The 72089-nt window shown below is 36.4% G+C and overlaps 5 protein-coding genes across 5 annotated transcripts; 2 read left to right on the top strand and 3 right to left on the bottom strand.

Annotated features, from left to right (window-relative positions):
* Window positions 1–4375: 4375 nt before the first annotated feature.
* Window positions 4376–5801, bottom strand: LOC308638723 (aldo-keto reductase family 1 member B10-like). Its single transcript, XM_081276441.1, has one exon. It carries the CDS (start codon window positions 5757–5759, stop codon window positions 4809–4811), a length of 951 nt encoding a protein of 316 aa, XP_081132567.1. The 5' UTR covers window positions 5760–5801; the 3' UTR covers window positions 4376–4808.
* A 1032-nt stretch (window positions 5802–6833) lies between these two features.
* Window positions 6834–7772, bottom strand: LOC308641881 (olfactory receptor 9G4-like; the record flags this gene model as incomplete). Its single annotated transcript, XM_081280460.1, has 1 exon — window positions 6834–7772. The coding sequence occupies one exon, from the start codon at window positions 7770–7772 to the stop codon at window positions 6834–6836; it is 939 nt and encodes a 312-aa protein (XP_081136586.1).
* Window positions 7773–37170: 29398 nt separating this feature from the next.
* LOC308641880 (olfactory receptor 9G4-like) lies at window positions 37171–38109 on the top strand (the record flags this gene model as incomplete). Its single annotated transcript, XM_081280459.1, has 1 exon — window positions 37171–38109. The coding sequence occupies one exon, from the start codon at window positions 37171–37173 to the stop codon at window positions 38107–38109; it is 939 nt and encodes a 312-aa protein (XP_081136585.1).
* Window positions 38110–52934: 14825 nt separating this feature from the next.
* Window positions 52935–53873, top strand: LOC308641879 (olfactory receptor 9G4-like; the record flags this gene model as incomplete). The annotated part of the gene is made up of 1 exon (XM_081280458.1): window positions 52935–53873. The coding sequence occupies one exon, from the start codon at window positions 52935–52937 to the stop codon at window positions 53871–53873; it is 939 nt and encodes a 312-aa protein (XP_081136584.1).
* A 12145-nt stretch (window positions 53874–66018) lies between these two features.
* Window positions 66019–66942, bottom strand: LOC308639282 (olfactory receptor 9G19-like; the record flags this gene model as incomplete). The annotated part of the gene is made up of 1 exon (XM_081277484.1): window positions 66019–66942. The coding sequence occupies one exon, from the start codon at window positions 66940–66942 to the stop codon at window positions 66019–66021; it is 924 nt and encodes a 307-aa protein (XP_081133610.1).
* Between the last annotated feature and the right edge of the window lie 5147 nt (window positions 66943–72089).

Genomic DNA, 72089 nt, shown 5'->3' with positions numbered 1-72089 from the left:
TCTGGGTATTATTTGGTCCCCATTGCAGGGAGGGATTCATTTTGTCTTAAGAATAAGTATGGAGATCACCCAATGTTCTAGACTGACTCTTTACTTAAAACCTGTGACATCAGTAAGCATGACAGGTAAAATAGTATGTGAGAATTTTCTCCCATAAACACTGTATGAAAGCAATGAACAAGAAAGCGTAGACGTGCAGACTTTGCAATGTGAATGTATAAGCAGGACAAATCAGTGAACACACTAATAAATCATGCATAAGGGAATATGTAAGTCAATAACTAGACATGTGAAGAGTCCTTTGAGTCTACATCATTTCTAAAGGTGAGCAGCTAAAGAAGTGTCCAGAGAAGAAGGCTGTAATTTATGATCCTACACAGGAACTTGAACCAAATTGCCACATGGGTCTGAGATAGGGGTGATGGGTGGGTCATTTAAAATACAATCACAATGAAACCACAACAAAATGTGCCCTTTCTCTGAGTCAGTTTGTACTGACAGAAGTAGGAATAACCCAGCTTTCATCTCTCCAGACTGTTTTCATTGGGTCTGTCCCATTATAGAGGAATCACTCATAAAAGAATAGTTAAGATGACAATCCTTGGGCCTTGTTTCTGTCTTTCCCAGAAGTGTCTTCTGGTCCTGGTCCCTCACAAGCTTTCTCTGAGCATCTCCAAGTTTCCTCTTTTTATGGGTGGTCCTTAGCAATCCTGGAGTGCTCTGTGGGGCTCTTCCTTTATATTAGTTTTCCTCCATTCTAAGCTTGCTTGGTTATATGAACACTAGATAACTGGAGGTAGGAGGTGGGCTTTAATCCTGTATTGACGGTGAAACAATCTAAGTCACCATGCACAGGAGACTTACAGAGTGCATAGAAAGTCAAAGAAACATTTTGTCTGTCACAGTATTTTTCATCCCTTTCTTTCCATACTTGGATATAAATCCTTGAAGAATCCAATTCAAAGCATCCTTAATGACTTAAACATTCTAGAAAACTGCTCTGCATCCATGCTCTTGTGGAAAGTCTACATAATTAAATTCCCCTTTCCCCCAAGTCAAGTGCCATCCCAGGAGACTCTTGACACTGAGTGTAAATGTATAGTTATGGGAACACACTCGTGACTCTCTTCATATTCCCTATGATAGTTTTAATTAGAATGACATCTCATATTAAACTTATCTATAGGCATTCCTGTTCTAATCATAAAAACAATAGAGGACCATAATGCATTTAAGAAAGACAAGTGTGATTGCATTAGATACAATGTTTGGAGGATTAACAGAACAGTTGCATAGAGAATGGATTAAAAGTAGGATAAATCAGTGGACACTAACAAATCATGTAGAAGGGATTATGTAAGTCAATAACTAGACGTTGTCAGGAAAAATGGGCAAACTAAATAAGTCCTATAACAGGTAATTATTTTAGAAAGCAAGGCATTGCCTTGCAAGGTTGAGCAAGAAGTTGTTTAATCTCACCTTGATGCTACCTACACAAGTGATCCACAAATCCTCCCAGAAAGTGATGGCATATTACAGATACAGCACTGGTTTCTGCCTTTAGCATTTGGACCTAACAAATAGAAGCAGCTAAATCAGGCCAGATGAGGGGAAGAAAATGGTATAGATACAGATATAGATTTGATGTCAACTGCTATGGTCATGATGATGAACAAGGGTCCCTTGGTCATCAGCAAGGATGTGTGGGGAAATATGCTGACTTACATTCACAGTGCATGTCAACTCATATATCTGAGTAGTGGCAACCCCCCAGTAAATGCAAATATATATATATATATATATATATATATATATATATATATATATATATATATATATATATATATATATATATGTTTAACTTAGGATTTTTTCTGGGATAGTGTATGACTTTTAAGATTCAATACAGTATGAGAATCTCAGCCTGTCTCAGTCTCAGTTTCTGCAAACAAACTGACATCAAAGTTCTTTGCTTATCCCTCCAAAGTTCAATGGTTGAATGGTAGTGAGAACCTCTCATAGTTGTCATCTTTGAAGATAAATATTTATTTCTTCTTCAGCCTCCATTTTATTTTCTCCATTTTATTTTCCAAGAAAAAAAAAAAACGTACTGTTTCTGCAGCTGGCTTGGACCTGTCTAATTATAAAAAATGTTCAATCATAACTTCTATAGTGAGGACCCTCAATTCATCCTTCAACCCAATAGACATGAGTAGAAGGCAACACCTGAGACCCTGAACTCTGCAATGTTCAAGACTTTAATAAACACATTCACCTCTATATTGCTCTCAAGGTTGTGGTATTGCATTTTCTTTGCTGCATTAACAGAGAAAGTTTACAAGGAGAAATTTGGGAAACTTCTATTGCACTTGAACATTTAATCAATGATAATTCCTGTGCCAAAAGTGAAGGGAAGGAAGTTAAATTGGTTCTGTTTTATTTTTATCTCTACCCAGTATAATTTTTGCTTTTGGGTAAATAATGATCTGCTATATATTGGGAACCACTGAAGCATGAAATCAGGCCAGAATAATATTTCACATTGTTTTCTTTAGCCCAGTTGATGAGAAATCAGGATCTTCTCAGTCCAAGAATTTCAAAGATCAGAACAAGAGGGACCCGTGATGCAGCCCCAGTCCAAAGTTGGAAGCTGTCCATTCACAATCCAAAGGTGAAGAATATGCAGTTTAATGCTCAGGGATAAGGACGTAGCCAAAAACAAAAACAACTGCTTAAGAACAATCCAGGTTGTCCACACTTGTAGACTTGTGGACTTCCTCCTTCTTCCACTTTTGGTTCCATCTGGATCCTCACCTTATTGGATGGTTTCAGGCCTTTCTAACTCAGTTTGCTGACCAACATGCCAATCATCTCTGTAAACACTCTCACAGATACACTAAGAAGTGGGCTTTCCTCATTTCCTAGTCATCTCTCAAACCAAACAAGTTGACAATCAAGATTACCTGTCACATCCCTAGGTGATCTGTAATACCTGGGAATATGGCTCCAAGCCATTCATGTAAAGTCTTGGAGGAGGATGGATACATACACCTTGGCCAAGTTTGATTCCCTTTATTGAAGGATCCAAACTCTTGCAATCTGTGAAGTATGATGTGTTCATAGGTTGGAGATTCAAACAAGGGTTTGTATTTGCTTCCTAGGACAAATTGTGCCAGTTTGTATCCAAACATCCAATCTAACAGCCATTTCTTTCTAAGATGTGATAAGTACCAAAGAAAGGATATCTTTGAAATATCTTCACAATATTCTCATTGCATTTTTTGAAAATGTGAATATTCACAAAGAGAACTAGTATCTCACTACTGGACACCAAAACAGAACATTTTACATTAAGATTAAATCCATGGTAAGAAAAAATTAAATTCTCATATAAAAGCAAGAAACAATCAGGAAACATCAAGAAAAGAAACTTTTTTTTTTAGTCTTAAGGCGTTCTGAAGTTGTAGAATGAAGCATAATGAAACAATGATAATAAAAATTCATAGGAACATTTAGATATCTTTCAGTTTTATACTTTAGGTAAATGATGGAGATTTTTTATTGGTGTATTATAATTATACACAAGAGTGGGATTCATTACACCTTATTCCTGAAAACATGTAACATTATTTGTTCAATGTCATGTGGTCTCATTCCCCAGGAGCTTTCAGTTCCCTCCACTCCAGTGTTAGAGGATTTTAACCTGCTCAAATATTTGATATCATATTTAATATATATGTGTGTGTCACACACAGATATACACATCTATATGAAGCACAATTAGTCTTTAAAAATAGATATTTGAAATATTTTATATGCCTAAAATTGCTTGATCTTTAAATAAGAGTTGCATGAGAAACCTTGAAATTTTAAAATATAAAGCAGAATGTACATTTTAGAAAAAAAAATCATGAGCCTTAGAGAGGAACATATCTTGACATTGCTATAAAGATCACAATAATTTAACATCTAGAAGGCCTTCATTGGTTAAGCTAGACATAGTCAGAAGTTCTCTGCATTTTTTTTTTTATTTCTTTCATTCTTTTTCCGGGGTGGGGGGTATACTAGGGATTGAATTCAGGGGCACTTGACCTCTGAGCCACATCCAGAGTCCTATTTTGTATTATATTCAGAGACAGGGTCTCTGTGAGTTGCTTAGCATTTTTCTTCTGCTGAGGTTGACTTTGAACTCATAATCCTCCCTTCCCAGCCTCCTTAGCCTCTGCGATTACAGGCTTGTGCTACTGTGCCTAATATTTCTACTTTACTTGAAATTACATTTTCTACCCTTGTTCAAAGTTTGTTTTTTTCAGTTGTAATTCGCATTTTTTAAGGTATCACGGATGTATATGATAATTCATTCTTCTTTTTTTTTACTTTCATTATTTTTTTTAAATTATTTTTATTTTTGCATCCTCAATGGTAGCAGAGACCCTGTTGTTTAACAAACATTTGTTCAGATCAAATAAGTGGAAGAAATATTCATTTGCTCATCTGAGTCATACTTCCCTGTGATAAGTCTTTCCTTGGTTCAACATATGGATCTAAATAAAACCTTGCTTAGGGGGAGGGAGGAGGAGAAGGAAAGAAGGTTCTGGGAAGGAGATTGAGCAACTAATGTTGCGTGCATGGACCATTATGTACAATTATAATGCACTAATAATTTTTTTCTAATTTTGCCTAGATTCTGACAAGATCAAGCACAATATAATTTCATATAAATTTAGTTAAAATGGGCCTCAGGGAGAGCAAATTCCACTTCAGTGAAGAGAAAGAATCCACCAGGTGTCTCATCAGGAAATTCAGCTTCAGTAATCGGCATTGTAGGGGTAGTCCAGCAAATTAGCCTGGTCAGCCAGGACACAGATCCTCCAGTTTCTGTTGAAGCTGAGTAAGGTCGCCATCTCCTCACCACTCAATTTGAAGTCAAAGACCTGAAAGTTCTCGAGAATACGTTCTGGGGTCACAGACTTGGGGATCACCACCACATTCCTCTGGATATGGAACCGGATCAGAACCTGGGCCGGGGATTTTTTGTGCCTTGCAGCAATCTCCTTGATCTTAGGGTCCTCCAATAATGAAGGGTCTTCTGGTTTAGCCCCACGTCTATCTGGAGAGCCCAGGGGGGTGTAGGCTGTGACAGTGATGCCCTTAGAATGGCAATATTGGATCAGTTTCTCCTGGGTGAGGTATGGGTGGTACTCGACCTGGTTAGTCACTGGTTTATATTTGAGTCCAGGCTTATTCAAGATCTTTTCAATCTGGAAGTGGTTGAAGTTGGAAACACCAAGAGCTTTCACCAACCCCTCATCCACCAGCTCCTCCATGACCTCCCAGGCATCCAAGAATGTTTCTTTACTGATGAGGTTGTTGCCTTTATCATCTTTGGGGAATAAGTCCTTCCCAGCCTGAAATCCCTGGGGCCAATGAATAAGATAGACCTCCAGATAGTCCAGTTTCAGATCCTTGAGGGTCTTCCGACAGGCTTCCTTCACAAGCTTCCTCTCAAAGAAGGTGCACCACAACTTACTCACAATAAAGAGGTCCTCCCGCTTCACCACCTTCTCTTGGATCTTCTCTTGGATGGCTTCTCCCACCTCATTCTCATTCTGATAGACGTAGGCACAGTCTATGTGGCGATAGCCTGCATCAATGGCCACCTTCACGGCTTCTTTGACTTTGTTTGGGGGAGACTTCCAGGTGCCCAGACCCAAAATGGGCATCTTGGCTTTGGAGCTGAGCTCCACGAAGGTTGCCATGGTTGGTGCAGAAATGGCTTTGAGAGAGCAAATAGATGTCTGGCGTCCGATAATTCATTCTTACTTGACTCATTCATGTATTAAAATGCTATTCTGTAGGTTAACCCTACTGTCTGAAAGATCTTTTTTTTTTTTTTTTTCCTGTGGGGAAGTATACATATTTGTGTAGTATATTGCTTAAATATCCATTTTATTTCATTATTTGGGAATTATCTATGCATGCAAAGGGAAATGATGAAAAAAGGCCCAGACAAAAGAAGTTTATCTCTAAACACAAAAATATAAATTTCAATAATTTTGAATTAAAATTTATTTTTAGTTTGAAAAACAAATTTTTAACCTTAGCTAGGATTATGTGTTAGCTGTCTGGCATACACTTAAGTTACCTTGGTCTCCTGGGTCTAAAAATTCAGTGCCCAACCCCTCAAGCATATCTGTGCACATATATAAGTAGGTTTCAGAGAAGTCATAGTGAAGGTGTGCCCCGCTGTGTTGTGTGAGTTAATCCAAGAATGGATTATCATCATTTTACATGGAAACTAGAAATGTATCACTTTCCTGTGAATATTCATATGACTGAAATCCTATAAAATGACCTAGAAAACGGACAGTCCTCTCCAAGGAAAACTGATCTGCTATCGATATCAAGTGGTATGGACACATTGAAAAAAAATTAATAATTATAAGAACTTGAAATCCCTTCCACTTTATCAATGTGGTTGTCAGCTTCCATCACTATAACAAATTCCTGATAAAATTAACTAACAACAAATAAAGGTTTATTTTGGCTCAAGTTTTGGATATATTAGTCCATGGTTGATTGGCAATGTTGCTTTGGGCCTGTGGTAACATCATGACAGAAGGATTTGCTGGAGCAGAACTGTTCACTTTATGGACAGAAAGAGACAGAAAGGAAGAACAGCACTCCTGATAATAAAAGTGTGTTTTGACCAATATTTCGTTCTTACAAGTATAAATTATGAAGTTTAATTGAACTGCAGACACTCATACAAACATGAAACATGTCTACAAAAACAGTAATTTGCAAACTGCAATAAAGGCATAAAATAAACCTCAAGCTTGTGGTCCTATGGACAGTATTGCTTTCCTGAAGGCCTCTTTGACATCTTTGTTTCTGATGCTATAGATGAGAGGGTTGAGAAATGGGTTGATGATGGTGTAGAACAGGGCAGCCACTTTGTCTCTCTCCAGGGAGTAGCTGGAACTGGGCCTCGAGTATACAAAGAGCAAGGATCCATAGAAGAGCATGACAGAGACCAGGTGGGAAGCACAGGTGGAGAATGCCTTGCGCCTTCCTGAGGCTGAGCGCATCCTTAGGATGGCCAGGAGGATGTTGAAGTAGGAGATGAGGATGGCCAGAAGGCAGGAGAGGACAGTAAAGCCAACCATACTGGAAAGGATTATGACATAGACCCGAGTGTCTGTGCAGGACATTTTTACCAATGGTAGAACATCACATACAAAGTGGTCGATGACATTGTTACCACAGAAACTCAGGCGGAAGGTGTTAGCAGTGTGGGCTATGGCATTCAGAAAGCCTCCTATGTAGGATCCAGCAACAAGGCCAATGCAAACAGAAGCAGACATGGTGCCTGAATAAAGCAGTGGGTTACAAATTGCTGCATGGCGGTCATATGACATGGCTGCCAGGAGATAGCACTCTGTGTAGGCTGCCAAGCAGGAGAAGAAAAACTGAGCCCCACATCCAGCCAAGGAAATGCGCTTGTCTTCGGAGACACAGATTGCCAAGATTTTAGGGGTATATACAGAGGTGTACCAGAAATCCAAAAAAGATAGACTGCCAATCAAATAGTACATAGGTGTATGCAGCCGGGCTTCAATCTTGATTAAGAAAATAAGAGTCATGTTCCCTGACAAGGTTAGCAAATAGATCACCAGAAATATTACAAACAGAATCACCTGCCACTGGGGATCTGCCGAGATGCCCAACAAGATGAATTCATTCAGGATGGTGCGATTTCCTATTTCCATGTCCACAATGGGGAAAGCCTGCATATCATAATGAGGGGGAAAAACTTAGTGATAATTTCACTAAGGGAAATAAACAGTGTATCAATTAAGTATTAGAAGGCTTGTGGAGTTTTATTGTTTATTAGCTGGAATTTTAGGATTTAATTTGTGAATTTGGAACACTCAGATTTGAGTCAGATTTTGAAGTTGGATCTTCCATTTTTTACTCTGTAATGTAGGGCCAGTTTCTTATCAAACAGGGGGGGATGAAAAAATTTAGAACTATCACTACTGGATTCTCGTCAGGTTGTCTGAATGTGTGAAGAAGATTTACACATACACACCACACACAAACACTCAGCCCTATGTTTGGTACACAGCCTTTATGCAAACATTTCCAGTGCTCTTCCATAAATTAATGAAAACTTCTTATGTATCAAGTAGCATGATGATATTTACATGAATATCAATAAAATTTTCCCCTCTGTGACCATAGGCACAAATAGAACACACACACACACACACACACACACACACACACACACACACACTGTTATATTAAGTCCTGTATCTAACCATTTTAATTCTTACCTCAACCTTATAAAGAAGGTGGTTTATGATCATCTTGTTATTGTTTGTAGAACCTGAGGAGCAAGCCCAAGATCACAGAGCTTTTTAAAATCACAGCTCATATTTGCACCCAGAATTATATTAATTGGGTGCATGTGCTCCCAACACTAAGCTACGTACCCCTCTCATAAGTATGTTTTTTTACTCCTGTTTTCTCCTTCCTGAGGTGGTGCTATAGTTCTCTAAACACATGAATTTCTCTAATCATCAAAAAAATTTAAAAGGTTAGTTTTTTTGACAGCTTTCTTCCAAATATCTTCCAGAGGACATTTTCATATAACTGAGGCAGTTTGTAATAGTGTGGATGCTGAACATGAAGACTAAACTATTGTTTAATGTTAAGGTGTTGAGAGAACATGAATCCTCCAAATTCATAACCTGAAGTTCTAAAAGTCAAAAACGAAATGAAAATATTTCATTGAACAGTACTCATTTTTTAAGTATATGATTTTCAAATGTTTTGAAAAAAAATCACCATTTGGACCATTGACCCAGTATTCTGTTGATTACTTATCAAGCCTTAAACCAGAGGAAAAAGTTAAAACAAAGAAATATTCATCAATTATAATTCTTCTGAGATGTCTGTTCAGTTAGCCCATTCTGTGATTGGGTTATTTACTGTTTTTTGGTGTTAAGTTTTTTGAGTTCTTTATATATCCTGGAAATTAATGCTGTGACATATATGTGAAAAAGATTTTCTCCCATTCTATAGACTTTGTCTCCCCATTAATGATTGTTTCCTTTGCCGAGAAGAAGGTTTTTAGTTTGAATCCATCCCATTGATTGATTCTTTTACTTGCAGTTTAGGAGTCGTAAGGAAGTCAGATCTTAAGCTGACAAGGTGAAGATTTGGGTCAACTTTGTCTTGTTAGGCACAGGGTATCTCTTCTAATACCTAAGACTTTGATTCACTTAGAGTTGACTTTTGTGAAGGGTGAGAGTTTGGGATGTGATTTCATTTTGTTACATATGGATTTTTAGTTTTCCCAACATAATTTGTTGTAGAACTATCTTTTCTTCAATGAATGATTTTAGTGCTCAAACTTGAGTACAATTATCTTAGATTATGTTTTTTGTACAAATAAACTATAATCATTTGGTTATAGCCACAATAGTTACTATGAACTTCTTCTACTGAGTTATCACTTGTCCATACAAATAAATCTAGAGCTAACTAACCTCCTATTTAAATAAAATATGGGAAAACGTGTCAATTAATGGTCAGAGTGAATTACCTCACTTCTTGGGTTGACTGAAAATAGGTAAATGGTAGAGTCTATTCTCTAGTTTTCTATTCCAATCTTCCCAGATAATTTTGAACTATCTGAAAATTTAGATATTTAAATGAGTCATAGAAATAATAAACTTTTAAGACAATGATCTCTCAGTTTGAGGTGAGGACCAAGTGGAGCGCTCTCACAGCATAATCAGTGTATCAGAGCTTTCACACAGAGAGCCTGGTGAGGTAGAGGACCTGAGGGAGACTAAGTGAGGATGGTGGAGGGAGGTGCCTTGGGCGTTTCTGGAGTATTAGGTTGTCACACAACTTGTTGAAAATACATTTATTTTAGCCTTTAGACCCACAGAGACTGAAGCTATAATGAGGAATTAATGTAACCACAGAATGAATGAGGGAAACTCATTCTTCTGTCACCTGTTGAGACCTGGATTCCAGTAAAGAAGAAAGGGAAGCATCATAACTTCTATGTAGAATTGGGCATAGTAGTGCATGCCTGTAATCCCAGTGACTCAGGAAGCTAAGGCAGGAGGATACCAAGTTCAAAGCCAGACTCAGAACTTTATCAATATCCCAATCAACTTTGAGAGTTTGTGTCTCAAAATAAAATATGAGAAGTGGCTTAGTGACGAAGTACCCCTGGGTTCAATTCCATATATATATATATATATATATATATATATGAAAAATTTTAGATAGAGTTAGGACAGATTGTACAAAATGCAATCTTATCCAGGAGGACAGGAATAAGGCCATTAGTCTCAATATCCCCTCTATAGGGGAATTTATATTTGCATAACTTCATCATCAAAATTTTGGGAAAGACTGGAGAGATAAGAATTTCAAAATATATATTTGTTAATTAGTGTTTCCTGTCTCCATTCGTACACAGAATCTTTTAGATCTTTGGTAATGGTGAATAAATAAATTAAATGAAAACTTAAGGATTCTCCACTGAAACACACAATATTTTAGTTGTTTTTCTATCTTCTCTGTACATCATAATAAGATCATATTCTATTTAGCATTAAAGTTCTTATTTGAGAATAGAAAGTGAATTAATCACGGATCAAATAATCTATGTGTTATAATGTCAAAACCAGAATTACTTAATGATTTCTAGAGTGTTTTTTTTTTTAATTTTAAAAAAAATGTGAGTTCAGTTAGGTGATTTGTTTTCATGAATAGGTTGAAGTATGCAGACCCATGAAGATACTAGTCTAGGTCTCAAGAGGTTTTCTGTAATCTTTCTCACTTTTGGGATCCTGTTATCACCATGTAAATTATCCTGGGCTAACTTGCAGGATATTGAGGCATCTGGTCATACTCTCTCTGGCACACAAACTGCGAAGAAGCTGGCTCACAGACATGGGGTGGGGGTACTCTTGATCTGGTGCTCAACTGCAACAAGAAAACTTACAACCTATCAGAAAGTCCAGCTGAAGGCAGACAAGTCTGGCACAGGAAGAACTGAATTACTGAAATGTTGTCTAGGTTCCAATTGTGATCCCATTTCCTGGTAGCTCTGCAAGCCCAGGAAAGTTTTTCAATGATCTCCCAAACTATTATCTTAAACTCTGAAAATAGAAAGGGTTTTCAATCTTACATAAAAAAATATAGAGACCCAAAGCCTGGAAAGAAAATGCACCTAACAAATGGTGAATGTTTTTCTTCCAAGGGAGAGAATAATAATTAACTAGTTTATAAAAGTTGAGCATTGTAAGAAAATAAATAAACTCAAGTTCCATAAAGAGGCAATATAAACCAAGTAGTAGTGTCATTTGGAATTGTGCTAAATGTTAATATTTTGTTATCTACTTTCATACAATGTTTTTCTGGTTTACATATTTTTGCCATCGTTTCTATGATGAGAATGTTTAGAATCTATATTAGCATATTACAAGTGTTCAATATGATATTGTTATCTGTAGCCATCACGTTGTATGTTGTATGTTTGCACAATGTATCATGACCGGATCCACTGGACTTACTCATCTTCACTGAGAGGTTGTGCCCTTTGACCGTCTCCTCACTTTCCTACTCCCCAGCTTCTGGTGGCCAATGTTCTAATCTGTGTCTGTGATTCTAGAGATAAGAGATACCATCAGACGGTAATTTTTTTCTATCTGAACTATTTCAGTTAGATAAAATCCTACACATTCATTCATGTTGCAATGTGATTTTTAACAGAAGTAGAATAAAAATCTTATATTTCCTTTGGAGCCACAAAGTGTCCCAAGTAACTCAGGCCATCATAACAAAGAAGAATTAAGCTGGAGGCATCATACACAATTCCTGATTTTAAACTATGATACAAAGTATGAAAGCTGACACATAGGCCAGGGCAACAAATTCAAAACTCCAGAAAGCAATATTTGCAAATAATCTTCAAAAGGTCACCAAGAAAACACAATGTGGAAATGGGAGTCTGTTTGGTATGTGCTGGGAAACTGGAAAGCACTTCAAAGAATGAAAATGCTTCCCCATCTCACACAACTCAGAAAATTTTACCTGAAATGAATTAAAAACATAAATAGAAGAACTTAAATATAAATCCCCAGAGGGGGGGAAAAAAACGAGGAAACTTCTTGATATCTACTTCAGCACCAATGATTGGATAGAACCCTTTTAAAAGGACTAAGAGAAAACAAGCATCACGATAAACAGATATGACTGTGTCAAATTTTATAATTTGAAAAGAGTGATAGGCTTTAAAGTAAAAAGCTCATTGAACTTGTAATTGGGATACTTCCCCAGTACTCATCATCTGTGTGATCTTAGGGGAGTCATCTTCCTTCAGGAGCACAAGTCACAGGACAGGTTTCTGAGACTTTTGTAAGCACCAACCATGTATGATTCCAATTTGGTAATATGTCCTGTATAATCCCTTATAAAAAACAGACAATCTTGTACTGTAAAACAGTACAACACAGTAGATTAAGTACCCTTCTGTAAATACATATCTTTGCATAATAGGACACTGTCTTAATTTTAATTGAAGTGAGTGATGGAAAGCAGGAAAAATGACAGAGTTCTTTTCTCTCTCCCTCCCCGCCCCACTCTGTCTCTTTGTTTATTTATTTGTTTGTTTGTTTTTCCATATCAGGAATTGAACCCAAGAGTTTTTAACCACTGAGGCACATTCCCAGACATATTTATTTTACTTTACTCTATTTTTTATTTTGAGATAGGGTTTCACTAATTTACTACAGCCTTGCTAAGTTGCTGAGGCTGGCTTTGAACTTTTGATCCTCCTGCCTCAACCTCCTGAGCCATTGCGATTATAGGCATGGGACACCATGTAGATCTAAAAATTCGCAATTTCATTCTTGTTATCCCCCAAAATACTGTAAACTTGTGCACAATCTCTAACAACTATAGTCCTTAATTTTTTTTATCTGCAGATAATTAATGGCTCTGAAATTTTTGGAATTATCCTATTCCTCAAGGATATGATGAAAATAATGATGATTCTTCCCATACACGCACACATTCACATACAAGCACCAACACCCACATAGATAAAGAAACTTTAGAGCATCCACAAACTCCCAAAACCTTTCCAAAGATTTCCTAGACATATTTCTCAGGGTAAAAATTCTAACATTCAAAGAAAACTAAGTTTTGTCCAGTGCTGACACTTCACAGTAGGTATTGATTAACTTAGCGCATTTGAAGTTGCATTCTGAATCTTTGCTTCCAAGACATGATCTGTTTATTTCCTATATCAAATACTGAAGTTCCTGAGTTTCAGTTTGTCAAGTTAAAAAGTGGGAATCAACCTACTCTCTTGGTTTCCTATTTACTTTTCAATAACCTAGGAAATCCTGTGTTTTCACCTATCCTGAGCTGTGCCTTTCTAAACACCTGCATTGCTGCCACCCTGCCCTAAACCACCATCATCTTCGGCAACAAGTACTGAAATAGCTTCTAATTGGTCTACATCTTTGTTGGGCCATAATCTTTTCAACAAGGCATCCAGGATAACACTTAAAATACAAGGAGATATCACATAGCATCACTTTTGTATTATAAAAAAATTGTAAAATTTTCAATTTATTCTAAGTAAAAAATCAAATTTACTACAATGACCAAGATATATTCATGGCTTATTCTACATGATTCAATATCTTTATAGTCATTTTTCTTTCATTCTGTTGCAGCTTTGCCAACTTTTTCACAACGCTATGAACAAGAAAACTCTGCCCTGGTATCAAAGATTACTCTTTCATTTACTTGATTGACTGTTCTCAAAATATTTGCTTGGGTCATTCCCTCTTCTCCTATAAATATTTTCAAATGTCACTTTCCTGACTAATGTTCATTGTAATAACTCTGTTTTATATTCCTTGCTACTTCTAGCCATCAATCTCATCTTTTCTTCTGTGTTCACACTTCCCTATTTCCCCCATGATACATCTTTTAAGTCTTATTTATTGAATTGTCTCTTCTTCCTGACCACAATGCAACACCCCTAAGGTGAAGAGTTCTTTATCTTGTTATTTCTATAATACAGCATAGAGAAGAGATCCTCTAGCAAAGGAATCCTTATAATTAATAATGAATAATTTCTTTTATGACTTTATGCTCTTTCTCTATATTTACAACCTAGGAATTTATAACCTAGCTCAAACTATTTAGACTAAAAATTTAAAAGTCAGTGTACTTTACCAGTACAGTGTACTGCATTACTACACAAAAGGAAGGATAAATAAGAAAGAAGAATCCTTCTCAATTCCCGAGATCCATCTTGAATTTGAAACAAATTGCCAGTTACTATGAAGATGTCAGTTAACAGGGACAGAACTATCGGAGCTCATGGCACTTAAGTCTCATATGTGAAATGGATATGGTGATGCATCTTACCCTGTAGCAGCCCTGCCCAAAAGGGAGGAAATGAGGTGACCCTCTGGCACCTGAAATGCAGTACAATGATAATGAGTACCCTAGCCTATTGATAACAATTAATTAACTGGATAACACAGGGCAGAGTACAACTAGAGTTTACAGCATGTCACAGGATTTGGCCCTCTTTGCTTCTCCACCGCATACTTAATTATTCATGGTTTAACTTAACTAACAGATTAAACTTTAAATTGTAAATAAAAACACATTATTGGCTGGAATCTGACTTACCAGGGAGTGTGTCTGTGTCTGTGTGCATGTATGTGGTCCAGCAATGATCCATTAGGTGCCAAATAAAACCCTATCCCTCTTCTAACAGCAGCTGCTGTCAGAGAGAGGTCAAATCACTTTGCTGAGCCTGATCATCAGTACCTACCTTTGATCACCAGTACCTACTTTTGATCAGAAAAGCCAGTTTCTGGAAATAGCAACCTTCTCCTTGCCCTCTGGATTCTAGGCATGACTTGGTTGGACCCAATTTATGCATGTCCTCCACAGTCCTTGGAGACTCTTCCCACACAGCAGTAGGGAATATGAACTCCAGTCTCCAAAGATTCAATTAGAGTCCATCTGGATTCAAGGATAATGTATTACTTAGGGTATGAGGATATGAGTAGCATTCTGTTAAAAGTTGACCCAATGGATCTAAATCACATTATAATCATTGTGTCGTTGTTCTGTGTGGGCACCATCCAAAGGACCACAGGAGGAGGCCTTGAGACAACAGGCATCAGCAAGCCAAGAAGTCAGGTCACTGGAGTGGCCCCATTCATACATTATGGCTTTATATGTTGGCACAACCTCATGTTTTATATGTTAAAGCATGCTAAAACTAGGATAAGTGATGTATCCCAAAGTAACATGTTCCAGATTTTAATTCATACATAAAACTGAATTGGCAGAAACATACATTCATAGAATCTTAATTTTTATGAATAATTAGTTTTACTAGAATAATATAAAGGTTAAGTTTTACTAATCAATTAAGTGGTCAGGATCTATTATAAAGTCTATTGATAACAATTAATCAACTGTATCATGTTCTTGAAATTGGCTAAGCAATAATTTAAATGTTCTAACAACACACACACATACATACACACAATGGTATTGGAGATAATGGATATATTAATTAAGTTGATGATGGTAACCCTTTGGGATATATACATATATAAAACATGTTTTTCACCTAATTGTATAAGATTTTGATTTGTAAACTATACTTTGATGAAGTTTGAAAATATAAAAATGAAAAGTATACTAGTAAACATAACAGTCTCTGTAAATGCACTAGTATAATTTATTTTAAAACAAAATAAAATATATTGATCCCAACTTAAAAAGAGAGTCACAGACTTGGTTTTGTAATCACATAATTATATTTTTAATATTTAATTTCATTATTTTCTGAGACTACAAGCTGAGAGCAATGATATGGACATAAGCTGCTTTTTAAAAAGCCATCATTGTCAATTTTTTACTTTAAAACTACAAATAGCTTTATTGAGATATAACTGACATGTAATAAACCGCACATATTTAATTGTAATTTGCTAAGTTCTGGATGTGTATATCCCATGAAATCACTATCATAATCAAGGTAGTAAACATCTCCAATCTACTTCATTTTTCACATCTCATTGTAATCTCTCCTCCTCACTCTTCATTCTCCTTCCTGCCTCCCCTAGCAAAACACTGGTATACTTACTTACTGTCACTATATGTTAATTTGCAGTTTTCAAGTTTTATGAGTACGAATCTTAAAATATGCACTCTTCTTTTTATGTTTATTTTCAAACATGATAGTTAAATAGAATGGGGGGGTTCATTTTAATATACTCCTCATGCTTGCATGGAATATAATTTATACTTGTACTACCCTCCTACCTCTCCTTGTTCCCAGTCCTCTACTCTATTGGTCTTCCTTATACATACTTACGGATTTTTAAAATTGGTCCTCTATAGATACAGATAATGGTGAAATTCACATTGGGATATTCATGTAGGCACAGAGTAGAAGTTGGTGAATTTTATTTGATGATTCTTCCCTTTCCCATCCTTCATCCTTCACCCTCTGTCCCCTTCCTCTGCTCCACTGATGTCCCTTATTTTTTAATTGAAATTCTACCCTCTCAGGTTTCTTCTCATTTTGCTCTAACTTTTACATCTGAAAGAAAATATTCAACCTTTGATTTTTCAGACTGGCTCATTCAATGTAGCATTATGTTTTCCAGTTCCACCCATTTACCAGAAAATACCATAATCTCATTCTTCTTTATGACTGAGTAAAACTCCACTGTGTGTATAAGCTACATTTTCTTCATCCATTTTCTCCTGATGGGCATATGGTCTGGTTCCATAACTTGGCTATTGTGAATTGAGCTGCTATAAACATTGATGTTCCTGTATCACTATAGTATGGTGATTTCAATTCTTTTGGATGAATACCAGGGAGTGAGAAGGCTGGGTCTTTATCAATGTTTTTATTTTTTTAAAAATTGTGCTAAATAATATATTCATAATTGGTCCCATTCAAGGGCACAGCTAGTACTTGCTTGGGAGTTAATGAAGATAAATGAACCATAGTACAAGGTGACAGCTGTCAGTGAGATTTCAACATTCACCAATCTATATAACTGGAAAACTCATCACATTCATAAATGTTTTCCATTTTGAGATGTGCTTATAGTGAACTAGGTGTCATTCTTTTGGCAGAGCTAAAGTATGATTTCTATGCTGCCTTGAGATCTCAATTACTATGTAGTTAAGAATATGTGTCATCTCTTATTTCAATCTAAATCTTCATCCATTTGGTAAAGGGTGACATATGTATATTCCCAGGAACGATGTACTCATGCTTCTTTTACCCTGAATCTTTGCCAATATTTATTGTTATTTGTGGTTTTCCTGATGGCCTTTCTAACTGGAGTGTGTTGGAATGTCAGAATTATTTTTATTTCCATTTCCCTGATGCCTGTTCAGTACATTGGCCCACTTACTGGTTGAATTATTTGCATTTTAATGTCGAGTTCTTTGGGAACCTTTTTGTCTTCTGGATACTAGTCTTTAATTATTTAAGAATCTGCAAAGGGATGTGACATTTATGACATAATTTCCAGAGAATAAATGCTTACTTTTATTTTATATTTTTCTTTCTTTCTTTCATACATAACAATAGTGGAATGTATTACATTCACTTTTAAATACAAAAATTATACTTCACTTTTTTGTACAGAAAAATGTACATTTTAAAAATCTTGTAATACAAAAATATTACCTTAGGAAGATTAGTGTTTCAGCTGGTGAGCAAACACTGGCAGGCATCAGACAGTTGTTCTGTTTACCAAATACAGAAGTCAATTCTCCAAGGCTTCCTCTTTTCCAATGTATTAAATGGACTCTCCAGGAAACATCAGGGAAATGGATCCTACAAATCTTTGTTTGCCCCAAGGTGAATTACAGGTATTTTTCCTAGATTAAAAAAAAAAAAACCAAAACCAAAATGTATCTTCATGAGTATTAAAGGAACTGGAACCAAAGAATAATTTTATTATGTATTCTAGCATAATAGAACTAGGAGCATTAATCTTAAACAGAGGTGTGCTGGAGTGAAAGGGAAGGAATATCACTCTGGGCTCTGTGACAGGTGGGGAGGTCATTGGGAGGACTCTTGTGCAAAGGTGGTAGTGTGGGAAAGAGAATGATGATCAGAGACAAGTGTTTCAAGGGGTTAACAGCCCAGTACTTAGGATAATTTTTATTTGTTATTGCAATATTTTATCTAAACTTCAAATATTACTAATTTCCAATTCTGCAACATTACCACTTACATGTGACATATTTTACATAACAAAGTACTAAGCACTTAATACAATATCTTCCTTTAAAACTTCCCCAAACATATGAGTAAAGTATTTCTGTCTCCTTGAATGCGTAAGTGAAATGAGTTCAGAGAAACTTAAATAAGATTCCCAAGGGAGCAATTATAGCCATTTTAGCAATAAAATTCAAATATAGTTCCATTTGTAGGTTCTGCTTTAAATTGTGCAACGTTTGAAGCATAGCTTTACACTTATTGAATCTCTCATTTTCATAACATTGGAATGCACACAATACAATACAAAATAGTGTTACCAGTAAAACAAATACATATTTCAGTATTTTGCAGGCTTGATGTATAACCTGCCTTACAATCAACTGGGCTGCCTTAAGGAAAGCTGATCCATAACCATAACCTACCAAGGTAGAAATCCAGAGGTGAAAACAAATGATTCTTCCATGCCAAGAACTTGATAGCCACTTGCTAATTAATTGTTTAGCACATGTCTGGCCCTGTTCTTAAGTTAACTTCTCTAGAATAACCTTGAAGTGAAAGAAATCATCCTTATTTTATATAGGAGGGAGTTGAGGCTTTACATTGTTGAGCACTGAGAGAAAACTTCCATCTGTGTTGACTGCCTAAAAGTCAAATGCTTTTTTGGCTATTTATGCTTTGAGAAGAATTAAGCTTTGTTTCCTAATGACTGCTTTCTATTCATTGCAGCACATGAGGGCAATCTGTTGCAGAAATCTTGGTAGACACAGGACATTCAAGAAATAACTGGTTCATCAGGCTATTTTGTGCACTGGTTCCTTAGCTTTTCCTATACTTGTCTGAAAAAAACACAAATTTCCAGTGGTTACTAGTATGAGGAAGTGTAGGTGGGATACAAATTAAATCCATAGTGTTTTGAAAGTAAAATGCATCATTAGAGTCCATCCAAAAAATCAGTCCTGACGACTTCTTTCTTTTCTGATCCAGGCCTGCCCGTTCATTCATATATTAGCAAAGATTCTTTGTTGTTGAGGGCCACAACCGAGTTGGGATGACGCATGGCATTTTTGCCAGAAGTAGTGGTTGAGGGGTGACGCTAGCGAGCCATTAAGATGATGACTTTTGAGTTCTGGTGGAGTTCCCGTTGAGTTCCCCTTGAGCTCTCTCGGGGATTCCCGGAGAGTTCCCATTGGTTGGCAAAGTGCCAGAGGATGGATTTTTCTGGTTGCTGGTTCCTGGAGCAGCTGACTGGCTTTGGGGTGGGGGTGTTCCTGGCAGCGTGTGTGGAGTGTGCTGGTGGAGTTCAGAAATAAAGTTTGTTCCTGCTTCAGTGGCTCGTGATTTGTGCCCAGCCAGACTGCGGCACTTTGTGCGTCTATTATACCCCAGGAACTGTCCTTACCACTGGATATAGGAATAAACAACACAAATAATGGCCCCTTTGCCTCGGCCTCTTTGCATTTGTGTTTTGATGGGTTACTAACTCTGCTTGATCCCAGTGTCCAGTAGAGCCATGGGAAGCTGGATGGAGTAGTTTGTCACTACAGGTGGTATGGTCAGTGGGAATATTCTCCGGTTGCTCTCTATTTCTTCACACTATCCCTAGAACAATTCTATGAAGAGTCACAAGGTAAAATGGTAACAGTTTTTACCTGTGTGGTTGTGTTTTTATTGTCACAAAGGTCCTTGATTACTTGCTATTAAATATGTGGTAGAACAGGATGAGAATGTCCTATATCCACTGGTCACTTCTTTCTAAAGAAGATTGTCCTACCCTCTGTATTCCCTACATGCCCATACGTTTTCCTCTGGGGCCTCATAGGCAAGAGCTCTTGCACTAGGCTACAAAACAAGACCCCTATCCAGAGTCCTAATGGACACTATGCATTAAAATAGACTTTCCCAAAAATCATATGCTATAATAGTGTCTACCTGTATTTTTTTCTATTTATATGCTTTGCCCATTTATAATTTTACCATTATAACCATTACATATAGTGTATTGATATATTTTATATTTTATGAATCATTCCTTTGAAATCAGTTCTGTTCTATGAACAAATAAAACTTATATTTTGGAAGGTCAGCACTGTGAATACTCTAGCAAGGTGGACAACACTTTTGCTTTGCTTGGTTTGATCCTACGGATTAATTTGTTGTTCACCAGTAAGAGTTCTCCAGGACTCACACTTACCTCCTCTCCCTCATATTATGATATATGTGACAGATGACCCTGAAGAGCACCTGAGGGACACATGCTATGATTGTAGAAGAAGAAATGGCATCACCTTCTCACTTACAGGGACCTTCGCTTTTCTCATGAATTCTGAACAATTTCTCCTTTCTTACCCTAGAAATGAAAAAGTGTTTCAATTCTGCATGTCTAAATTTTATTAACTCCTTTTAAAATTTGATTTTTTCTCAATATCTAGTGGTATTTTAAATAGATTTTAAAATTAATAAAAATACTATTTTTAAAATGTATTTCTCCCTTTTAGGATAAAGTCTTTGTAGTTTTACGGTTGCTTCACAGGTCCACATACTTTTTTCCACTGGAAATCTGTCTTCCCTTGATCTCTGGTTATCTTCTGTCAATACTTCATAGTGACTGACATCTCTGAGGACAAAAGCATGTCCTTTGCTGGCTGCCTGTCTCAGTTCTTCTTCTTTGCTGGGCTGGCTTGCAAAGAGGGCTATCTGCTGGCTGTCTTAGATTATGACCACTACATGGCCATTTTCAACCTCCTGCTTTATGCTCAGGCCATGTCAAGGACATTGTTCCTCTGTTTGGTTCTATATTCCTATCCTTGGGACTTTATCAACGCAGTAATATTAATTAGCAAGACATTCACTTGGAATTTCTGTGGTGATAATGTCATTAATCATTTTGCTCATGGATTAAAAGTGATTTTTTCATGAAAGAGAGAGGGCAGTGATGTGTTAACAAATGCAGGTTACTTCCAAGCTAATGCAAATGGTGAAGCAAATACAATAATTTGCTCCAAAATTTTACTTTAAGTGCACTTTTATAATGTCATTCCAGTAATAGCTATAATTTTCAGTAACACAGTTTGGAACTGTGAGTAACAATGTTCTCATTCGTAAAGTGTGATTTGTAATCCTTGAATTGCTTTATTATAAAAAGTACTGTACAAGATATCAATGAGCCTGCCATGTGCTGAACATGAAGATGTAAGTTTCTTTGTGAAGTTTGGTGAACAAAACAACCCTTCCATGTAGAACATTTTGGGGACTTTGGTTGTTTTCCTCAATGCGCTCCATCTGTGGCTTTCCCCCCTCTGTTGGTTAACCTGAATGAGGATACTAAGGAGTGCTCAGGTTCTGTGAGAGAAAATCTTAGGATAATTCAAGGTCTCACCAATTCATTATTGGTGTCCAATACAGACCATGCCATTCCTCTTCATGTGGCAATGAGTGTTACAGATTATGTAGTATATACTGGACATTTATTTTAAGGTTTTATTGGTACTAAAGTACTATTTCTTACTCCCCCTCCTTTTCTAAAAGAGAATAAGAAGTGATGGAAACACTAAAAGTTCCTGAGGTAGAGATATTCCTGATGAACTATACTCACAATTCGGCAAAATGAGAGCAAACCCCACTCCACACACAAACTAGCCCTATTTGAGATCCAACAATACTTCAAGGTATAGAATATGGAAATATAGGAACCTGAACCTATGAATGTATTCCAAGTAGGTACAATTAGAGGGGGACTTCAGGCTCCAATCCTAGACATTGTATTTAACATTAAATAGCAGCTGTGAATTCTATGTGGCATTAAGAAGCAGGCATCAGCTATGTTGTCCTCTGTGTTAATGACCAAGATAACATGAATCATGTGGTTAGAAATGAAAGAGGAGTGTTAGGATGTTGCCCATTGTAGACTAAGCCATGAATGACTTCTCAGCCATTGTAATAAAATTGATTTTGACTTCAAATAATTAGGACGTTTTACAGTGTCTAAATACAGAAGTAATACTACCTGATCCCTTCCTTGGATTTTAAGTATCATACAGGATGTTATATTCAAATACATTATGGGGGAAAAAAGGTACAGACCAATTAGAAGCTATTTCAATATATATATATTGGCAAAAGATGCTAGTGATTTAGAGCAGAGTGGTAGCGGTATAGGAGATTAGAAAGGCATAGCACATAATAGGTGAGGACACAGGATTTTTTTAGTTACTGAAAAGCAGATAGGGAACTAAGAGAGTAGGTTGATTACCAATTTTTGACTTGACAAACAGAAACACTGGAATTTCAGCAATTGATACAGGGAATGAGCAAATTGTTTTTTGGAAGCTAATGAGAACAGATACGCTAATTAACAGTAGAAAAATGAAAGAGTCTTCATTTTACTACAATGTCATCAATTGAATTATGTAACTATCAGCCATGCTTGAAAGGAAAGAACATAAGATGTAGAAATGAAGATCTTATGTTTGCATTCTAGTTATAATGCTTGCTTTGCTTAGCTCAAAGGTAAAGTTTTATAACATTGAAATGCACAGTAACCACCTGTTGGTTTTAACACTCCTCCCCTGCTTTAATAGAGAAGAAATCAAAGGACTATTCGGTCAATGGTCCAACAGTAATTTTAAAAACATTTATTAAAAAAACCCTGTAGTCAAAAAATGAGTAGTGTGTTCAATTAAAATATCTCTTTTTGATTTCTTTGTGATTAGAGGACTTTAGTATATGAACCTCAAGGATTAATGAACTCTCAGTGGCTTAACATTGCAAATTGGTTTCTTCCAAATGTTCAACAGTAGCAGTATCAAAAATGCCTCAACTGACCAGACTGCTCTGCTTCTTGTCCTCCATATAAGTATGGCTCTGAAGTAGGCGAGAATTAAGCTTATTTAAAGTCATGTTCAGAAAACAGATTTTTTGTTATATAGATTACTGTGATCTCAAAGTAACTAAGAGATATAATACAAAACGTAAAGTTTTGGGTAAATTGTAAAAGGTATTTAGGTATGTAAAAAAGAGTTTCTAGAAAGTAAAATTTGTATGTAATTAAGTTGATAAATGGCACTTTGTGGAGACTAAATTGATACGAAAGGTATATTAGTGTTCATTTTTTATTTTCCTTGTAAAATTTTATTCCTATTGCCTATTAGTGTTTTGTAGATGTACTTCTTCTAAAAGGACAACCTGAATTAATTCAAGACAATAAGCCATCAGCTATAGAACAGATAGGATATAAATGCTGACTTCCAGTACTAATCTTGACCCCAATTAAATGAAAGAGGTAATTGTAAAATTACAGACATTGAAGTTATAACTTGTTACTCTCATAAGGTTGCTGAAACTAGTCTGAAGGATGTTTAAAATCAAAACCTTTGGAGGCCAAAGTCAAGGACATAAGAGGGCCAAGAAAAAAGCAGCCCGTTATGTTCCATCTACTCTGTCACTGCCCAACCACCACCCTCTCTAACTCTCACCTCATTCATTCTAGGGACAACCATTTCACCTCATTCATACTAAGAATCTAGGGACAATCATTTCACCAAGACATTAAGAAATTAATTGCTGACATATTTACCAGCATTTTTACAAAGCTCTGTCCTAGAGCCATCAGTAGGCTAGGGACAACGGCTAGAGCAAAAGCAGTGGAATTGGATTTCTAGAGTTATACCACAAACTCTAGATGGTAATCAACTACTTTGTTGTATGGACATCCATGACAAAGTATGCTGGATTTGGTGATTCTAAGTAACTGAATAGTAGGAAATCAACTAAGATGCTGTTTTTCATATAATGAAGAATTATTTTATTTATTACTGGATGAAAACCAGCACAATTTCTCCTAAGAGGGAAGTATAAATTCATATTATTCTCCAACCTATGCTAAGCTACTTCACAAACACTAAAACTATAGATAGAAGTGGAGGCTTGGATCCTTAGATAAAAGTCACCAAACTTAGCCAACATGTTTGCATACATCTTCATTCAAACATTTTATTGAATTGCTTGCAGCCATTTACCTAGGTATTACAATATTGGAAAAAGGGAAAGACCCATATCTCCTCGGGATGTGATGATTAATCTTTATTGTCAAATTGATTATATTAAGAGATGCCTATGGAATTAATAATAAAGTGCAATTCTGAGTGTATCTGAGAATGTGCTTCCAGAGATGATTGACATGCCAGACAGCAAATGGAACAAGAAAAGTCTGCCTTGAATGTGAGGAAACCATCCAAAGGATGGGTAGCCAGAGGAAACCAAAAGTGGAAGAAGGAGAAAGTCCACAAGTGTGTACACGCTGGATTCTTGAGTGCACACATTTTTGGTTGCTGCTATTGTCCATGGACATCCGACTCCAATTTTTCTGCTTTGGAACATTCATACCAACAACTCTTCAGAGAGCATTCATGCTTGGACTGGGGCTCTGTCATTGGTCCCTCTTGTTCTGAGACTTCCAACTCTTTGGACTGAATAGCTACTGGTTTCTCCCCAGCAGGCTAAACAATATGAAAGATCATTAAATGTAATATGAAATGTAGTAAGAAAGGTAAGCAATATGAAAGTTTATTTTGGCCTCAGTGCATGCCTCTGTGGTTCCAGTGGGAAGAAGCATAGAGCAGATCATTACTTACCTAGAGCCACAAATCATATTGAGTAGAGATACAGAATAAAGCAGAATTATTTTCACTTTCTTCCCTTCACTCTTGTCATGGGGATTATCACTTTTTAAAGGTTCAAATGTAATGGAAGTTCCCCAAATATCTCCCTGTAGATGCCCTCTGCTGATACATTAAAGGGAATGCAATACCACATCCTTGGGAGAAATATAGAGGCAAATATTATCATTAAAGTCTTGAGTGTTGCAAAGTTTAGAATTCCTTTGATGCCCTTTACTCATGTCTTTTGGATGGTAGGATGAGTCTTCAATGTAAAAGTCACAAGTGTCTATCAATTTTATAGGTAGATAAGTTGAAGATGGGATACAGGAATAGTAAATTTATTCCTAGAAAATGAAATGGAGGCTAATGTAGAAACAGACATATATCTCTTCAAAGACTTTGTAACTGAAGTGGGCTCATACTAGCATTAAGCTATTGTAGACTTGATGGGAAAAACATGCACTCTGAGGTCACTGTGTTTCCAGAGACTGAGACTAGAGGGCTGAGAGATTCTCACACTATATTGAAACTTCAAAGTCATAGACTGCCTTAGAAGAAGTACAAAATCCTTTATGTTTACACCCACATATTTGCCCTTGGGAGATTGCCACTAGTCAGGTAGATGAGTTTTTATGTACTGTGAATTTTAGACAGCCTGTTTCTCCCACACAACCTAGGTGATGCCCAAAGTACCCTTATACATCATGGCCAAAGCAGTGGACATTAAATATGTAACTACGTTTATACCATTTTTTCCTCTCATCTGAGCTGATTTGTCTGCTAATATTAGTTAGGGTACAAATGTTAAAGGCAGAAACCAGTGCTGTGCCTGTGATTTGCCATCACCTTCTGGGAAAAATGGTGGATCCCTTGGGTAGCAACAAGATGAGATTAGATGACTTCTTGATCAACCTTGTAGGAGCATTGACTGCTCTCAAGAATAATCATTTTTTTATAGGATTTATTTGGTTGACACATTTTTCCTGGCAGTGTGTCTAGGTATTGACTTACATAAGGCCTTATGCAGTGTGGTCACTGATTCTTCTGCTAAAAATCCTTCCTCAATGTAACTATTCTGATAATCAACCAAACATTTTATCTAGTGTCAGTTACACTTGTCTTTTAATGTATTATGGTCCTCTATTGTCTTTATGATTGCAACTGAAATGACTATAGGTAAGTTTAAACTGAGTAACTATCTGAATATAAACAACATCAGGGGATATGAAGGGAGTCACAAGTGCACTCCCATAACTGTACCCTTAAACACAGTGCCAAGGAGTCTCCTGGGGGAGCACTTGACCATGGGGAAAGATAATTTAATTATGTAGACTTGCTGCAAGAGCTAGGATGCAGAGGTGGTTTCTAGAATGTTTATGTCATTAAGGATGCTTTTGATTGGAATCCTAAAGGATTTGTATTCAAGTTGTGGGAAAAAAAGGAAGGAAAAATACTGTGTCAGACAAAATGTATTTTTGAGTCTCTGTAAAGACCCACAATTCTCTACTCCATGGTGACATAGAAAGATTGTTCCACCACCAATATAGGGTGAAGGGGCAACTCCTCAATACATTTACCAAGTGCTCATCTACCCAAGCCAGGTCAGAATGACGGAGGTCAGAATGAAGGGGGCAGTAAGATCGAGAACCCTGGGATTGCCAAGGGCCACACATGCAATGAGGGAAGTCAGATATGCTCAGAGAAATCATGTCAAGGAACAGGGCCCAGAAGACACTTGTGGGACAAATAGTAAAAGGGATGAGGATTGTAACCCTGATGGTATCCTTATACATATGAGTGATTTTTCCATGACGGAGGAAATCCAGTGAACACAGTCTAGAGAGATTAAAGCTGGGTTGTTTCTCCTGTCAAAAAAACTGACTCAGAGAAAGAGTGTATTTTGTTGCTCCTTCATTTGGACAGTATTATAAATCACCCACCCATCATCCCAATCATGATAACTTGTTCTAACTACTTTGTATGATCATAAATTACAGTCTTCTCTGTAATAGCCATTTTGTCTTCTACCCACCTTTGGAAATGGTGCAGACTCTCAGGATTCTGTTTTCACCTTGGAAATTCTCAATTTCTACCCTCTCTTGTTCATTGCATTCATGTTGTCTTATGGTTGAAATTCTTACATATTATTTCACTTGCTACATTCTTAATGATGCCCCAGAATTGAACTAAAGAGTCAGTCTAGAACATTGAGTGATGCCCATACTCATACATAAGACAAACGAATCACTCACTGGAGCGAAGACAAAATAAAACCAGACCCAGTGTGATCCACACAAGGAGCTCTATGGAACATCTACTTCCCTTTTCCTTGGAATCCTGGTCTCCACAAGTGATAGAAGAATGAGTTTCCCTCATTCATTCTGTGGTTACATTAATCATTATAGCTTCAGTCTCTGTGGGTCTAAAGGCTAAAATCAGAGTATCTTCAACAAGTTGTGTGACAACCTGATGCTCCAGGCACGTCAAAGGCACCTCCCTCCACCATCCTCACTTAGTCTCCCTCAGGTCCTCTACCTCACCAGGCTCTCTGTGTGAAAGCTCTGATACACTGATTATGCTGTGAGTGCTCTCCACTTGGTCCTCACCTCAAACTAGGAGATCATTTTCTTAAATATTTCTCATTGTCATGATGCATTTAAACATCTGAATTTTCAAATATTTCATGATTTTCTGGGAAGATTTGAATAAAAGACTAGAGAACATACTCTAATAATCTTTACCTAGTTTCAGTCAACCCCCAAATTGAGGTAATTCACTTTGTCCCTTTATTCTCACTTTTTTACAACTTTTCATTAAAAATGAGCTTAATAAGCCCTACATTTATTTGTGTAGACAAGTGACAACATAGTAGAGAAAGTTCATAGTAACCCTTGTGGCTATAACCAAATGTTTATAGGTTGTTGTACAAAAATAATAATCTAAGATATTTGTACTTAAGTTTGAGCAGATTCAGAAATAAAAATCATACTGTGCACATGCATGACAGCAAAGCAATATGTTATCTAAGTTATTATGAGATAGTCAATCATGTAGATAACAGAATTTTATTGAAATTATGAACAGGAGAAGCGCTAAGAGAGAGGGTCACAGCTTCTAGTATCTCACATGTAGGACCAAGCATCTGTGCTACATGAGCTAATGAGAACAGATCTCCTATGTAACAACAGAGAAATGAAAGATTCTTCATTTTACTACAATGTCATCAATTAAATCCTGTCCTGTCTGACTAGCATAAGCCATACTTGAAAGGTAAGCATAGCACTATCTCATTTTCTCACAGGAACACTGTAACTAGAGCTTGAGGTCTTGTAGATGCAATCCTTGCTTGTATAGCTCCCTGGTACATAAACTTTTCTACATTGATATAAACAATAAATATATTTTTGGGTTTTTATCCAGATGTTTTATACTTTCTATTTAGTTTTATGTGATAGTAGAGTACATTTTCATATATCATACATACATGAAGTAGGAAATCTGACTCTTCTGGTTGTACACAATGTAGAATCACACCACTCATGTAATCATATAAATGCACATAGAGTAAATAAGTCTGATTCATTTTACTATCCTTCCTCCCTTCATATCCCATCTCCTCTCTTTTTTCTCCACAGTCTAACTACAAGTCCATCTATTCTTCCCTAGCCCCCACCCGCTTATTGTGAACTAGCATCCACATATCAGAGAAAACATTTGGCACTTGGTTCTTTGGGATTGGATTATTTTGCTTAGCGTGATTTTCTCCAGTGTATCAATTTATCCTCAAATACCATAATTTTATTTTTCAGTAATGCTGATTAATATTCCACTAAGTATATATACCACATTTTCTTTATCCATTCATCTGTTGAAGGGCACCTGGGTTGTGTCCATAGTACAGCTATTGTGAATTGAGCTGGTATAAACATTACTGTGGCTGCATCACTGTAGTATGCTGATTTTTAAATACTTTGGGCATAGAGGAGACAGGTAGCTGGATCAAATGGTGGTTCCATTCCAAGTATTCAGAATAAACTCCATACTGCTTTCTATAGTGCTTGCACAGTGAATTTCATCATCACGTCTATCTACAAAGCATCAATTTAAAAGATCAAGAAGTAAATATAAGTAAGACCAGTAGAGTAGAGGAAGGGGAACAGGAATAAGGAGGAGTGTAGGAACAGAGAGAATACTGGGGAGCTCAGAAGTAATGCAAATTGTATCTTATGCAAGTATGATTATATCAAAATGAACACATTATATTGTAGAACTACAATGTATGAAAATAAACATTAAAAGAAGAGCACAAATTTTAAATTTCATGCTTATAAAAATTGAAAACTGCCAATTAACATGTAGTGACAGCAAACAGACCAGTGTTTTCATAGAGGAGTATGAAGGGTGAGAGGGAGAGACTATAATGAGATAAGAAAAAAAACAAAGTACATTGGAGATGTTCACTACCTTGATTTTGGTGGTAATTTCAAGGGTGTAAACATATCCAAAACTTGGCAAACTACAACAGTTAAATATTGCAGTTCATTACATGTCAGTTATATCTCAATAAAGCTGTTTGTATTTTTAAAATAAAAAAATGACAATTATGATTTTTAAAAAACAGATTATCTACATATCATTGCTCTCAGCTTGTAATCTCAGAAAATAATGAAATGAGATAGTAAAAATAGTTATATGCTATAGGAAACCTGGGCTGTAACTATCTTTTTATTTTGGCACCAATATATTTGATTTTGTTTTAAAATAAATGGTATTGGTGTGTTTAGAGAAATGGATATGTGTACCTGTTACCTCTCATTTTTATTTTTACAAAATTTATTAAAATATCATTTATATATATAAATCTTATACAATTCAGGCGAAAAACATGTTTTTATATACATATGCATTGCAAAAGGCTCACCATCATCAAGTTTACTAATACATCCATTACCTCCAATACCATTGTGCGTGTGTGTTTTGTTAGAACATTCTAATTCTATTGTTTAGCCAGTTTCAAGAGCACAGCTCAGTTGATCAATTGTTATCAACAGGCTTTACATTAGATTCTGACCACTGCCTTGTTTTTTAAAACTTAAAATTTAGACTTATCAAGTCAAATCTAATAACTCATCAAAATTAAGAGTCTATGAACATATGTTTCTTCCAGTTCAGTTTTAGGTAACAATTAAAAGCTAGAGAATTTTACTGGGGATACATCACTTTTCCAATTTTTAGCACGCTTTAACATATAAAACATGAAGTTGAAACAACATGTAAAGCTATAATATATGAGGATGGGCCACTCTAGAGATCTCGCTCCTTGGTTTGCAGATTCCTGTTGTCTCAAGGCCTCCTCCATTGATCCTTTGGATGGTGCCCACATAGAACGAGGACACAATGATGATAATGTGATTTAGATCCATTGTGTCAACTTTTCATGGAATGCTACTCATATCAACATACCCTAAGTAATACATTATCTTCAAATTGCAGATGAACTCTAATTGAGTCTTTGGAGAGTGGGATACACATTCCCTGTTGCTGTGTGGGAGGAGTCTCCAAGGCCTGCTGAGGAAATGCATAAATTGAGTCCAACCAAGTCATGACTAGAATCCAAAGGAAAGGGCAAAGGTTGCTATTTCCAGGAGCTGGCCTTTCTGATCAAAGGTAGGTACCAGGGATCAGGATCAGCAAAGTGATTTGACTTTTCTCTGACATCAGCTGCTGTTAGAAAGGGGATAGAGTTTCATATGGCACCTAATGAATCATTGCTAGTCCACACACACACACACACACACACACACATACTCCCTACTTAATCTATTCCAGCCAGTGATGTGTTTTCATCTACAATTTAAAATGTAATCTGGTAGTTGAGTTAGACTATGAATGTTCATCCATGAGGTGGAGAAATAAAGAGGGCCAAATACTGTGACATGCTGTAGACTCCAGTTGTGCTCTGCCCTGTAATCTCCAGACTTCTAGGGTACTCGTGATCATTGTTTGGTACTGATTTTCAGGTATAAGAGGATCACATCATTTCCACATAGTACTATGTGCCTCATTGAAGAGAGTAGGGCAGGGCTGCTACAGGGTAAGATGCATAGCTATATCCATTCTAACATAGGAGACTTTAGTGCCAAGAGCCCTAATAGTTCTGTGTTTATTAACTCATATCTTCATTATAACTGGCTACTAGTTTCAAATACCAGGTGGATGTGAGGACTTGAGAAAGAGTCTTTTTTCTTATTTATCCTTCCTTCTATGTAGTGATACAGTATACTCTACTGGCAAATTGCATTGTCTTATAGATTTTAAACCTAAACAGTTTGAGGTAGGTTATAAATACTTAGGTTATAAATAGGTTAGAAAATAGCATAAACACATAAAGGAAATTATTCATTATAGAAATATTTAAAAAGGGTTCTTTTGTTATTAGAACCTGTTATATATGCTGCATTATATATAGGGGTGTTGTTTTGGGGTCAGAGGGAAGACACAATTCAATCAAGAAGACTTAGAAGTTGTTTCACGGGGAAATAGGGAATTGTTAACAGATACAAACTGATGGAGACTGTTGGCTAAAAGTGAGCAAGGCACATATAATAGTTATTAGAATGAGATTTAGTCTGAAAATGGCAATTAATAAAGATTTAAAAGAGAATAAGGAATGAACCAAGCAAACATCTTGAGAACAGTGAATCAAGTAGAACAAAGAGAAATCTTTGATCTTGGGACTGAGTTGCCACATTGGTGGAATTGTGAGAAAGTTGGCAAGGCTGCAACAGAAGGAAAGAAGAATGGAGACTAAGATATTGTACCTTGTAGACTAAGCCATAAGTGATGTCTTGGTTGTAGTAATACACTTGATCTTTATTTAGAATGAAATGAAAACTTAACAGTTGTTTAAATTAAAAAGTGATGCCACCTGCTCTGTCCTTGTATTTTAAGTGTTATCCTGGATGCCCTATTGAAATAGATTCAGGGGAACAACGGTGTAGACCAGTTAGAAGTTCTTTCAGTACTTGTTGCAGAAGATGATGGTGGTTTAGGGCAGGATGGCAGCAATGCAGGTGTTTAAAAAGGCACAGCTCAGGATAGGTGAGGGCACAGGATTTCCTAAGTTATTGAAAAGTAAATAGGAGACCAAGAGAGTAGGTTGATTCCCAATTTTTGACTTGACAAATTGAAACACTGGAACTTCAGTAATTGATATAGGAAACAAAGAGATAATTTTTGGAAACAAAGATTCAGAATGAAACTTTAAGTGTGCCATTATAAATTGTCAGTGTAAGACAAAACTTACTATGCTTGAATCTTAGAATGTTTACACTGAGAAATATGTCTAGGAAATCCATGGGAACATTTTCAGAGTTTGTGAATGCTCTAAAATTTTGTGAATCTATGTGTGTGTATGTGCATGTGTGTGAATGTGTGTGGGTATGGAAAAAATTATAATCATCTGAAACATATTAGAAATGCATAAAAAACATATCAAGGAAATGCATAATTCCAAAACTTTCAGAGAAATTAATATCTTGCAGATAAAGAAATTAAGGACTATAATGGTTAGAGAATGTGCACAATGTTACAGTATTTTGGGGAGAAACAAGAATGAAATTTCAAATGTTTAGGTTTACATGGTGTCACAATCCTGTAATCCCAGTTGCTCAGGAGGTTGAGGCAGTAGGGTCAAAAGTTCAAAGTCAGCCTCGGCAATTTAGCAAGGCCATAAGCAACTTAGTGAAACCCCTTTTCAAAATAAAAAATAAAATAAAATAAAAGTGGCTGGGAATTTGAGTCAGTGGTTAAAAACTCTTGGTTTCAATTTCTGGTTTAAAGAGAGAAAGAGAGAGAGAGAGAGAGAGAGAGAGAGAGAGAGAGAGAGAGAGAGAGAGAGAAAGAGAGAGAGAGAGAGAGAGAAAGAGAGAGGGAGGGAGGGAGGGAGGGAGAGGGAGGGAGGGAAGGGGAGGGGGGGAGGGAGGGAAGGGGAGGGGGGGAGGGAGGGAGGGGAATACTGTTATTTTTCCTGCTTTCCATCATTGACTTCAATTAAAAGTAAGACAGTGTCCCATTATTCAATATGTGTTTACTGAAGGGTACTTAATCTACTGCACTGCACTGTATTGCATGCAATATGAGACTATTTTTAATGAGGTATTATGTATAAATATTAACAAATTGGAATTATATAAGGTTGGTGCTTGCAAAAACCTCAGAAACTTTCCCTGTGAATTGTGCTTCTGAAAGGAGATAACTCCCCCAAGATCACATGGATGATGAGCACTAGGGAAGTATCTGATAGGCCAATGAACTTTTGCAATTTAAAGCCAATCAAAGATTTGAGAAAGTCATATCTGTTTATTTTGATGCCTATTTTCTGTTAGTCCTTTTAAAAGGGTTATATCCAAACATTGGTGCTGAGTAGATGAAAAGTGTTCTCCGATGTTTTTCTCTGAGGGTTTATATTTAAGTTCTTCTATTTATGATTCTAATGCTTTTCAGGGAAAATTTTCAGAGTTGTGTGTGATGGGAGGGTGGCAATCTCATTTTTTTTGCAAGTGCTCGCCAGTCCCCCCCAGCAGGTACCAAAAAGACTCTTATTTCCACATTGTGTATTCTTGTTCCACTTTTGAAGATTATTTGCATGTGTTGATTTTAGGGATTTTGAATTTGTTGCATTGGTCTATCTGTCTGTTTTGGTGCAGTATAAATCATTGTTTTGATTACTGCAGCTTTGAATTAGATTGATATCAGGAAGTGTGATGCCTCCAGCTCAGCCATTCTTTGTTATGATGGCCTGAGTTACTTGGGACATTTTGTGGATCCAGTGAAATTATGTTTTTTTTTTTCCTAGTTCTGTTAAAAATCTCATTGCAACATGAATGAACATATAGGACATTCTCTAAGTGAAACAGGTCAGAGAGAAAAACAATTACTGTCTGAGCTCATTTAACTCTATAATCATAGAAACAGACTAGAATATTGGCTGCCAGAAGCTGCAGATCAGGGAATGGAATCAGCCTGTCAGTGAAAATGAGTATGTCCTATGGATCCAATCACTGTACACTGTACAAACACACACCATATAACATGATGGATATGGATAACAATACCATATTGAATACTTGTAATGTGCTAAAATAGATTCTAAACGTTCTGATCATAAAAATGATGGCAAAAATATGTGAATCTTAAAAACAGTGTATGAAAGTAGTTGGGAAGAAAAATTCAGCATTTAGCAAAATTCCAAATGACTCTACATCTTGGCATAGATTGCCTCTTTGTAGAGCTTGACATTATTAAATTTCTCAGGATGTTGAACTTTCATAATTAGTTAATTATTATTCTCTCCCTAGCGGGGAGGGGAACACTTACCATTTGTTAGGTGCATTTTCTTTCCAGACTTTGGCTCTTTATCTTATTTATGGAAGATTGAAAATGCATTCTATTTTAAAGGTTAACATTATAGGTGGGGATATGATTAAAAGACTTTTCCAAGATTCCAGATCTACCAGGAAATAAGATCATAATTAGAACTTAGACAGCATTTCAGTAATTCAATGCTTCCTGTGCCAGGCCTGTCTGCCTTCAGCTGGACTTTCTGATATGCTGTGGTTATCTTAGCTCAGCACTGGATCACATAGAGTAGCCCCGCACCATGTCTGTGGGTCAGCTTCATGTCAGTTTGTGTACCAGAGAGAGCAGGACCTGATGCCTCAATATCCTGCAAGGTAGCCCAGGATAATTTACATGGTGTGTACAGGATTTCCAAAGTGACAAAGATTACAGAAAACCTTTTAAGCCTTAGAGTTGTAATATATATGGGTCTTTCTACTTCAACCTATTCATGAAAATGAACCACCGGACTGAACTCACAATGTGAAAACAAAACAACTACTCTAGAAATCAGTAAGTAGTCCTCTTTTTGACAGTGTAACATAGATTACTGAATCAGTGATTTATTCCTTTTCTCTTATCAAATGAGAAATTTGATGCCAAATAGAATATGGTCTAATTCTGGTGCACACAGAAGTCAGAACCATAATTAAAATACTCTATATTTTAGTGGAGAGTCCTCAACCTTTCATGCGATTTATTTATTCAACATTTCAGAGACCTAAAAGATTTTGTGTAAAAACAGACCTAGGACACACTTATTAACAAGTACATATTTTGGAAATTCTCATCTCTCCAGCCTTTCCCAGAATTTTGGAGATGATGTTAAGGAAATATAAATTCCTCTCTACAGGACAGATGGAGACTAATGATCTTTTTCCTGTCCTCCAGGATAAGGTTGCATGTTATTCAATCTGCCTTACTCTATCTGTAATTTTGTTTCTTTGATCCTTGGAATTGAACCAAGGGTTGCTTAATCACCAAACCACATGCCATGCTCTTTTTATATTTTAACTTAAGACAGGATCCTGCTAAGTGCTGGAGCATTACTAAATTGCTATGGCTGGTTTTGAACTTGCGATCCTCCTGCCTTAACCTCCTGAGTCACTGGGATGAACCATCAACCCTGGTTTTACCTCATTTCCCTCTTTACTGAAATTCTGGTCTCAACAGGTGACAGAAGAATGAGTTTCCCTCATTCACTCTGAGGTTACATTAAACCCTCATTATAACTTTAGTCTCTGTTGGTTTAAAGGCTAAAACCAATGTATCTTCAACAAGTTTTGTGACAACCTGATGCTCCAGGAACGTCCAAGGCACCTTCCTTCACCATCCTCCCTTAACCTCTCTCAGGTCCTCTACCTCACTAGACTCTCTGTGTGAAAGTTCTGATACACTGATTATGCTGTGAGTGATCTCCACTTGGTCCTCACCTCAAATTCGGATATCATTTTCTTAAATGTTTGTCACTTTTAGAGTCATTTTAAATATGAGAATTTTTAAATATTTCACGATTTTCTGTGAAGATTTTAATAAAATACTAAAGAAAGGATTCTAACAATCATTTACCTAGTTTCAGTCAAACCAATAAGTGAGGTAATTCACTCTGACCATTTAATCACACATTTCCCCAAATTTTCTTTAAAAAATGATCTTAATATGTCCTAGATTTATTTGTGTGGACAAGTGATAACATAGTAGAGAAAGTTCATAGTAACCATTGTGGGTATAACCAAATGTTTATAGGTTATTGTACAAAATCCATAATCTAAGATAGTTGTTCTTGAATTTGAGCAGATTCATAAATAAAAACCACATTGTTATTCATATAAATACCATAATGCTACCTGATAGATAAGAAATTTTCATTAACTTTTGAAAGACAATTGTATTTTTTTTTAATTAAGTCTATATACCAAATACAGGGCTGAGTGTTGTTATGTGTATGTTCCTCACACATTCTGGCAACATGACTGGAAGCCATTAATAATCATTGTGAACTTTTTCTTCTCCCCTGTTGATAAGAGATCAGCCCTACATTATAGAGTTTAAAATATGGAAGTTCCACATCTTCGTCAAAACTTTTTGTTGTTTGTATTCTTAATAGGTGCCATTCTGACTGGAATGAGATGAAATCTTAAATTAGTTTTGATTTGCATTTCTCTAGTTGCTGGAGAAGTTGAACATTTTTTCATATATTTGTTGATTGATTATATATCACCTTCTGAGTGCAAAGTGAAGTTAACCAATCCCTCCAAAATCAAATATTGAATGTTCTCTGTAATATAAAGAGGCTAATTCATAGTGGGATTGGGAGGGAGAGCATGGGTGGATTAGATGAACTCTAGATAGGTTAAGGGGTAGGAGAGGAAGGGAGGGAAAATGGGGTAGAAAACACAGAGGAAGGAGATGGACATCATTATGCTAAATACATATATAAAGACAAAAACGGTGTGAATATACTTTGTATACAACCAGAGATGTGAAAAATTGTGCTCTATATGTGTAATATGCATTGCAATGCATTATTCTGTCATATATAACAATTTGGATAAATAATTAAAAAAATAAGCTCCATACTTAAAATCAGATTCAGACCCAAAATCAAGCTCTCTTAAGTAACAAATCAAATCCTATAATTCCAAATAATAAGCAATAAAACTTGAGAGCCTTCTAATAGTTCTAAACTTAATTGATTTACAGTTTCTCATAATAGAAATTTTCACTAAGTTATTTCCCACTCAGTTTGATACACAGGTATTCCTCTTTCTGGACATGGAAATAGGAAATCGCACCATCCTGAATGAATTCATCTTGTTGGGCATCTCAGCAGATCCCCGGTGGCAGCTAATTCTTTTTGTGATATTTCTGATGCTCTACTTGCTAACCATGTCAGGTAATATGACACTGGTCATCTTAATCAAGATTGATGCCCGGCTGCATACACCTATGTACTATTTTATTGGCAGTCTGTCTTTTTTGGATTTCTGGTACACCTCTGTATATACCCCTAAAATCTTGGCAATCTGTGTCTCCGAAGACAAGCGCATTTCCTTGGCTGGATGTGGGGCTCAGTTTTTCTTCTCCTGCTTGGCAGCCTACACAGAGTGCTATCTCCTAGCAGCCATGTCATATGACCGCCATGCAGCAATTTGTAACCCACTGTTTTATTCAGGCACCATGTCTGCTTCTGTTTGCATTGGGCTTGTTGCTGGATCCTACATAGGAGGCTTTCTGAATGCCATAGCCCACACTGCTAACACCTTCCGCCTGAGTTTCTGTGGTAACAATGTCATCGACCACTTTTTATGTGATGTTCTACCATTGGTAAAAATGTCCTGCACAGACACTCGGGTATATGTCATAATCCTTTCCAGTATGGTTGGCTTTACTGTCCTCTCCTGCCTTCTGGCCATCCTCATCTCTTACTTCAACATCCTCCTGGCCATCCTGAGGATCCATTCAGCCTCAGGAAGGCGCAAGGCATTCTCCACCTGTGCTTCCCACCTGGTCTCTGTCATGCTCTTCTATGGATCCTTGCTCTTTGTATACTCGAGGCCCAGTTCCAGCTACTCCCTGGAGAGAGACAAAGTGGCTGCCCTGTTCTACACCATCATCAACCCATTGCTCAACCCTGTCATCTATAGCATCAGAAACAAAGATGTCAAAGAGGCCTTCAGGAAAGCAATACTGTCCATAGGACCACAAGCTTGAGATTTATTTTATGCCTTTATTGCAGTTTGCAAATTATTGTTTTTTAGACCAGGTTGTATGAGTTTCTATAGGTAGTTATGCTTGTAAACTTAATAGTTATAAGAATGAAATATTGGTCAAAACACACTTTTATTTTCAGGAGTGCTGGTTCTTCCTTTCTCTCTCTTTCTGGCCATGCAGTGAACAGTCCTTCTCCAGCTGGTCCTTCTGTCATGATGTTACCACAGGCCCAAAGCAACAGGGCCAATCAACCATGGAGCAAAATATCCCAAACTAACAGCCAAAATAAACCTTTTTTTAATGTTAATTGTGTCAAGAATTTGTTATAGTCTTTGAAGCTGATAACCACATTTATAAAGTGAAAGGGATTTCAAGTTGATATAATTACTATTATTTTTCAGTGAATAAATAAGATACTGGATATAGATGGTGGGGCAGTTTTCCTGGGAGAGAACTGTCCTTTATCTAGGACTTTTGATCCTGATTAATATTTATTGGATTCTTGTCTCATAAATATTTATAAGAAAGTGATATGATTCTTGTTTCCATGAAAAATGATGATAATCTATCCTTGGAACCACTCACACAACACAGTGGGGCACACATTCAGTATGACTTCTCTGAAACCCACTTATGCATGTGCACAGAGATGAATGAGGAGTTGAGCTCTGAATTTTTCAGACCCAGGAGAACATGGTTACCTGTTAGTGTATGCCAGCCAGCTAGCACATTATCCTCCTAGTTAAGATTAAAAATTCATATTTGAATGTAAAAATAAATTTTAATTTAGAATTATTTAAATTTCTATTTTTAGAGACAAATTTCTTTGGTCTGGAGATTTTTTGAACATTTTATGTCACTAGAGTAGATAGTCTCCAAAGAGAATAATTATGGGGATAGTTAAGTGATATATCACACAAAATGTGTAATTCCCCACCAAAAAATCTTGTAGAGAGTTTGGCTAACCTGCAGAATAGCATTTTAATAAATGTGTGAGTCAAGTAAGTATGAACTATCATATGTGTCTGTGATATCTAAAACAAACCAATTCAGTTACAACGGAAAAAAAAAAACACAACAAATTTTGAACTAAGGTAGAAAATGTAATCTCAGGAACTGCAGCCAGGTGCAGTGACCTAAGCCTGTAATCCCAGTAGCTCCAGAGGCTGAGGCTAGAGGATGATGAATTCAAAGCCAGTCTCAGCAAAAGCAAGGCACTTTGCAAATCATTGAATTTATTTCTCTAAATAAAATACAAAATAGGGCTGGGGATGTGGCTCAATGGTCAAGTGTCTCTGATGTCAACTGCTGGTTACCCCCCCCCTCACCCCACCCCCGTGCCCCACCAAAAAAAAAAAAAAAAAAGAATTCATAGAATGTCTGACTAGTTTTAGTTTAAGTCAATGAAGGCCTTCTAGATGTTAAATTACTGTGATCATTGTAGTAAATGTCAAGATATGTTCCTCCCCAGGGCTCATGATTATCTTCTAAAAAAGTACATTCAATTTTATGTTTTTAAATTTCAAATTTTCTCATGCAACTTTTGCCTACTAATTGAGCAATTTCAGTTAAATAATACATTTAAAGTACTTATATTTAAAGAATAATTAGTTGTGATTCACATATACACGTGTATATGTGTGTGTTTTTGTATGCATATTGAAACATATATATGTTTGTATTCCACAAACACTATTGTTTGTCTTTGGCATAAATATATTTTAAATATGATATCAAATATTCCGGCAGGATAAAATCTTCCAACACTGGAGGGGAAGGAACTGAGAGCTGCTGGGGAACAAGACCACATGGCATTGATCAAATAATGTTACGTGCTTTCAGGAATAAGACATAATGAATGCCACTCTTATGTAAATTATAATACATCACAAATAAGCATCTCCAACATTTACCTAAAATATAAAACTAAAAGAAAACTGTTTCCATGAAATGTTATAGTTATTGTTTCATTATGCTTCTTCATTCTGCTACTTCAGAATGCCTTAAGATGTTTTAAAAAAGTTTCTATTCTTGGTGTTTCCTGATTTGCTTGCTTTTTATGGGATTTTGGTGTTTGTTTTTTTCTAATCATGGATTTAATCATAATGTAAAATGTTGTGTTTTGGTCTCCAGTAGTGAGGTATACTAGTTCTCTTTGTGAATAGTCATCATTTTCAGAAAATGCAATGAGAAGACCGTGAAGATATTTCAAAGAAATCATTTCTATAGTACTTATCACATCTTAGTAGGAAATGGCTGTTAGAATGGATGCTTATACATAAATTGGCACAATTTGTCCTAGGAGGGAAATTCAAATTCTTATTTGATTCTACAGCTTATGATGAGTTACTCCATTAATTGCAAGGGAGACTTGTATCCTTGGAGAAAAGGCATCAAAACTGCTCAAAGTGTATGTACCCATCTTCTTCTAAGCCTTTATATGAATGGCTTGCAGCCATTTTCCAAGGTATTACAGATCACCTGGGGATGTGATAGGTAATCTTGATGGGCAACTTGTTTGGATTGAGAGATAACTAGGAAATTCAGAAAGCACACTTCTGAAGGTATCTATGAGAGTGTTTATAGAGATGATTGGCATGTTCACCAGAAAACAGAGTAAGGAAGGCCTGCCCTGAATGTGGGGAAACCATCGAATGGGGTGAGTGTCCAGATGGAACCAAAAATGGAATAAAGAGGAAGTCCACAAGTATACACTTATGTACAAGCTGGATTCTTCTTGAGCAGATATTTTTGTTTTTTGCTATGACTTTTATCTCAGAGCATTAAACTTCAGATTCTTCAGGCTTTTATTGTGAATTCACACCAAGGAGTCACCAGGGAAATCCCAGTGTTCAGCCTTGGACTGGGGCTGCATCACTGGTTCTTCTTGTTCTGATCTTTCAACTTCTTGGACTGAGCAGCTACTGATTTCTCATCAACTGGACTAAAGAAAGCAATGTGTACTATTACTTTGTCCTGAGTGCATGCCTCAGTGGTTCCAAATATACAGCAGATCACTATTTACCCAGAATCACAAATCACATTGAGTAGAGATACAAGTAAAGCAGAAACATTTTAAGTTTATTCCCCTCACTCTTGGCACAACTATTAACATTTTTTTAAAGACTCAAATGCAATGGACGTTATTCAAATTTGTCCCTGTAGACACTCTCTCCGAATATAGCAAAGAGAATGCAATCTCATGTCCTTGGGAGAAATAGAGAGGTAAATGTATTCATTGAAGTCTTGAATGCTTCAGAGTTCAGGGTTTCATGTGTTGCATTCTACCCACCTCTTTTGGGTGGAGAGATGCATTGAGGGTCTTCATTTGGAAGTTATGATTGAACATTTTTTATAGGTAGACAGGTCCAAGCCAGGTTGCAGAAATAGTAAGTTTTATTCTTGGGAAATAAAATGGAGAGAACAAAATGAAGGCTGAAGTAGAAACAAATATTTATCTTCAAAGACTACAGTTGAATGAGGTGCTCCCTAGCATGCAACAGTTGAGCCTTGGAGGGATAAGCAAAGGACTTTGAGGTCAGTGTGTTTGCAGAAACTGAGACTGAGACAGGCTGAGACTGTCACACTGTACTGAATCTTCAAAGTCATAGACTGTCATACAGAAAGTCCTACATTCTTTATGTCCACACAGACATATACCCTTCTGTCTATATTTGCATTCATGGGGAGATTGCCACTAGTCAATTAGATGAGTTGACATGCACAGTGAATGTATGTCAGCCTGTTTCCCCACACATCCCATGTGGGGAGCCACAGTGAATGACCACACCTTCCAGTCCCGATGACTCAGATTCTGACCAACCACTGCATTCACTGTGGCTTGGGCAGGGTTTAGCTCAGATAGTAAGGGGTCTTCTTTGGAGGGTGTGCCCCTAGGTTTGAGTTACACTCACCTGTCCCTTGTAGACCTGCCCCTTCTGCCCTTTGTTGGATAGAACTCTTTAAGAACAAGAGTCACCCCAATAGAAGTTCACTTCTGAACATGTTACCTCTCTCATCAGCCTCTTGTGACTTTCTCTTGCTCTTCCTTTTGGGGAGCCTGAGGTGGGGAGCCTGAGCTGAGAGCGGGGAAGCTCTCCTGAAGCTTGTGTAAAAGTAAGTTGTGTCTGTGTTTTATTTGGTGCCCCTGTAAATTCACACAAGGGATCTTAAGTTCAGCTGCCTGCATTGGACGGGGGCAGCAATCTCATTTGATGCCCAAGGGACCATTGTATATCATGACCACAGCAGGTGACATCAAATCTATATCTGTATCTATACCATTTCCTTCCAATCATCTGAACTGATTTAGCTACTTCTATTGGTTAGGTCCAAATGCTAAAAGCAGAAACCAGTGTTGTCCTTTGATATGCCGTCACACTCTGGAAGGACTGGTGGATCACTTGGGTAGCAGGTAGATGAGATTAGACAACTTCTTGCTCAACCTCACAGGGATAATGGCTTGCTTTCAGGATTTATTAAATTTTGTAAGATTTATTTATTTTACCCATTTTTCCTGACAGTATGTCTAGTTAATGACTTACATAATCCCTTATGCATGTTTTATTAGTGTGGTCACTGATTTTTCCTGCTTATAATCCATTCTCCATGCATCTGTTCTGATAATTCTCCAAACATTTTATCTAATGTCAATTATACTTTTCTTTTTAAAATGCATCATGGTTCTCTGTTGTCTTTAAGATTGCAACAGGTTGCCTATAGGTAATTTTAAGCTGAGTACCTGTTCCAATTTAAACTACCTCAGGGAATATGAAGAGAGTCACAGTGTGCTCTCATAACCGTACACTTAAACACAGTGCCAAGGAGTCACCGGGGGGAGCGCTTGACCATGGGGAAAGGGAATTTAATTATGTAGACTTGCTGCAAGAGCTAGGATGCAGAGGTGGTTTCTAGAGTTTTTACATCATTAAGGTTCCTTTTTATTGGAATCCTAAAAGATTTGTATTTAAGTTGTGGTAAGAAAGGGAAAAATGGACGGCACTAGAGCAGATTATGCTTTGTGAAGCTAGCCAATCCCTAAAAAACAAATACCAAATGTCTTCTTTGATATAATGAGAGCAAATATGAACAGAGCAGGGAGGAAGAGTAGGAAGAAAAGAGTAACATTAATCAGTGACATGAGATGGGAGGGAAAGGGAGAGAAAAGGGAAATTGCATGGAAATGAAGGGAGACCCTCATTGCTATACAAAATTACATATAAGAGGTTGTGAGGGGAATGGGAAAATAAACAAGGAGAGAAATGAATTACAGTAGATGGGGTAGAGAGAGAAGAAGGGAGAGGAGGGGAGGGGGGATAGTAGGGGATAGGAAAGGTAGCAGAATACAACAATTACTAATAGGGCATTATGTAAAATTGTGGATGTGTAACCGACGTGATTCTGCAATCTGCATTTGGGGTAAAATTGGGGGTTCATAACCCACTTCAATCTAATTTATGAAGTATGATATGTCAAGAGCTTTGTAAAGTTGTGAACAACCAATAAAAAAAAAGAAAGGAAGGAAAAATACTGTCAGACAAATGTATCCTTAAGTCTCTGTAAATACCCACAACGTTCCACTGCACAGTGACTTAGAAGGATTGTTCTAACAACAATGCAGGTTGAAAGGGAAACTCCTCAATCCATTTACCAAGTGCTCATCTACCCAAGGTCATAATGAAGGAGACAGTACCACAGAGCACCCTGGGATTGCCAAAGGCCACACATAGAATGAGGGAAGTCAGAAATACTCAGAGAAAATATCAGGGAAAAGGGGCCAGAAGACACTTATGGGAAAAATAGAAACAGGGACCTAAAATTATAACCCTGATTGTATCCTTCTATATATGAGTGATTTTTTACATGATGGAGGAAATTCAGTGAATACTTACTTGAATGGCAGAGTTAACACTTTCTCATTTCCTCAGAATAACACTATTATTAGAGGTTGAAGTCTTGTAGATGCAATTCTTGCTTTGCAAAGTTTCAAGGTAAATAAACATTTCTAACATTGAGATAAACACTAAGCATTTGTTTGTTTTTTTTTACAAGATTTTTTATTTGTTCTTATTAATTATATGTGACATTAGAATACATTTTGACTTATCATATATAAATGGGGTACAACATCTCACTCTTCTGGTATTACACAATGTAGAATCACACCAGTCGTGCAATCATATTTGCACATAGGGGAATAATGTCTAATTTATTCTACTATTCTTTGTACCTTCACATCTCCTCTCCTCCCTTCCCTCCCCTCTAACTCCCAATACATCTATTCTTCCCTAGCCCTCACACTCTTATTGTGAATTAGCATCGACATATTAGAGAAAACATTCAGCACTTGATTCTTTGGGATTGGCTTATTTCGCTTATCATGATATTCTCTAGCTCCAAACATTTACCTGCAAATGCTATAATTTCATTCTTTTTTAAGGCTGAGTAACATTTTATCATGTATATATACCACATTTTCTTTATCCATTCATCTATTGAAAGGTTGGTTCTATAATTTAACTATTGTGAATTGAGCTGTTATAAATATTGATGAGGCTGCATCGCTGTAGTATGCTGATTTTAAGTCCTTTTGGTATAAACTATGGAGTGGGATAGCTGAATCACATGGTGTTTCCTTTACAAACTTTCTGAATAATCTCCATACTGCTTTCATGACATTTGCACAGTGAACTTCACCATCAGGTGTATCTGTAAAGCACCAATTTTTAAAAAAATATAAGTAAATATAAGGAATACAAATAGAGTAGAGGAATGGGAACAGATATAGCAAGGAGGGTGGGAAAAGAGAAAATTGGGGAGCACAGAAGTAGAGCAAATTGTATTCTAGGCGTGTATGATTATGTCAAAATGAACCCCACTATTCTGTATAACTACAAATGTATGCAAATAAAATTTTTTTTAAAAATCACAAATTTTAAGGCTCATACTCATGAAACTCGAAAACTGCAAATTAACATGTAGTGACAGCAAGCAGACCAGTGTTTTCATATGAGAGGTAGGAAGGAGAATGAAGGGTGAGGGGGAGAGGTTACAATGAGATGTGAAAAAGTAAGTTAGGTTGGGATGTTCACTGCCTTGATTGTAGTGTGATTTCATGTGTGTACACATATCCAAAACTTAAAAAATTAAAAAAAATTAAATATGTGTAGTTCATTACATGTCAGTTATATCACAATAAAGCTGTTTGTATTTTTAGAGTAAAACACTGATAATGATGACTTTTTTAAAAGCAGATTATTTCCATATCATTCCTACCACCTTGTAGTCTCAGGAAATAATAAAATGAGACAATAAAAATATCAATATATGCTGTAGGAAACCCAAGCTGTTACTCTCTTTGTAAATTGACAATAATATATTTGTTTTTGTTTTAAAATAAATGATACAGAAGCATTTACAGATATTGTTGTGTACTAGTATACTTGTTATTTTTTTCAAACTTCATCAAAATGTAGTTTTTAAGTACAAATCTCATACAATTAAGATGGAAAACATGTTTTTTATATATTTATATACTGTAAACATCCATCATCAAGTTAATTAATATATCCATTACCTCCAATATCCTTTGTGTGGGTGTGTTTTGTTAGAACATTTAAATTCTATTCTTTAGCCAATTTCAAGAACACGACCCAGTATAATTAATTGTTATCAACATGTTTTACATTAGATCCTTACCACTTACTTGTTTTGTAAAACTTAAACTTTATACTATTCAAGTAAAATCTAATTATTCATAAAAATTAAGATTCTATGAATGTAAGTTTCTGCCATTTCAGTTTTAGGTAGGAATTGAAACCTAGAGAATGTTACTCTGGGATACCTCACCTTTCCTAGTTGTAGCACACTTTAACATATAAAACATGAGTTTTTACCAACATGTAAAGTCATAATACATGATGGTGCACCACTCCAGAGACCTCGCTTCTTGGCTTGCAGATGCTCTTCCCTCAAGGCCTCCTCTCATTGTCCTTTGGATGGTGCCCACACGGAACAGGAACACAATGATCATAATATGATTTAGAACCTTGTGTCAACTTTTAATGGAATGCTACTCGTATCTTCTTACCCTAAGCAATACATTATCCTCAAATTGCAGATGAACTTTAATTGGGTCTTTGGAGACTGGGGTACACATTCCCTACTGCTATGTGGGAGGAGTCTCCAAGGGCTGCTGAGGAAAAGCACAAATTGAGTCCAAGCAAGTCATGCTTAGATTCCAGAAAGCAGGGAAAGTGTTCCTATTTCCATGAACTGTCCTTTTTTGATCAAAGGTAGGTCCTGGGGATCAGTCTCAGCAAAGTGATTTGACCTCTATCTGACATCAGCTGCTGTTAAAAGGGGGATAGAGTTTCATAGGGCACCTAATGGATCATTGCTGGGCCACACACATGCACACACAAACACACACACTCCCTTTAAATCAGATTCCAGTCAATGATGTGTTTTTATCTTCAGTTTAAATTGTAATCTGGTAGTTGAGTTAGACCATGAATCCATGTGGTGGAGAAACAAAAAGGGCCAAATACTGTGACATGCTGTAGACTCCAGTTGTGCTCTGCTCTGTGTTTTCCAGCCTTCTAGAGTGCTCATTATCATTATTTGTGTTGATTTTCAGGTGCCAGAGAATTACCTTATTTCCTCAAATTACTGACTGCTTTCTTGAAGAGAGTAGGGCAGGGCTGTACAGGGTGAAATGTACCATCATATACCACATACAAGACTTTAGTGCCATACATCATATACTTGTACCACATACAAGACTTTAGTGCCATGAGCTCTGACAGTTTTGTGCCTATTAACTGACATCTTCATAGTAACTAGCAATTTGTTTCAAATTCCAGATGGATCTCAGGAATTGAGAAGAAGTCTTCTTCCTTATTTATCCTTCCTTCTATGTAGTGATACATTACACTGTACTGGCAACGTACATTGACTTATAGATTTTTAACCAAAGTAGTTTGAGCTAGGTCATAAATACTGTGGTTATAAATAGGTTAGAAAATGAGCATAACGTACAAAGGAAATAATCCATTATTCATTGTAGAAATATTTAATAAGGGTTCCTTTGCTACTGGGCCTGTTTTATATGCTGCATTAATAGGGGTGGGGCATTTTGGTCAGGAGGAAGAGACAATTCATTAAGGAAGACTTAGAAGTTGTATCATGGGGAAAAATGGAAGTATAAACAAACAAGAAAGTATGTTGGCTAGTGTAAGCAAAGCACATAGAAGAGAGTTATTAGGATGAGCTATAGTCTGAAAATGACATTTGATAAAGGTTGAAAGAAGAATAAGGAATGAGCCAAGCAAATATCTTGAGAACAGTGAATAAAGTAGAAGAAACAAACAGAAATCGTTGATACCAGGGTTGAGTTGCCACATTGGTGGAATTGTGAGAAAGTGGCAAGGCTGCAACAGAAGAAAAGAGGAATGGCTACTAAGTTATTCCACTTTGTAGACTAAGTCATGAGTGATGTCTTGGCCATTATAATATATTTTATTTTATTTTATTAGGAAGAAATGAAAAATTAACAGTTGTTTAAATTCAAAAGTGATGCTACTTGCTCTGTCCTTGTATTTTAAGTGTTATCCTGGATGCTCTATTGAAATAGATTCAGGAGAACAAAGGTGTAGACCAGTTAGAAGCTATTTCAGTACTTGTTGCCAAAGTTGATGGTGGTTTAGGGCAGGGTGGCAGCAATGCAGATGTTTAGAAAGGCACAGATCAGGATAGGTGAGGTCACAGGATTTCCTGGGTTATTGAAAGGTAAATAGGAGACCAAGAGTGTAGGTTGATTCCCAATGTTTGACTTGACAAATTGAAACAATGGAACTTCAGTAACTGATATATATATAGGAAACAAAGAGATCATTTTTGGAAGCAAAGATTCAGAATGCAACTTAATGCTAAATTAATCAATGCTCACTATAAAATGTCAGCACTGGACAAAACTTAGCTGTCTTTGAATCTTACAATTTTTTACCCTGAGAAACATGTCTAGGAAATCCTTGGAAAGGTTTAGGGAGTTTGTGAATGCTCTAAAGTTTTGTGGATCTATATATGTGTATGTACATGTGTGTGCATGTGTGTAGATATGGAAAGTATTAAAATCATTTGCATGATATCTTCAAGGAAATGCAAAACTGCAAAAATTTCAGAGTCATTAATTGTTTGCAGATAAAGAAACTGAGGACCATAAAGGTTAGAGAATGTGTACAACTTTACAGTACTTTGGGGGAAAACAATCATGAAATTGTTAATGTTTAGATTTACATGGTGTCACAAACCTGTAATCCAAGTGGCTCAGGAAGTTGAGGAGGATGATCAAAAGTTCTCAGCAACTTACTAAAGCCATAAACAACTTAGTGAAACCCTGCCTCAAAATTAAAAATAAATAAATAAATAAACAAACAAATAAATAAATAAATAAAATGGCTGAATATGTGTTTCAGTGGCTAAAAACCTTGGTTTCATTTCCTGGTTTTAAAAGAGAGAAGGAGTGATGAGATAGAGATAGAGATAGAGATAGAGAGATGAGAGAGAGAGAGAGAAAGAGAGAGAGATTGAGAGAGAAACTCTGTCATTTTCTCTGCTTTCCATCATTCACTTCAATTAAAATTAAGACAGTGTTCCATTACGCAAAGGTATGTGTTTACAGAAGGTTACTTAATCTACTGCATTTCACTGTGTTGAAATACAAGACTGTTTTTTATAAGGTATTATATAATAGTTGTTAACAAATTGGAATCATATCATGTTGGTGCTTGCAAAGTCTCAGAAAATTTCCCTGTGAATTGTGTTCCTGATAGGAGATAACTCCCTTGAGATCACATGGATGATGAGCACTGGGGAAGTATCCCAATTACAAGTTCAACGAACTTTGCACTTTAAAGCCAATCATTCTGTTCAATTATAAGATCTGATGAAGTCACATCTGCTTATATTGGTGCCTATTTTCTGTTAATAATTTTAAAAGGGTTATATCCAAACATCAAAACTGAAGTAGATATCAAAAAGTGTCCTCTTTTTTCTTCTGGGGGTTATTTGTAAATTCTCTTTATGTTTTTAATTATGTCAGGGGAATTTTTCTGAGTTTTGTGCAATGGGAGGGCAGCACTTTCATGCTTTTGCAAGTGCTCTCCAGTTTCCTCAGCACACAGCAACCAGAATCCCATTTCCACATTGTGCATTCTTGGTGATCTTTTAAAGATTATTTGCATGTATTGTTTTCTGGGATTTTGAATTTGTTGTATTGGTCTATGTACCTTCTTTTATGCAGTGTAATATACTGTTTTGATTATTGTAGGTTTGTATTAGATTGATGTCAGAAAGTATGATGCCTCCAGCTTAGCTCTTCTTAGTTATGATGGCCTGAGTTACATTTTGTGGAGTTACATTTTGTGGACAATTTGTGGATCCAAAGTAATTAATTATAAGATTTTTTTTCTACTTCTGTTAAAACTCTCCTTGCAACATAAATAAACATATAGGACATTCTCTAAGTGAAACAGGTCAGAGAGAAAAACAAGTACTTTCTGACCTCACTTAACTCTATAATCATAGACACAGATTACAATACAGGCACCAGAAGCTGTGGAGCAGGGAAGTGGGGAGATGGTCAAAGGGCACTACCTCGCAGTGAAAACCAGTAAGTCCTGTGGATCCGATCATTGTACACTGTGCAAACACACACCATTCAACATGATGGCTATGGATAAATATAGCATATTGAATACGTGCAATATGTCAATATAGATTCTAAATATTCTCATCCTAAAAATGATGGCAAAATATGTGAAGCTCAAAAACATTGTATAAAAGTAGGTGACAAAAAATTCAACATTTAGCAAAATTCCAAATGACACTACAACTTGGCTCATATTGCCTCTTTGTAGAACCTGACATTATTTATTTTACCAGGATGCTCAACATTCATAAATTAGTTAATTATTATTCTTTCCTGTGGAATAAAAACATTTACCATTTGTTAGGTGCATTTTCTTTCCAGGTTTTGGCTCTTCATCTCACTTATGGTAATATTGAAAATGCTTTATATTTTCAGAGGTGAAGATTTGGGTTGGGAGATGATTAAAAGACTTTCCTAAAAACCCAGATCTACCAGGAAATGGGATCTTAATAAGAATCTAGACAGCATTTCAATAATTCAGTTCTTCCTGTGCCAGGCCTGTCTGCCTTCAGCTGGAATTTCTGATATGCTGTGGTTATCTTAGTTATCTTAGCTCAGTTGAGCACTGGATCACATAGCCTCTGTTTCCAGCAAGGTAGCCCAATGATAATTTACATGGTGTGTACAGGATTCTCAAAGTGACAAAGACTATAGAAAACCTCTTAAGCCTTAGAGTTGTAATATATATGGGTCTTTCTACTTCAACCTATTCATGAAAATGAACCACCTGACTGAACTCACAAAGTAAAAACAAAACAACTATTCTAGAAATCAGTAAGTAATTCTCTTTTTGACAGTGTAACATAGATTACTGGATTAGTGATTTATTCCTTTTTTTCTTATCAAATGAGAACTTTGATGCCAAATAGAATATGGTCTAATTCTGATGCACACAGAAGTCAGAACCATAACTAAAATACTATATATTTTAGTGGAGAGCCTCAAGCTTTCATCTGATTTATTGATTCAATATTTCAAAAACCTAAAATATTTTGTGTAAAAACAGACCTAGGAAGCAATTATTACTGAATACAATTTTAAAAATTCTCATCTCTCCAGCCTTTCCCAGAATTTTGGAGATGAAGTTATGGAAATATAAATTCCTCACTAGAGGAGAGATGGAGACTAATGACCTTTTTCTGTTCTCCAGGATAAGGTTTCATATATACAATCTACCTTACTGTATCTGGAATTTCTCTTTCTTTCATTCTTTCTTTTGTTCTTTCTTTCTTTTCTTTTTCTTTCTTTCTTTTTTTTTTTTTTTTGATTCTAGGAATTGAACCAAGTTTTGCTTAATCACCGAGCCACATGCCTAGCTCTTTTTATATTTTAAGACAGGATCTCCCTAAGTTGCTTGGAGCATTACCAAATTGCTGAGACTGTCTTTGAACTTGCCATCCTCCTGCCTTAACCTCCCAAGTCGCTAGGATTTCAGGCATGTTCCGCTAACCCCAGCTCTACCTCCTTTTTCCTCTTTAGTGGAATCCTGATCTCAACAGATGACAGAAGAATGAGTTTCCCTCATTCATTCTGTGGTTACATTAATTCCTCATTTTGGCTTCAGTCTCTGTTGGTTTAAAGGCTAAAATAAATGTATCTTCAACAAGTTATGTGACAACCTAATGCTCCAGGCATGCCCAAGACACCTCCCTCCACCATCCTCACTTAGTCTCTCTCAGGTCCTCTACCTCACCAGGCTCTCTGTGTGAAAGCTCTTATACACTTATTATGCTCTGCACTTGGTCCTTACCTCAAAAGGGAAGATCATTTTCTTAAATGTTTGTCATTTTTAGGACTCATTTAAATATGGGAATTTTAATATTTTCAAAAATTTCTGGGAAGCTTTGAATAAAAGACAAGACAATATGTTCTATCAATCATTTACCTAGTTCAGTCAACTCAAAAAGTGAGGTAATTCACTCTGACCATTTAGTTACACTTTTCCCCAGCTTTTCTTTAAAAAAATGAGCTTAATAAGTCCTAGATTTATTTATGTAGACAAGTGATGACATAGTAGAGAATGTTTGTAGTAACATTGTGCATATAACCGAAAGTTTAAGGTTATTGTACAAAATCCATAATCTAAGATAGTTGTACTAAAGTTTGAGCAAATTCAGAAATAAAAATTACATTGGTATTCATATAAATACCACAATGCTACTTGATATATAGGAAGTTTTCTTTAACTTACAGAAGAAAGGAGGAATTTTTTAAATTAAGGCTATGCACCAGAGGACTGAGTGTATTATGTGTGTCTTTTTCACACATACAAACAATGAGACTGGAAGCCATTAGCAATCATTGTGAACTTTTTCTTCTCCCTAGTTTGATAAGAGACTGGCTCTACATTACCGAGTTAAAATAAAGGAAACTCCAACTTTAAAATCAGATTCTTACCCAAATCCAAGTGCTCTTAATTCACAAATCTCCTATAATTCCAGATAATAAACAATACAACTCTAGAGGCCTTCTAATAGTTCTGGACTTAATGGATATACTGTTTGTTTCTCTCAATAGAAATTGTCACCAAGTTATTTTCCCATCATTATGATATGCAGGCTTTCCCCTTTGTGGACATGGAAGTAGGAAATCGCACCGTCCTGACTGACATCATCTTGTTAGGCATCTCAGCTGTCTGACAGTGGCAGTGAATTCTATTTGGAGTATTTCCCATGATCCGTTTGCTAACCTTGTCAGGAAACATGAATCTGGTTTTCTAATCAGGGATTAGTCATGGCTGAATATACCTATGTACTAAACATTCAGCTGAGTGTTCTCATGTGAATCTTTACATCATCAGACAGCCTGACAGGTAAAGCTATTAGTCACCTTTGTGACCTTATTTATTCTCACTTGTTTGATAAGAGAATGTCCCTGAATTAAACAGGTAATAATCAGAAGCTCTAATTTTAAAAGAGTTTTTTGATTCCAATTCCAGTAATTTTCCAAAGTCACAGTCTGGAGTCTTATAATTTAATATAGAAAGAAAGCAATGTTCACAACCCCACTAAGAGTTATTGACTTAGTTGATACTGTTTATTTCTCTAAATATCTTATATTATCATTAAGTTATGTTTTGTCTCATTATAATATTCAGGCTTTTCCCTTTGTGGACATGGAATTGGGAAATCGAACCGTCCTGACTGAATTCATCTTGTTGGGCATCTCAGCAGATTCCCGGTGGCAGCTGATTCTGTTTGTAACATTTCTGATGCTCTACTTGCTAACCATGGCAGGAAATATGACACTGGTCATCTTAATCAAGATTGATGCCCGGCTGCATACACCTATGTACTATTTCATTGGCAGTCTGTCTTTTTTGGATTTCTGGTACACCTCTGTATATACCCCTAAAATCTTGGCAATCTGTGTCTCCGAAGACAAGCGCATTTCCTTGGCTGGATGTGGGGCTCAGTTTTTCTTCTCCTGCTTGGCAGCCTACACAGAGTGCTGTCTCCTAGCAGCCATGTCATATGACCGCCATGCAGCAATTTGTAACCCACTGCTTTATTCAGGCACCATGTCTGCTTCTGTTTGCATTGGCCTTGTTGCTGGATCCTACATAGGAGGCTTTCTGAATGCCATAGCCCACACTGCTAACACCTTCCGCCTGAGTTTCTGTGGTAACAATGTCATCGACCACTTTGTATGTGATGTTCTACCATTGGTAAAGATGTCCTGCACAGACACTCGGGTCTATGTCATAATCCTTTCCAGTATGGTTGACTTCAGTGTCCTCTCCTGCCTTCTGGCCATCCTCATCTCCTACTTCAACATCCTCCTGGCCATCCTAAGGATGCGCTCAGCCTCAGGAAGGCGCAAGGCATTCTCCACCTGTGCTTCCCACCTGGTCTCTGTCATGCTCTTCTATGGATCCTTGCTCTTTGTATACTCAAGGACCAGTGCCAACTACTCCGTGGAGAGTGACAAAGTGGCTGCCCTGTTCTACACCATCATCAACCCATTGCTCAACCCTGTCATCTATAGCATCAGAAACAAAGACATCAAAGAGGCCTTTAGGAAAGCAATACTGTCCATAGGACCACAAGCTTGAGGTTTATTTTATGACTTTATTGCAGTTTGCAAATTATTGTTTGGTAGTCATGTTTGTTTGAGTTTCTGAAGTTCAATTAAACTTCATAATTTATACTTGTAAGAATGAAATATTGGTCAAAACACACTTTTATTTTAAGGAGTGCTGTTCTTACTTTCTCTCTCTTTCTGTCCATGAAGTGAACAGTTCTGCTCCAGCAAATCCTTCTGCCATGATGTTACCACAGGCTGAAAGCAACAGGGCCAATCAACCATGGAGCAAAATATTCAAAACTATCAGCCAAAATAAACCTTTATATGTTATAAGTTAATTATTTTAGGAATGTGTTATAGTGATGGAAGCTAATTACTAGACTTAAAAAGTGAAAAGGATTTCCAGTTCATTTAATTACTAATATTTTTATACTTTTAATCTTTATATAGATGGCAGAACACTTTTCCTTGGAGAAAACTGTCCTTGTCTAGGAATTTAGATTTTAATTAATTTTATTGGATTCCAGGCTCATAGATATTCAGACGAAAGTGATGTGATTCTTTCTACCATAAAAAATAATGATAATTCATCCTTGGATACAATCAAACAACACAGGAGGACACACATTCAGTATGACTTCTCTGAAACCCACTTATGCACCTGCACAGAGAAGCTTCAAGAGTTGGGTTCTGAATTTTTCAGACCCAGAAGACCATGGTAACCTGCTCACACATTATTCTCCTAGCTAAGTTTAAAAATTCATATCTGAACCTAAAAATAAATTTAATTCAAAATTATTAAAATTTCTATTTTTGTATTTAGAGAGAAACTTCTTTGGTATGGAGACTTTTTTCTACATTTCAGTTTGCATGAGTAGGTAGTCCCCAAAGAATGAAATAATGTGAGTGTTTAAGTGATATACTACACAAAACGTGTAATTCCCCCCCCACACACACAAAATCTTAGAATGGGGATAACCTGCAGAATAGCATTTTAATAAATGTGTGAGTCAAATAACAATGAACTGTCATATGTGTCTGTGTTACTTTAAACAAACCATGCCAATTAGAATGGAAAATATTTTTTTGCAAAGTGGAAAATATTAATTTCAAGAAATGCTGCCATTTGTGTGGCACATGCCTGTAATCCCAGTGGTTCCAGAGGCTGAGGCAGGACGATGATGAGTTCAATGCCAGTCTCAATAAAAGCAAGGCATTAAACAACTAAGTGAGTCCATGTCCTCAAGTAAAACACAAAACAGGACTGGGAATGTGTGTCAGTAGCTGAGTGACCCTGAGTTCAATTACCTGTTACACCCCACCCCGAAAAATAAGGGAATTCAGAGAAGTTCTAAATAGTTTAGCTTAAGTCAATGAAGGCATTCTAGATGTGAAATTATTGTGATCTTTATAGTCAGTGTCAAAATATGTTCCTCCCTATGGCTCATGATTATCTTCTAAAAAGAACATTCCGCTTTATAGATTTAAATTTCAAGTTTTCTCATGCAACTCTTGTCTACTGACGAAGCAATTCTGGGCAAGTAATACATTTAAAGTACCTATATTTAAAGCATAATTAGGTGTTTATATATATTTGAATATATATATACACATACATACTTGATTTTCAAAAACACTATTGTTAGTCTTTGGCGTGTGTGTGTGTGTGTGTGTGTGTGTGTGTGTGTGTTAAATATGATATCAAATGCTTTAGCAAGTTAAAATCCTCCAACACTGGAGGAGAGGAAACTGAGAACTCCTGGGGAATGAGACCACATGACATTGATCAAATAATGTTATGTGCTTTAAGGAATATGGCACAATGAATTCCATGCTCAAGTATAATTATAATCCACCAATAAACAATCTCCAACATTTATCTAAAATAGAAAACTGAAAGGAATCTAAATGTTTCTATGAACTTTTATGGGTGTTGTTTCATTATGCTTCTTCATTCTGCTACTTCAGAATGTCTTAAGATTTTTTTTTAAATGTTTCTTTTCATGATATCTCCTGATTGTTGCTGGCTTTTATAGGGGCATTTAGTGTTCATTATTTCCTTATCATGGATTTAATCACAATGTAAAATGTTATGTTTTGGTGTCCAGTAGTGAGATACTAGTTCTCTTTGTGAATATTCAACATTTTCAGAAAATGCAATGAGAAGATTGTGAAGATATTTCAAAGAAATCCTTTCTTCAGTAGTTACCACATCTTAGTAGGAAATGGCTGTTACATTGAATGTTTGGATATAAATTGGCACAATTTGTTCTAAGAAGAAAATACAAACCCTTACATGATTCTCCAACCTATGATGAGTTAGTTACTTCACAAATTGCAAGGAAGACTTGGATCCTTGGAGAAAGGGCATCAAACCTGGCCAAAGTGTATGTATTCATCTTCCTCCAAGCCAATACATGAATGGCTTGTAGCCATTTACCTAGGTATTCCAGATCTCCTGGGGATGTGTTAGGGAATCTTGATTGTCAACTGGTTTGGATTGAGAGATGACTAGGAAATTCAGAAAGCACACTTCTGAGTGTATTTGTGAGAGCAGAGATAATTGACATGTTCATCAGCAAACTGAGTAAGGAAGGCCTGCCCTGAATGTGGGGAAACCATCGAATGGGGTGAGTGTCCAGATGGAACCAAAAATGGAATAAAGAGGAAGTCCACAAGTATACACTTATGTACAAGCTGGATTCTTCTTGAGCAGATATTTTTGTTTTTTGCTATGACTTTTATCTCAGAGCATTAAACTTCAGATTCTTCAGGCTTTTATTGTGAATTCACACCAAGGAGTCACCAGGGAAATCCCAGTGTTCAGCCTTGGACTGGGGCTGCTTCTTGTTCTGATCTTCCAACTTCTTGGACTGAGCAGCTACTGATTTCTCATCAACTGGACTAAAGAAAGCAATGTGTACTATTACTTTGTCCTGAGTGCATGCCTCAGTGGTTCCAAATATACAGCAGATCACTATTTACCCAGAAGAAAAATCACAATTAGGTAGAGATACAAGTAAAACAGAATGATTTTAAGTTCCTTCCTCTCACTCTGAGCACAGGAGTTAACATTGTTTAAAGCCTCAAATGCAATGGAAGCTATTCACTTTTCTCCCTGTAGACACTCTCTACTAAAACAGCAAAGAAAATGCAATCCCAAGTTCTTGGGAGAAATAGAGAGGTAAATGTGTTCATTAAAGTCTTGAATGTTGCAGAGTTCATATGTTCCCTTCTACTCATCTCTTTTGAGTAGTGGGATGAATTGAGGGTCTTCTCTATGGAATTTATGATTGAACATTTTTAACAGGTCGACAGGTCCAAGCCATGTTGCAGAAATAGTGTTTTTCTTTGAAAACAAAATGGAGAGAATAAATTGGAGGCTGAATTAGGAACTATTTATCTTTAAAGACTACAATTGAATGAGGTTTTCCCTAGCATGCAACAACTGAGCCTTGGAGGGACATGCAAAGAACTTTGAGGTCAGTGTGTTTATAGAAACAGGGACTAAGACAAGCTAAGACCGTCACACTGCCCTGAGTCTTCAAAGTCAAGAACTGTCATACAGGAAGTCCTACATTCCTTATGTCCACAAAGATGTACACACTTCTGTCTATGTTTGCATTTATGTGGAAATTGCTACTAGTCAACTAGATGAGTTCACATGCACTGTGAATGCATGTCAGCCTGTTTCCCCACTCATTCCATTTGATGCTCAAGGGACCATTGCACATCATGACCATAGCAGGTGACATGAAATCTATACCATTTTCTTCCCCTCATCTGGGTGATTTGGCTGCTTCTATTAGTTAGGTCCAAATGCTAAATGCAGGAACCTTTGCCTGTGATGTGCCTGTGATATGCCATCACTTTCTGGGAGGACTGGTGGATCATTTGGGTAGCAGGAAGTTGAGATTAGACAACTTCTTGCTTAACCTTGCAGGGGCAATGACTTGCTTTAAGAATAAGTAACTATTATAGATTTATTTAATTTACCCATTGTTCCTGCCAGTTTGTCTAGGTATTGACTTATATAATCCTTATGCATGTTTTATTAGTGTTGTCACTCATTAATCCTGCTTATAATCCATACTCCAATGCATCTCTTCTGATAGTCCTCCAAACATTTTATCTAATGTCCATCATAGCTGTCTTTTTAAAATGCATTATGGTCCTCAATTGTCTTAATGATTGCATGAGATTGCCTATTCGTAAACTCAAACTGAGTACCTATTCCAATTTAAACTACGTCAGGGAATATGAAGAGTCACAAGTGTGTTCCCATAACTATGCACCTAAATACAGTGCCAAAGAGTCTCCTGGGGGAACACTTCAACATGGGGAAAAGGGAATTATATTATGTAGTCTTGCTGTAAAGGCAAGGATGCAGAGGTGATTTCTAAAATTTTACCAGAATTAAGGTTGCTTTTGATTAGAATCCTAATGGATTTATATTCAAGTTGTGGGAAGAAAGAAAGGAAAAAAATATTGTGTCAGACAAAATTCTCTAATATAATGTCACTTAGAAAGATTGTTCCACACAAATGCAGGGTGAAAGGGCAACCTCAATCCATTTACCAAGTGCTCATCTACCCAAACCAGGTCAGAATGACAGAGGTCAGAATAAAGGAGACAGTACCACAAAGCACCCTGGGATTGACAAGGGCCACACATGCAATGAGGGAAGTCAGATTTGCTCAGAGAAAGCAAGCCAAGGAACTGGGCCCAGAAGACACTTGTGGGAAATATAGAAACAGGGACCTTGGATTGTAACCCTGATTTTATTATTCTACATATGAGTGATTTTTTTTATATAATGGAGAAAATCCAGTGAACACAGTCTGGATAGATGAAAACTGGGTTGTTTCTTCTGTCAGAAAAATTGACTCAGAGAAAGAGAATATTTTGTTGTTCCTTCATTTGGACCATATTTTAATCACCCACCCGTCATCCCTCCCTCAGCCCACTGTGTTAACTTGGTTCAAGTTCCTTCGTAGGATCATAAATTCCAGCCTTCTTCTCTGTAATAGCCATTCCTTATGCTACTTGCCTTTAGAAAAGGCGCAGACTCTCAGAACTCTGTGCTTTCACCCCGGAAAACCTCTCCTTCTACCATCTCTTTTTTTCATGTCTTTCCTGTCTCTCTTATGGTTGAAATTTCTTACATATTATTTTACCTGCTATATTGTTACTGATGCCACAGAATTTAAGTAAAGAGTGAGTCTAAACCATGGATTGATCCCCATACTCATAAACATAAGACAAAGTGAATCACTCCCTGCAAAGGAGACCAAATCAAACCAGACCCAGTGTGATCTACCTACGGAGCTCTATGAAACATCTGGATTTTGTTTAATCCCCATTCTCAATCTTGATAAGAGAGATGTGAAAATTGTAACTGCTCACACAACACAGACCTGAAGTTATTATACACTTTATAGATTTTATTTCATTCAGACCTTGAATAGTTCAAAAATATAAAACATGTCTAGGGAAGTGTGGTATTTTTTTAAAGGGTAAAATTGAAAATATGGAAATGTATAGAGGTAACATCTCTTTTTATCATGTTTTATTGGTGCATGATACTTGTTTGTAATGATGGGGTTTGTGGTTATATAGTCATACATGCACACGATCTAAAAACATTGCCCAGTAGTTTCCCTTCTTTTCCTCATCTCTCTCCCCCTTGCTCCCTCACCTATATTCTAATATTTTCTCTCTGATTTTCTTACCCCCACAACCTCTGTTCCCATTTCCTCTGATGCTTGACTATACCGGAGAGCACATAATCCTTGACTTTCATACTTTCATTTCTTTAAGAGGGAAAATCATTTACACACACACACACACACACACACACACACACACACAGAGAGAGAGAGAGAGAGAGAGAGAAACTATTTAAGCAGAACTGAAAAGTTTTATGTCTCCATATTTTTAAGGAAGCACACTGAATTTTTAGAGTTCGTTATTGTAACTTCTCATGCAATTATAAATGCTCCCCAATTTTGCATGGATTTCCACCTGATTGTTCTGTGCAGAGAGGATAAATGATGTGGAAGAGGGTAAGCAAATTTGCAACATGAGTCACACTACTGAGATTCAGATACAGGAGATGCTGTTAGGAGATTTGCAAATGCAAAAGGCACCAAGCCTGTAGGACTAGAGAAAGATAAAAATGTACAAATTTCATATACAATGCTTAAATGTGTTCATAAATTCTAAGTTTTTTGTGGTTGGAAAAGAAAAGTAAGAACACAAAACTTGAAGAAATGATAGCTTAGGAAACAGGGAATACTCCTCTCCCTGCTAGGTGACCTTCCCAATGGAGCAGTCATTTTATTGGATTTGATTGACAGAATTCCACATATTTTATAATGCTATTGTCCAACAACATAGTTCAAACATAATTTAAGTTGAAGACCATAAAATTATCAATCTGAAAAAGATGCATAATTTTAGAGTCAGGAAAACTCAGGTTTATAGATGTTTAAATTTTAGATGCATCTACTGTGCCATGAGAAGCTAGCATGGTCTTTTATTAATTAAATAAAGGAGAACCAATCAGTAATCCCCTATGTTAAATTGCTTTGGAACCCGAGATGTACAAATTGAGAAACTTCTGATAACATTGATAAAATTTTCCACTTTTGTTTGTGAAAAATCTTCCCTTTATAAAGAGCCATGAATAAGCAGGAAGGAGTGCTGAGAATATTATGTCCTTTTCCAATAGGTGATATTAAAAGGATTTCTGAAAATTTCTACAAGCTTAATTTACGTATACAATTTCACAGTCTTTTATTGAATAGCCATTCAAATCAAGCATTTATTAGAATATACTAGAATTTGTGTTGATTTTGTTTCTCATTGTATTATATATACTAACAGGCATTTTCCTAGTGTCTGTTTTCATTAGATATATAACAATGAATTTCTGTGTTGATGAATGTGAAAACTCTTCTCTAATTCTTACTTATAAAATAGTACAGCACATACCTAGAAAGAGTATAACAAGTGATGGAACCTCTCCCTGGGATTCTGAATCATTGATGTCTGTTTACCCCATAGTGTGCCAGGAGCCATGTTCTTGTGCACAAAGGCCATATTCCTAGATATCTGCATACCTGAGCCCTGATTATGACCTTTTGCAGCCACTGTTTCCTCAAAGCTCCAGGCTGTGGTAGTGGCAAACAGCATTTTCTCTGAGTTCAATGCAGAGTGACTGAACAACTGAAATTACTCATGATCCACTTTACTACTTTCAATTTCAAGATGTTGATTTTACATAAAATCAGAAATATAATTCATGTCCATTTTGTTATGGACCAAATATTTTTTTGAAGCATGATTATGGGCAATCCATTTATGCACCAATCACTAGGAATTCAGAAGAGAACAAAAAGGTGTATAGGCCTGTCTTTCTGCTGCCTATGGTCCAGGTTGTCATGACTACAGATCTGGGCCATATTTGGAGAAATGGTGAGAGCTTATGCGGTATGCCCAAGACTTGAAGAGTTCTCACTTGCCATGTCCTTGTCCATCTCTGATGTTCTAGAATATAGTACTCTTACACTCTTCTTTACCTATTTGGACAGGGGTTCCTGAACTGTGTGTACTGGTCATTAAGAAGAACAGATGGGTTTCAGGAGCCCAGGATTCCTCCTGAAAATGCACCTAGAAAATGTTGTTTGTTGAATATTTTGTCTAACTCTGTTGAAGAGGACCTGTTAGATTCTCATTAGGGCCCTTGTTTCGGAGTTATTGCTCTACAGGCTTTAGATTTGTAATGCTGAAAATGAAAGGCTTCTAGAATTAGATGTTAACATTTTCTGGAACAGCTTTTGTCAGAGAAATTTCAGGGACAAGGACAGAGTAAGTGAAATTTCTTTTAGAGTGGCTTAAATCTTAGGCTCTGGATTGACTCTTAAAAATAGTTGTCGATCACACAATAAATATTAAAAACATTTCCCATTTTATTATTTTGAACCTGACAAAAGAAGAAATTTGGGAAAATAGCATGGAATATTATCAAGAAGTAAAAAAAAAATATATGCTGATAGTCCTTCTAGACATTGTGAAATACATAAGAGGAGACATCCTAAATGAAGAATTATCAGTTTTCATTTGGTAGAACTTCAAATAAGATTGCCAGCTAAGTGTGAATCCCACCCTCAACAGAAGCAAATAATTTTAGAGCAACTGTGCACCCCTTCACTAAATTTAAAAATTTATATAAAATTTTAAAATACCCAACACATATCCTTAAAGTCTAGAGCCTTCCATTCACTGATTGGTACAGACAGGACAGGTGCTCACCAAGCCCATCTGTTCTTTCTGGGCAGAAGGAAAGCTAAAATTTGCAGACACTTTTATGGTTAAGTCAAGATTATGTGATTACATTCTGTCCAATGGATACACCAAAAAACCCAACAATCAAACAGTCATTGCAACTGTTAAAAAATCAAAACAAACAAAATGTGACCCATATACTTAGAAAACTTAGTATTTGAAAAATGTAAGTTCAATGAAAATATAATAAAATTTATCTCGCCAGTAAGTGTAAAGGAAAAATACATCTGGCAAATACATTTGCGTCTTTCATACTTTTGAATCAATATTTCTGTAAATATAAAATTCCTCCAAAACGATTAAGTCTTTTTTTTTAAAAAAGGGAGAGTTTGTAATCTACGAGATGAAAACTGAATTTGAAGGGGACTTTTATTATTATCCTTTATATAAAGGGGTATGAAAAGAAGATTGAAGGGGGGTTGTATCATTATCCTCTATATTCTTCAGTGTTCTGAAGTGTTCTTCAGTGTTTCTGAAGAAACAGTGTTTTCTTTTTATTAGCAATAGGCATGAAATTACATAATTTATATAGTAAAAGTAGAAAAATAATGAAATCGGTTTAACCAATATTTTTACATATATTAAAATTAATACATCTTTTTATTAAGAATGATATATTTAAAACTTTTGCCTTTTTTATAATTTTGAATCCCTAAACTGATAGCCACAAAGTACATTCCAACCTCATCTTAGCAGGGAGAATCTCCTCTCTTAGTTAATTCTTACAATCCATTAAGCAAAAGCAAAATGTGATTTTAGTGTATCCATCATGGCTAGAAGAAAAGCACATACATAGTGTTATTATGGAGCTGATTATGGTGTAAAATTTGCATGTATCTTTGAGTGAAAGTGTCCTACACCATAGCCCTAAGAAGGCTGAGTCAGTGCCTGGTCTAGTTCTCCACTGTATATATCTCTGCAGAGGCTCCAATACAGCACATAATAAAGGAACACTTGATAGATAAAAACTTTGAGTTAGGTAATTAATTAATCAATATGCAGATACACAGTTATTTCCATTTTTTAATTAAAAAAGCAAAGTGCAGAACAGAATGTACAATATTTTCTTATCTACCCATATGTGCATATTACTCATGTATTTATAACTCTCATTGCAAATAGTTAAAAATACTCAATGAGGAAATGAAGGAACAGTTAATGATTGTCACAGCTAGAGAGGAAAGGGGAGGTGTGGGCTGGGAGGATTGGTTGGTTCTCAGTGCACACCCTTGCATATCTTATTGCATCTCAGTCAGTGGCCACTACCAAACATGAATGGAATTATTCCACTCACTTCTCAAAAAGTTTCAGAGAAACTAATGTGGAAGGCAATTATAAATAAGAACCAATGAGTTGAAGTCCAACCCCATCCCCCATAAAAGAAAAGAAATTTAAAAAAAGAGGATGGAAAACCTATCCTTTTCACCCATATAATATGAAATACTCTGGACTCACATATACTATGGAACTTTCTGAGTTTTAAGGTGTTTCTGGATCTTCTGGGCCACATGGCAAAGTTGGAATTGCAGCTTCATAATTTACCTTTTCATACACAGGTGTATGCACACAGATATCCTGTGGATTGTTTCTCTGAGGAACCCAGGCAAATGCCCCCGTTGTGCTTCTCATTATTTAAAATAACATTTGAGTCAATGAGATTTATTTTTCTTGCATAGAGGAGCTTTCCTTTAAACATTTTCTTATTTTGAAATCTTAAATTTCATTACACATGCATCAAATTATCATAATGTGCCTCAAATTGTTGTATAAATATATAACAAAAATTAAAAATGAAAAATAGAAAGTTTAGTTAATTATGTCTAAAAGACACATCTTGGAAACCATGTGTATATTAAGAATTTAAACTTTATCTGTGACTTGAATAAATAAATCCCCTTCAATGTTCATTCTGTGAGTTGGAGATAGAGCTCAGTGGTAGAGCTCTGGCCTTTCATTTGTAAGGTTCTATCCCCGCCACCACACACACACACACACACACACACACACACACACACACACAATGTTTATAGTGTAATTTCAAATTAATGTGGCTAATTCAAAGCCAAAAATCGTGGATGAAACAATTCCCCACAGTAAGAGAGAGAACTTACTGCTAAGTATACACTTAATCAAACCTAAAATATCTTCTGAATAATGACCCACATCTAACTACATTTTTATCATTATTAGGTTTTATATTTTCCAAGGATAATAATTAGCTATACTTTATCTGCTTTTTTCTAGGGTTTTGGGGATACTTATATATGACTCTGGAGTCAAGATAACTCTTTCATATGAAAAATAAATTAGAAACACACTCAGATTGGTCAAGGTTACAGTAACAGTGCATATACTGATTCTTATTTGATGAAGGAAACTTCATTCCTCTCCAAAAAGGAGAGAATCAATGCCTGGACAGTGGTTGGAACCATCTCTGCAGTTAGGTGTCACTGTTTAAGACACTGGTAAGTCTTGACAATACAGTTGTCACATATGCTGTACTTTTAGTAGACAGTGTTTCCCTCTGGAATGATTTTTCCATATTCACACAACTGACATAAAATAACTGATGTTTTGCCACTGAAGTAGGCCAATTGGCTCTGCTAGTATTTCTTAAGGTAAATGTAGGTTACGGGAAAATTTATTATCCTTAGTTGGAAAGAAAAAAAAATATCTTTTAGAAAACCAGAGACTGAGCAGGCATAGCTTTCCAAATGAAGTATCCTTGAATTCCACTGTTGGACCCTGTTTCTATTGGTTACTGTAAATTGCAATTGGCACTGATAATCCCCCTGGGCCTCACATTTAACGTGAACACAGGTGACCAGCAGTGTACATAAGTCCATTTGCTGTAGGTGGAGTTCCTGTGTTTTCCAGGTCTATTGGGCTAATGCATAGCTCCTTAAAATTTTTCTTTTCATTTAAACAAATACAAAAAGATATATTTATATTAAAAACATAACTTACATTAATATTCTCTCACTTTGAAAATTTACTCAAATATAATGTGCCATTATCATGTTTACCCTTTCATTTGATCGTTAACAGTATTCTTTCTGTAAAATTTTCCCCAAGAGTACTGGGTGATCAAGACTGTTATTCCTCAAATCATTTTACTTTATTGTAGTTATTTTTTATTATAATAACTGTTTGATGATTAGATTGTCACTATTTTGATGCAAAAGTCTTCATAAATTTATTCATAGAAACTTAAGTGGGGTCAAGAGAGTTCTGCCGTGGATTTAGAAATCATCTATGAAATATTTTTTTAAAGACCTTTTGTAAAAGACATAGAGATGAGAACAATCTCACTTGCTGAGAATAATGTCCACTAAACTGTTTCTTAGGTGCCTCTGGATTTTTGTACTAAAATTTCTCACTTAAAAAATCTAAAAATGATTAAAATACTCTGCTAAAGGAAAGGACAGTAGTGAATATCATGAAGTTTCAGTATTTTTGTTCATATTTGTGTGAAATAACTGTGGAGCTGACTTTCTGTAAGCACCTACCAAATGCTCTTCTGCTAAGAGGAGTCAGGTCTGTGCCACATCATATAGCAGGAAGATAACATTGTTTTTTGGCTTAAGTTCTTTGTTTATAAAATAGAGCAACACGAAATTCAATCCAAATATGTAAAATTTTTGTCAAATTTATCTTCTGTATTACTGTGAATTTATGATCTTAGATTCTTGACCTACTATATGTCAAGGCAGAAATCCCATAATTAGCATTATATCATATCACAAGGAAGCACAAGAGCACCTCTGCTTGATGCACAAATAACCTCATCAACAATGGAATATGCTCTCTCCTCAGATGGAAAGTCATGATCGTTTGAGCAGTTTATTCAGAGCCTCTTTCACATCCTTATTCCTCAGGCTGTAGATCAAGGGGTTCAACATGGGAAACACCACAGTATAAAAGGTAGAGACGATTTTGTCCGTGTCAAAGGAGTAACTAGTTTGGGGGCGAGAGTAGATGTAGAGGATGGAGCCATAGTACAGGGTGACAGAGATCAGGTGGGAGGAGCAGGTGGAGAAGGCCTTGAGGCGGCCCTGGGTGGAGCGGATCCTCAAGATGGTGGCAATGATGAAGAAGTAGGAGGCCAGGATGAGAGCAATGGGGGTGATGACATTGGAGCTCAGGAGAAAGTACATCAGAGACTGGTAGCCATCTGTCCTGCCACAGGCCAGCTTCACCAGGGGAAGCAAGTCACAGAAAAAGTCATCAATGATGTTGTCTTTGCAGAAATCAAAGGAAAAAGTTTTCTTGGTGAGGACAGAAGAGTTAATAAAGCCACCAAGATATGAGGCTGCTGCTAAAAATACACATAGTTTCATGGGCATGACCTGAGAATAAAGCAGTGGTTTTGAGATGGCCACATAGCGGTCATAAGCCATGGCAGCCAGCAGGTAACACTCAGTATAGTCCAGCCCAGCAGAGAAGAGGAACTGAGCCAGGCAGCCAGCAAAGGAGATGCTGTTGTCTTCGGAAATGCAGATCACTAGGATCTTTGGAATGTAGACACAGGACAACCAGAGATCCAGAAAAGACAGATTTCCAATGAAAAAATACATGGGTGTGTGGAGCCTGGAGTCATTACAGATCAGCCCTATGAGGGAGGTGTTTCCTGCCACAGTCAAAAGGTACATGATAAGGAACACCACAAAGAGGACTAGCTGCATCATGGGGTCTCGTGTGAAGCCCAGCAGGATGAACTCTGTCACTGTGTGATTTCCCCTCTGCATGGCTTAGAATGTTTCACATTAGAAGAGTAAAAAAGAATTTCACTTGAATCATTTTGCTGACAACAACAAAAAAAGAAATAATAAATGTGCTAAATATGTAAGAGGACATTTCTGATAATTTTAGTCTTGGAGGCAATAATCTTTGTGATCCTTTAGCATGTTTTCATTTTGTAGTTAGTTGAACAAAAATTCCAGTGACTGTGATATCTGCTTATACTATAGTCTTCCACCTGGAACCCAGGAAAGTGCTTAGTCCATATTCAGTTCTTAAAATTGGTATAAATAAGTATTAATTTTCATAATAGACTCATTTATGAGTAAAATATAAGCTTGTTCTACATTGCCTGTTGCTACTTTTCTTCTGTTAGAGACTCAGTAACCTCACATAGATAAATCCAATAATTAAGTTGATATATATTCTGATTTTAACTATATGCAATAATTGCTATACTCTTCTTCCTGGAAAATGCTCTCTTTACTTGATTTCCAGGTCTTGTACCTATCTGTATTTATTTTCGTTTTCTTGCTGCATTTTCTCAGTGTTGTTATGCTAGGTTTTGAATTTTAGAATGCTTCCAGAATCCTGGCGACCTTATCCAGTCTAATGACTTTAAATGTTCCTACTATGTAAATGAGTCTGAATGATTTATTTCTTTATCATGTGTCCTTTCCGTATTCCCCACCATTTTGATTTAGTTACCTACTGTTACAGGATGTCTATTGGACATCACAGAAAAAAATATGTTATTGAGAATTTTTTCTAATCTTACTTCTCTTAATAGAGTTTGTTCAAGCTCTCCTTACCTGTCTCTAATAGTACTTTCAAGGATCTCCCAAGTCAATGCATTGCAGTCCACTCCCCTCACATTTCTTTTATCTCTTTCCTACCTGATTCTCACCACTCCACTGCCCATTACCCAATATTCCATACATCTCACTAATGTAACTCCTTCCACTCCATTAGAAAATGCTTTCTCCATTTGCATTTGAGATAAAGCATATGATACTTTAATACATATCTCATGTTGTTTTACCTTTATTATGAGATTATATGGGTTGCTTATTTTAATTCAAATATTTAATACAAAAGAACAATTTCATTGTGACAAAATATTTCCTACCGTGGATCCATGAAAACTTACAGGGTTTGTGGTGAAAAAGTTGAAGGCTCCTGTATTCCACCTAACTCTTAACGTCTTTTCATTTGAATATGCTCTTACCTGAAAATCTGATCATTTATAAAAACAGTAGCTAAAAATTTTGAACTCTTTATTCACATCAAGCTTTACACTGGGTGCTTCTCATGTAATATTTCACTTATTCCTCACAGCACACTTCTCTATGTTCAAATATAATGGAAATATTTTGTGGATAATCAAATTGAGATTTAGCATGTAGCTAAAAATTAACAATCATTAGGTGCTACTGCTTTCTTTTGAGACCAGATACCTCACTACCAAGCCATCTTCTTTCCTTTTGACATAAGCTGAGCACTTCCAAATGGGATCCGTGGTCTCTCTTAAGTAGGGTTTGACACCTTAACTCAAAATCAAGAGTATAAAGCTGAGAGGTTCAGATGTTCACAGGCAAGTTCCTCACACATGTGGTCAATGAAAGTTTCCAGGCTCTGCCCAAATCATCTGCTGGAAGATCTCTGTGTCTTTATCTTAGCTCTAAGCCTGATTATGAGTCCATAAACATACTAATTTCCCCACCCTGGACAAGCACACTTACCTGATATTCACAGTCACAACCAACATAGGACCACACTGCAGATCCAGGTGACTTATTCCTGCTCAGTCTCCCCAGTGATTTGATGTCTCACACACCTCTGGGGTTCATAGTTTAGAATGTCTCTGAAAAAGCAATTAACTGAAGAGTGAATTGACATTAGCTTGTTCAGTGGAAAAGAAGAAAATGATTTTTAAAATTATGATTTTAACATGTTGAAAGCCTACTATTTACAAAATCTCTACCTAGGAAGATTTTTTTTAAACAACTTAACCTTTATTTATTATTTATTTGTTTTTAATGTGGTGCTGAGGATTGAACCCAGTGCCTCACTTGTGCTAGGCAAATACTTTGTTAATGAACTACAACCCAGCCCCCTAGGAAGTTTGCAATGATAAAACATTAATAAATGTTGTCAAATAACTACCATAATATGTGGTATAAATAATCATAGTCTAGCAAATATATACAGAACAATTAATTAGCCTGCATATGAAAATTTATAAAGTATGTGCAAATAGAATTTGAGCCTAAGTCAATTTGATCATAAAGTTTGTGGTTTGTTTGCTGTATTGGGGGAAGTTCATAGAAGGATAATCTAAGAATATCTATTTGTCTGTTACTAAATTGCTTTAGAGATGAATTTGGCTTATCTTAAGTGTCTATAAAGGTAGATTCTTTTTTGCAACAAACATATACTTTCACTCTTATAAAACCATGATTCAATTTTAAGGTACAAAAGCTGTCATAGTAGCTTATGTAATAATGACAATGTGACCATTTTAACCAAGGTATCACACTTGCTAAAAGTAACTTGTCAACTTTCTCCATTATTTAGCATAATATTTGTTGAGCACATCATGTGTGCTAGATGGTCTGCTGAATGCTTTAAAAGAGTCATCTCATTTTAACAGTAATAATGCTGTGAAGCAGAAGTCATTACCATTCCTATTTTATAGAACAGGCGTCTGAGATATAAAGATGGGTCTATACACTGCACAGGTTCACATAGGACCACATGTGGCCACTGGTAGAGCCCAGATCAAACTGTTTTTCCCAGTGCTTTCTCATCTATCCATAGCCTGCATATCTGTCTGGCATTTACTGTGTTCTAGATTCTCTGCTAGGCACTAAGGTCAATAGGAATTACTATGGAATTACTAATTACAAGAAGGCTTTAATTTAATGAAAGAAATTGAATTTTATAAACAAATAGATGCAATAGACTATAGTAAAATTTCATTCCTGATTGCGGGAGGCTGGACAGGGTATAGACTCTGCCCCACTTCCCCAATGGACGATTCTCCATTCCAGAGGGAGGGACTTTGTGTGTGATGGGAAGTGTTCACACAAAAGGAGGATGTTTGCTGCTGCACTTGAAGAATAAGTAGACAGCTACCATGAGGTCAGAGGACATTGCTGCCAAGGGAAAATAACCTACTCCTATGAAGGGACAGAAGACAGAAATTGGGAGTAGGAAATATTGTACATTTGGCAGATCAGTCTGGAGAAGAAAACACATTTGTGGGACAGTAAGAATGATGTACAAAGAGATCACAGAGGTTTTCTAATGTCATAGTCAGAACATTCTTTGCAATACTGGCTTAACCTGGACTAGTATTAAACACTTGGAATTTCACGGTCTGTGGCAGAAGGATTGCTAGCACTGTGTATGTGAAGACCCACACTGAAGGCCTGTGTGATAAGTCTTGTCCAAAATCAGATGCCCAATCAAACCAACAATTTAAGGAGGAATTTTAAAGAGACACAAAGATGTGACCGGAATATGAGGAAAGCATAAGTACAAAGCATAGGCTGGACTTTGACCATAGATTCTTAATACAGGAATGCCCAGGGGAGATGGCTGAATAGCAGTTAATGGAACACACACACACACACACACACACACACACAGAAATCTCAAAGTAGTTTAGATTTCTATTTCTCTGATTGCCAGGGATTTGGAATATTTTCCTTGTATTTGTTGGACTTTTGTATTTCTTCTTTTGAGAAATGTCTGTTTTGTTCTTAGGCCCATTTATTGATTGGATTATTTGGTTTTTTATGATCAGTTTTTTGAGTTCTTTATATATTCTAGAGAGGAGGAGGAGGAAGAGGAGGAGGAGGAGGAGAAAAGGGGTTCCTCAACAACAATCTTTATAAAGATTTAGAAAGAGGATTCAAAGACCTCCCTATTCCAAAGCAACTACTTTTTCAATTACATACACTTGGCTTGTAGTAATGGGATGGGAAAGCACCATTCTACTTCACATGGCTTGTATGATTTACATTTTTGGTTGCAAAATAGTTCAAAGGCTAGATCTATAAACTGTTTTTGAATTGCAAACTTCATATTTGCTCATTAGCCACAGGCTGTTAGTCCCCACAAAGTGTGCTATCAAGGATATGATCTAGAAATTCATGATGTGACTGAGTGTAACAAGTCTATTACCACAGGTGTACATTGGCATCATTAGAAAGTCTGGCATTTGTTTTATATATTTATACATGACAGTAGAAACTATTCTGACATATCATATGTAGATGGAGTAAAAGTTCCCATGTTTGTGGTTGTATATGATGTGAAATTACACTGGTCATGGAATCACATATGAACATAGGAATGCTATGTCAGATTCATTCTACTGTCTTTTCCTTTCCTATCCCCCCCCCCAATTCCCTCAGTACCAAAGGTAATAGGAAAGAAAGGAAATTGACCAAAAAAATTTCCACACATAGATGGAATATTAATCTGTGCACGAAACACAAGATATATATATATATATATATTAGCAGATACAGAAAGTCACCTATCTGCCAATATCAACTCACCATATTTTGTACATACAAAGTTAGAACATTTGTAAGGTTTTTCTTTGGTGTAGTCACTTGAGTTTTCTTTTAAAGTTAATAATTTCAAAAACCAATTAAAATATATCTGATCCTCAAGAGTGTAAACTAAATTGATGCTTTGAGGAGCTGGATTCTCCTTTGAGGTCCAATTCTTAGCTAACATTCATATACACAGGTTGGTATGAATGTTCAGGAAATCTTGAGCACATATAGAGAAATAAGCCATCATGTTCAGTAATTTAGGAGGACGAAAATGGGGTAGATAATTTTGTATATTTTGTGTAGAATAAACAAAACAATTCCCATGGGAAGTCTGCTGTGTTCCTCTCTAAACACTGAGGTGAGGCCACCTAATGAGACTGGGCACAAGAAGGTGGGGCAGGTGGAGCTTTAGGACAGGAGATGATGGAGTGAAGAGAACAGTACTGTCAGCCAACGCAGTGGAAGTTCTGGTCAGGGCTTAGGGTCCTGCAGAGGGTGGAGCTTACAGATTTCTGCTGGAACGAGGCTGACCTATTGAGTTAATGTCATCAACATGCTAGGATTCACAGACATTTGTGAGA

This window comes from Spermophilus citellus (assembly GCF_964194105.1).
Source record: "Spermophilus citellus genome assembly, chromosome: 2".
In the NCBI taxonomy this organism is placed as follows: Eukaryota; Metazoa; Chordata; class Mammalia; order Rodentia; family Sciuridae; genus Spermophilus; species Spermophilus citellus.
This window is presented reverse-complemented; position numbering and strand designations above follow the sequence as displayed.

What these genes read in the sequence shown, in the direction of transcription:
- LOC308638723 (XM_081276441.1), bottom strand. Translation starts at nt 5,759, where the DNA reads ATGGCAACCTTCGTGGAGCTCAGCTCCAAAGCCAAGATGCCCATTTTG.